The 51,145-nt window shown below is 38.9% G+C and overlaps 4 protein-coding genes across 7 annotated transcripts; 3 read left to right on the top strand and 1 right to left on the bottom strand.

The window, feature by feature from the left end:
• The first annotated feature begins 431 nt into the window (after positions 1–431).
• LOC139138682 (uncharacterized) lies at positions 432–39,964 on the top strand. 4 transcript variants are annotated; one of them, XM_070707170.1, is made up of 3 exons: positions 432–737; positions 29,937–30,585; positions 35,210–39,964. In XM_070707170.1, exons 2-3 carry the CDS (start codon positions 30,210–30,212, stop codon positions 35,788–35,790), a joined length of 957 nt encoding a protein of 318 aa, XP_070563271.1. In that variant the 5' UTR covers positions 432–737; positions 29,937–30,209; the 3' UTR covers positions 35,791–39,964. The 4 variants fall into 4 exon arrangements, with proteins under 4 accessions (XP_070563271.1, XP_070563270.1, XP_070563273.1 ...); XM_070707172.1 differs by lacking the exon at positions 432–737 and adding an exon at positions 28,390–29,108; XM_070707171.1 differs by lacking the exon at positions 432–737 and adding an exon at positions 29,272–29,673.
• LOC139138681 (potassium channel subfamily K member 18-like) lies at positions 2,035–10,086 on the top strand. Its single transcript, XM_070707168.1, has 2 exons — positions 2,035–2,568; positions 7,122–10,086. The coding sequence occupies exons 1-2, from the start codon at positions 2,175–2,177 to the stop codon at positions 8,021–8,023; spliced, it is 1,296 nt and encodes a 431-aa protein (XP_070563269.1). The 5' UTR covers positions 2,035–2,174; the 3' UTR covers positions 8,024–10,086.
• LOC139138680 (TWiK family of potassium channels protein 18-like) lies at positions 15,042–21,663 on the bottom strand. The gene is made up of 2 exons (XM_070707167.1): positions 21,197–21,663; positions 15,042–18,906 (listed from the first exon to the last, which is right to left on the bottom strand). The coding sequence occupies exons 1-2, from the start codon at positions 21,510–21,512 to the stop codon at positions 18,077–18,079; spliced, it is 1,146 nt and encodes a 381-aa protein (XP_070563268.1). The 5' UTR covers positions 21,513–21,663; the 3' UTR covers positions 15,042–18,076.
• Positions 38,626–39,165, top strand: LOC139139542 (potassium channel subfamily K member 13-like). The gene has a single exon (XM_070708455.1). The coding sequence runs from the start codon at positions 38,626–38,628 to the stop codon at positions 39,163–39,165; it is 540 nt and encodes a 179-aa protein (XP_070564556.1).
• Positions 39,965–51,145: the final 11,181 nt, after the last annotated feature.

The following is a 51,145-nucleotide window of genomic DNA, read 5'->3' as shown; positions in this document are numbered from 1 at the left end:
GCTATTATTGTAAAATTTAACACAGCTATTAACTATCATCTCATTAGCCTTGCTGGCTCCACTTACACTGCAGACCAGTTATTATCCAAAGCATAGTGTATGCATGATTCGAAACAGTATAGAAAAATACGAGCATATGTGAAAGTTATTTGCTTGTTTTTATGCGACATCTTGTCGAAATGGATTTTATTACGATGCGGGTCTTCAGACGACTGCCATATGTAGATGTCTTAAATAGCGCCAATGTCAGCGTCGAGATCGGCATGGCACTGTCCCTCCACCCACGATGGATGGAGGCGCTATGATTAGCATGTACGTAGTTACGTTATGATGTAACACGTACCATTAACTATACGCGCTAGAACCTTTTCATTATTTTACAGTCCCTCCACCATATGTAATTGGAGCGAGATAAACAGCAAACGCATGATATAGTCCGTGTATATGCGATAACCCGCCTCATTACCGTTAGTGTCTGGCTGGGTCTAACAAGGTGTGAATGGCTTACTGTGTGGAGATACGACTGCTGCAGCACTGCAAGTTCAGCAGCGAACACACCTGTCATCAGCCTCCACTTTTACTCAGCGATTATCGATCGCACTAAGATTTTAAACTGACATGAACATTTATGATCGCCAGGCTGTAAAGATTGGTTTGAGAGAGTGGCATTAGAGAGACTTATGCACATTTCGAATTTCGAAACTCACCTACGGGCGTCACGAAAATCCTTCCATCAGGTAAGAGTTATTACTTTACCAAGAGGTATGTGCAATTCAATTTTTCTCTAAAGATCAGGAAAATTTAAGAGCACCTTCAAAAAGCTTTCATCAACATCTTACTGGTGTTTTGACTTTTGGTCAAAATTTACAGATCCAGTGGAATATGCATGCAAAGGTATCTCATTGCGAGTCTACACTTGTGCTCTGTCTATTCCTAACGCGTATCTTTATAAATGGAGAAAACCACTTTGACCCATGTCTATTTCTAAAGCTCGTTTGATAACAAATTTGTTACTTGACGAGGAAATAACTAGTTCTGCCATTGTATCGAATGATACTACAGAAACATGATTGTATCGAAGCTCAATCAATTAAGTCTTTCAACTGTACCATCCTCCGAACCACACTCTGTAAATTTAGAAACAGTTATATTCCATGTCAGATATTTGCGCTACGTAATCTTAACGCATAGTTATTTTAATCAGGCGCACACAATTTAGGCCCAGCAAAATATAAAGTTTGTTTCTAATCCTAGACATATTGCAAAAATGATGCGGTGACGTGCGGTGTTTTTCTCTCATTTTTTGTATTCTTCAACCAAGAAGACCCGCAAAAAACATGAAAACAACATAGGAATATACACAGAGATAGATGCACAGTAGTGTTGCTTTATTTAGTATTTTTATATAGCAACAGTTCTGTGGTTTGACTTTTAGTGCAACAACGCAGAGTTTTGACAGCTTAATATAACAGTGACATATGTGTACAGTGTGAGTTATTTTGTTTAAAGTTCTGTTTTATGCGGTACTGTATTATGTACTATTGTCGCGTATTTTTGCGTTTATTATTTTTTTCATATTATCCTCATGAGCAGAGAAAAAGGTTGGCGCGGCGGGTCTGAATTGACGCGCGCGAGGATGAGAAACAACTTTTTAAGTTTTCTTAGCTTCACAGTACGATTTTTGGTTCACTTCTTTTATTGGACAACGTCAAAGGGATTTTCCTTGAGTTCCAAAAGGATCTAAACTATCTGTTGTAACGAGTCAACAATTCGTTTGCTAATTCATTGGTATGCCGGGTAAAGTAACGAATATGCAAGCGTGTTGTGTCATGACTTGACCACAGTCCCTTGGTTAATTTTAAGGCGCTGTAGGTAGACTTACCATTGAGCTAGCCACACTCTGTCGCGTCATTTCGCGAAGTTGATTTGAGCTGCGAACAGCTGCGACACATATAAGCGGCTCGGTTATGTAAAAAGACCAGTTTTCGCTTGAATGCACATTAATTAATACCAAAATACTTCGTGTTGACACGTCAATATTTTGAGACCGCATCGATATTTGTACAGTGCAGGAGAAAGCAAGGCAGCCTATACCAAACAAATATAAAGTCGAGGAAAAGCTGAGCTCCAACGCGTGTCTCAATACCAAAGACAATTCGGCTAATTTACAAGAAATGCCAGGAAGAGGTGACGGACACGATGGCGATGAAAGTTCTAATGAATCTTGCCCAGGATGCTCCACAAATACAGTGTACGGCAGCGTGTTGCTGGCAGTCATCGTAGTCCTCTATCTGCTCCTGGGAGCCGTCATCTTCAAGGGACTTGAAGAAGACCACGCGGCATCAGCCCATGAAAAACTCAAAAAGGAAAAAGGAGACATACTTGCCGGTCTGATGAGAGACTTAAATATAACTAGTCACAAGTCACACCTAGCTATAGTGCGCAGTTACCTGCGTCGGTACGAGAGAAGCTTGCTGAAGGCTAGTTGTCGAGGCTCGCAAGGCTTATCCGATGACTGGTCCTACGGAAGGGCATTTATGTTCAGTCTCACAACCATAAGCACAATCGGTAAGCATTCTTGAGAAACCTAAAAAAAAAACTTCTGAGACAAGGAAGGCGATCTTCTTTTGACAATTGAAAGCCCTCAATGATGTGAGATCTGTGTACGCTGGTATGCAACTGGTAGTTGTAGATAACAGAGGTGTTATCATTTGAAGATAAAAAAGTTAAAATATTTAACAGGTTACACAGAAAAGAGTGGCTCTGTTCCTTTAGAAAAATGATGTTCCATTGAAAATAATTTACCTTGATTGAGACCGCCCCCAACATTTCAAGTTTACGCTGTATTGATACTTGAGAGGTTTGGCGGTCAGAATAGAATAGAATTTAAATGGTTTTGTACCAGGCGCCAAATGTAAAATAATTATTTTACACATTAGAAGAACATATTCATAAGAAAAGGGTGTATTTGCATGCATTTATCAATAAAAAACTACTATAGCATAAGTATAAATAAATCAATACAGACATAAGTAAATACATATATGAGTGAAAAAACATACATATATGTGAACCAATTCACACAAGACCTATGAAGACAGACATCTACATACATACGTGCATACGTACGTGCATACATACATACATACATACATACATACATACGTGCATACATACATACATACATACATACATACATACATACATACATACATACATACATACATACATACATACATACATACATACATACATACATACATGCATACATACATACATTCATACATACATACATACATGCACTCACGCACGCACGCACATACATACATACATACATACATACATACATACATACATACATACATACATACATACACAAGCCCATATGCACTCATGCACGCACGCACGCACATACATACATACATACATACATAGCCCATATGCACTCATGCACGCACGCACGCACATACACACAAACCCACACACTCATATACATACATAACACTACATACATACATACATACATATACATACATACATACATACATATATACATACATACATATACACACATACAGGATCGAAAAGTTTACATGAGGGGAACGAAGTATGCTTGCGTATATCCACTCGCACACACACACACTGCTACTCGGAAAAGTTTACATGAGGGGGAACGAAATACGCATGCGTATATCTACTCGCACACACACACACACTGATCCACGCCGCCCTGGAAGATATCCTATAATGCATTGCTGTAAGCCCAACGCCTAAACCGGAAATAGGCTCATTTGGCGTCAAGACACCAAGGCGAGCGGACCGGCCTCGCTCATCCAATCTTGCCGCATATGGCAAGCAATTGCGATAATGACGAATGCTTTATTTCCAAAAATCAGTAAATGACATTTATCCATCCGTACTTCAGTGAGACACGTTCCCCAGTCAGTAAATGACAATGGGGCCGGGGTACCCAGGCCTCCCACAAGTATCAGAGTGTTCACAGCCCCGTGGATAGCTGTGATATCGCAGCGGTACTCGTGGCGAACGCGATCAAGTCATTGGGGTCATCGCCACAGGGACTGTGGCGATGACCCCAAACCAATGACCGAGCGCGTTCGACATGCCACAAGTACCGCTGCGATATCACAGCTACCCCGTGGATTGTTGTAGCGAAGCCAGCAGTTTTTCTCACAGAAACAAGTTGCATAATGTACTTAGTAAAACGTTGTCAGGTATATGTAACATGAAAACTGACTGAGGTCGAAGTGACTAAGGCACCGGGATTGATTTGACCACAATCAACGACAAGAGGGTGTGAATTACTTGGGTCGAAACGGACAGGGGTCGAGGTGACCTGCTGCCCCGGTCCTCAACTGCAGGCCTGACGGCCTGGCTATGTTTACATAAGGCGTCCACATTTTAGAAAATCACTAAAAGTAGGCAGAAAGAAAGCCCCCATTACGTGAAAACGCTAGGGGTCGATAGGGGTCGGATGACAGTTTGACACATTTCGTACCATTAAGAGTCGAATGATACTACATTGACCGGGTTGACCATATGACTTTCATCAAAAAACGTCCGGGGAAAAGTGAATACATTTGATGTTTGACCAAACTTTACAAAGCATCAATTTTTCGATCAAAAAATTCACGCGTAGAACTAATGAAAATTCGTAAAAAATACCACTGCCTTGTACATCAGGCACTAAAATGTCGTAGGCGTGAAAATGAGTTTATTAGAAAATACACAGTGGCTCTTAATATTAGTTTGAAAATTCCAGTTCTCCGTACTCCGTTGCTGTCTAGTTCCAGTGGGCATACTTGGCATTCCAGACATTCATTCCCTGCTGAGTGGAGCTACGTACGATCCTGAGTAAAGTAAGCAGAGAGTTTAGAGAGCAGAGAGTTTAGCAGTAAAGCTTGCTTTAGTTCCAGTAAGCTGTTGCTGTAGTTCCTGTTGAATGCTGTATTTAACCATTAAAGAATATAAGCCGAATGGCAGAGAGCTGTAATACACGACTCCCAGTGTTTTATTGGCCTGGGTTGGGCCGTTAACCCCAGCAAAACTTCGCCGGCATGGCAGGTACCATTAAGTCAGAAACCCTTATGGGCCTCTAAGCAGTGTAGTATTACTCAGGCCGGCTACCACTTTACCACTGTGTAAAGCCCTGTACGAACCCGACTCACGACACAAGGCAAGAAAGAGAAAAAGTGTCGCACATCTTTGTCATCGTCACTAGCCTTCGACGCCGCGAGGTACGTAGAGTCCGAGTTAGGAGTGAGCTCCCCGGTGTGGCACTTCCGGGCCTGCAGATCGTCGCGTCAGTGTGTGTATCTCAGAGAGAGTAGCAATGTGTGTGTTGTGTTTGTTGTGTGTGTGTGTGTGTGTGTGTGTGTGTAAGTGTGTGTGTGCGAGTGGATATACGCATGCGTATTTCGTTCCCCCTCATGTAAACTTTTCCGAGTAGCAGTGTGTGTGGTGTGTGTGTGAGTGTGTGTGTGTGCGACTGGATATACGCATGCGTACTTCGTTCCCCTCATGTAAACTTTTCGATCCTGTATGTGTGTATATGTATGTATGTATGTATGTATGTATGTATGTATGTATGTATGTATGTATGTATGTATGTATGTATGTGCGTGCGTGCGTGCGTGAGTGCATGCATGCATGTATGTATGTATGTATGTATGTATGTATGTATGTATGTATGTATGTATGTATGCACGTACGTATGTATGCACGTATGCACGTACGTATGCACGTATGTATGTGCGTGCGTGAGTGCATGTATGTATGTATGTATGTATGTATGTATGTATGAATGTATGTATGTATGTATGTATGAATGTATGTATGTATGTATGTATGTATGTATGTATGTATGTATGTATGTATGTATGCACGTACGTATGTATGTATGTATGCACGTACGTATGCACGTATGTATGTATGTGTCTGTCTTCATGTCTTGTGTGAATTGGTTCACATATATGTATGTTTTTTCACTCATATATGTATTTACTTATGTCTGTATTGATTTATTTATACTTATGCTATAGTAGTTTATTTTTATTGATAAATGCATGCAAATACACCCTTTTCGTATGAATATGTTCTTCTAATGTGTAAAATAATATTTTACATTTGGCGCCTGGTAGTATTGAAACAAAGAAAAATAAATTTTGTGTCCCGGAAATATACCACAAAAAATAAATTAAACAGTACAAATAAATAATCATTTTTTTCTTGCACCATCCATCAAATATTAAATGTGTTTTTCTCGTCTTCTGAAAATCAGAGATAATAGGTTTAATGTCATTTACATCTATAAACGTAATTTGATTGTGAATTTTTCGCCAATTTTGTTTTGGACGAGAATGATACCGAAACCGAAACCTTCACACAAATTACAAGTACCAATATCTAAGGAAGAACTGTAGAGAATTTTTATGCATAAATAGACGGACAGATAGATAGATAGATAGATGGATAGATAGATAGATAGATAGATAGATAGATAGATAGATAGATAGATAGATAGATAGATAGATAGATAGATAGATAGATAGATAGAGAGACACATTTTACTATATACAAAGTTTGAGACATCTGTTGAATACCCATGATTCATTGTTGACGTGATATAATCTATAGTCTGGTTCCCTGCCTCCTTTCTACTGTGCTAGCGAAAAGGTTCAGGTATACGCCACCATAGCGCGTGATGTCAGGCTGGAATGTTCGAAATGACTGCGCCAGGCCCTTGGCAGTCACTCAGGAACATGGCAAGGCAGTGACCATCAACACAAGTCTTCAAAATAACAATCTGTTTCAGTATGAAAACGTATGAGGTGAAGTGAGTCGGTAATTGACTTCTGAAAGTGCTTACTTTGTCAGAAATGAGAAAAATCGAGATTTTTTTCAAACAACATAATGACAATGCAGCAGACACGGGGGCAGACTACACTCATGAAACTTTATTAGCCAATCAACATGTTCAATAGTGTCGTCCAATCACAGCCGTGGATAGAATGGTGCATAGCTGACCCTTTTCGTTAGAAAATGGCAGGGAACCAGATCAATCTAATTATGGCAATTTCAGGTTGCATTTGTATTTCTTTCAGGATATGGTAACGTAACTCCTGTGACAACCAAAGGAAGACTTTTTTGCATCTTTTATTCCATATTTGGCATCCCACTATTCCTACTTTTCCTCTCTTACTATGGATCGCTGTTTGTGAAAGCAGTTAGTCAGTGTAAACAATGGGCGACAAAAGAGAGAAGGACAACACTGTCTGGACATGACATCGCGGAGACTGGTGACTTGGCTGAAGGAGCCAACGGAAGTTCTATAGACTGGACATTTCTTAGAAATGTCCGTAACAAAATTACTCTACAGACACAAAATGACCGAAATGAGGGTCAGCTTGATTCCAATGTGGACGAGAACGTGACCCCTTTGACAGCGTCAGCAGATGACACCGATCAGTTCGACGTTTCAGCTGTTACTCAAGGTTACCTGAAAATGGACGAAAACAAGAATGAGAACGAGGCTCTGGTCAAACCGGAAGGACTTTCTTATGAGCAAACTATGGCCGCCTTTGACGATGTCAACCATAAGCCGCCCCATGAAACGTCTGTTGAGCACACAGCACAGCATGAGAATCTACCATTAAGCTCATTGCCATATTGGGTACTGCCTTTTATACTCATCATCTACATTGCAGCGACCTCTATCGGTATTTATTATTCTGAACCTGGCTGGGGAGTGGTTGATTCCATCTACTTTTGTGTCATTACCTTTACGACAATCGGTTACGGAGACCTTGAATTGACAATTAACAACACGTTTTTTCAGAGGTGCCAGTACATGAGACCTTTATTGACCAGTGTTTTTATAACAATAGGCCTCTTATTGCTGTCTGCTTGTTTTAACCTAGCCCAAAAACAGATAGCAACGTGTGCAAGGTGTATCGTCTGCAGACTAGAAAACTGCAGCTTGTGTAAGGAGGGAAGAAAGAACTAATGACAAGCTAGATAAAAAATAAATTTGAATATCTTGGATTTACATGCCCTAAATCACCCACAAACACTCTAGAGCACTCTCGATGACACTTAAATGGTAGACTCTGTTGTTTAAATGCTGCAAAGAAAAGGGTGATAGAAATAAATATCTCTCTCGTAAAGCCGCCTCATTCCTTTGACTGCCAAAGTCATTTCGTCACCTATATCAAACATAGAACAGACAATTTTGATCAAAAATTTTGATCAAAGACATTAGCCGATAAAAAGTCAACAAGTATAAAAAAAAACTGCCGAAAAATTCATAAAATTGAAAGAAAAATTTTGGCGGAAAAAGTATAGCACTCAAAGCGTTAAAACTTTTAATTTCATATGTTCTGAGCATCATCGTGGTTACTCTTGAGAGCATAATACCGCTGTTTTCCATCTTGATATACTTATTCGCTGATCCACATCCCGCATATCACAAACACACAATATGCAATGGCACTTCATGTCGAAGTTAGGAGTTTCCCACACAAAGGGAAATCAGCGAGGGACTTACGGTAGAATGTGCCTCGGGGACAGATATTCTGACTCGCAAATTTCTACAATTCTTGTCTGATCTACTCCTTGGGGGGGGGGGCTGGGGGCTCATTTTAAAGCTCTTTGTGAAAGTAAAAAGTCCCCAGTATTGTGCAACTAGTGCGCCGCCCCTCGAAGGATGAAGGTGATGGAGTTCGTGGTTGTCGCTCTCTCGTCACCTGAAACAAGCTTTGGAAACTGACTGACAGGTAAGAGAACTGTCCATTCTTGTTCAAGTTCACACGGCTGGTCTCATATGAGTAAACAAAATGCATGACATAACGCATACAGTGTGAATTTGACGACGTCATACATGCAGTATACATAGGACTTTGTGCAAATAGATCTTTATGATGTAAATACGGCAGCAATACTAAAAAAAATATTGTGTGGAATCAATTCATAATATGTATACGAACTAGAAGCCCCCATAGGCTAGGTATATACGCTATGCAGAGGCGGAATGGGAGGAATTTAGGAACCCTTGAAAAATTGTGGTTGGTGTGTAAAAGCAATATATTCCACGGATTAGCATAATTAGTCCTGTTGACTATTAATTACAAGATGTGTGTATATGAGAGATAAACGTTCATGTAATGGGGTGTAAAATAAACAAAGAATCAGGAGGCTAGGTTAGGCTATAAAGTCATTTATTTTTATTTACTATGATCAGTCAGAGCATGAAGAAAAGGAGAAGAACTGATAGAGAAAACTGAGAAAAACTCAATAATAAGCTTATTAATAGTGATTGGGCGGCCTGTGGTATTGTGTGCGATGAATTCGCACACATGTAAGCCCTTACGTATACGAACTAGAAGCCCCCGTAGGCTGGGTATATACACTATACGGAGAAAGGGATGGGAGGAATTTAGGAACCCTTAAAAATGTTGGTCAGTGTGAGGGAGCTACAATAGATCCATGGAGAGGAACAAAATATTTATTCTGTTATCTCAAAACTACATCAATTATATTCATGGCATTCTCCATACGTAATTTCTGAATTACAGGTAGTTATATCGCATTAATCCGAGACAATTCATGCATGAAATTTGTTCCCTGTGTTCAAATTTGAATGTATACCATTTGTCCTGCCTGATTCAGTACAATTACGATTGGAATAAAACGGCTCTACATTGCACTATCTGTGGCCGGGTGCATGTATAAACTTGTTACAGTATCAAACTGGCTAGCACCACTGTTGTGTACGTCCCACGATGAATGAATGACAATCAATTGATTTGCCACTTTCGCAGCTTTAAATGTCACGGCTGTAATGTATATCTAATAACAAAAGTTGTGTTTCATTCGCAAAGTAGGTGCTATCATTTGTATACTTGATTTTATTGTAGTCTGGCCATCAAAGCTTTTGAAATAAATGCACTTAGGCCAGTATTTTTCTGTTGAAATCGACGATGAAGAAAATGAATATCAAAGTCACAGGTGATGTGTTACTACACAAACTGCCTCTTCCCTGAGCATGCATACAACTCTAATTAAATACAACACCAAAAAATAACAGTGAACTATATATTTTGAAAGCAGAGTGATCGACCAGAACTCTCCATTGAAAATTTACAAAAATACATGTCGTTGCCCATTTATGGAAGTAAATTGTGACCAAGCATTTTACTTAATGTTTTCAGGTCCCGAGTTTCCATATCATAGAAAATTCAGCTCAATCTTTTGATTAAGGTAGAATTGTGCCTCGAGGATAGATTTTCGGACTCTCAATTTTTTTCAAATTTTTCTTATTTTAGACTTGTGCAGGCTCATTTTAAAGCTCTTGGAGTGAGACAAAATTTTCACCGCCTTAGTTTTTCCATCATAGAAAATGTTATTTGTTCCTATAGAGTTAACGAAGGGATGGCGGCCATTTTGAATTTCATATATCTGTAAATCTCGGGTAATTTGTTTCTATAGTATAAAACTTTGCACGGTGACCCCTGATTTTTATCCTTGATTTGGTGAGGGAATTGTTGAAAGTTCCATTCAGGAAAATTTGAGCAAATATTTAATTTTTCACTTTCGAGGCGCATATTACCTTAAAATATATAGTTATTGAAGGACAGATCTCCTATTACTTTCACTGTACATTATGGAATACCGCCATTTCTTCAAGTTGAACATTTGCGACATTATGTTGTGTGGTTATCTTTCCATCTCAACTGTGATAAAATAATTTTAAAACATGGTGGAAGAGAGCAACAAATAGTTATCTGTTCACGTAATAGAATTGAAAATCAACTCTGGAAATCATGAAAAACTAGGGCAAGTGATCAACGGGTGTTTGTCATCAAACTAACATTGGTGTCATTTGTAAGTAGAGCATTCCCGGGAGAATCGGTGTTATTCTTCATTATATCATACCAGTATATTGATGGCGCAAATACAGCGATCTGATTGGTCGAGACGCGAAAAGAACCGTGGTATATTGGTGATATACCACGGCTGGCATACGCGCGAGCTCTCAGCTTGAGCAAAAATCCGTTTTTGACATTCCTCGCCAGAATTTCAATATACTGTTATGATATAATAGCAATAAATCACACCCAGAGACGGTATACCACTCGATTTTGACCAGTTCACTTCATATATGCACTCGCTATCGCTCGTGCATATATGTCGTGAACTTGTCAAAATCTCGTGGTATACCATCGCTGGGTATGATTTATTGCATAAATAACGCTCTTTTATTCCGGTCAGCTACACAGCCATTTCGTATTGCCGTTTCATTCAGACTACATCGCACGTTGCCGTGTGGCGTGGGGAAACTCGAAGTTCAACGCAACAGAGACATTTTGAAAGTGAGCATGCTTCTATAAGTGCTTAAAATATTCCATCTATACACTTCATTGCTTTATTTCATAGCATATGAGTTAGGCAAATATTTTTTGATTCGTGACAATTTTTAACTTTTAGAAAGATAGATACTTCTGCGGCAGTGCATCAAATCGTCTTTCCTAGTTGTACGTGCCCCAGAGCAGTGTTCATTGTTGCAAAAGCTGCTCTCTTTTTCAGCAATTCTGTTATGATTTGATCGACGAACTTGTCAAAGGGATGCTATAAAAATCTGGAAGTCACTGCAAACTGAATTAAAAATATCAACATTTAAATCAAAATTGGTTTGAAGAATTTATTGGAGCTGTTCCTTCGTGATTAATTTGTATCTCTTCGTTGTGTTTTGATTCTGTGGCGTTTCCATTCATTCGCATAGAAGCAATGTTTTTACAGGCCGGGCTATAATAAAATTAGCCACTCATTAACATAATACCCCGTTATTCCAAGATCAGCGAATCAGGGCCGTCGGAAGTGCGCCATAAAGGAAAGATATCATAAGGTCAAAGGTCACATCCCTCATCCGGCCTTACAGTGTGGCACTCGTGTTCGGGTGTTCAGCTTATCCAAAAGACTGGTACCCTGCCGATCGTTTCGAGCGCCTCAACTCATTTCTAATTTCAATTTATTTCGAAGAATCAACGATGTCGTAAACCTGACAAAAATAGAAGTTGCATTAATTTCATCTCACGCAACTATACTGATCCGGTCCACGTTATCGTATCACCAGCAAGGATAGATCGGAAGTGTAAAGTTGCCTTTCGTTCATTTCTGCTACCGATGTATAACATTGTAAAAATATTAACTTACTATTCATGAAATCCGTTTTGAAGGGAAAGGATATAAAGACTGTACGTTGATCGTTTACGTTGTTTTTGCGAGCGACTACACATAACACCACTGGGGGCAATGACACAGCGTACTGTAGCCTAGTGTCCATGGTTCATTACTCGGAGTTTTGTCGATATCGCGTCGGACCCGCGTGATGTGCCCGCATTTTGACTAGTTTCAAAGAAAGTCGTCAAAATACAGACACATCACTCGAATACGACGCGATATAGACCAAACTTCTTGTAATGACCCCATTATTATACATGCACGCTTTTGATTATGATTTTGTTTCCGTTTCTGGTTTCATGATTTTATTCCGAAGATCCACACTATCGTACTACCACATAGAAGTTGCCTTAATTTCATCTCGCCATGTATTCCAATATCACGCAACCATACTGATCCACAATACCTTTCTACTACCGATGTACAACATTGTTAACTTACCATTTATGATATCTATTTTGAAGGGAAATGATATAAAGACTGCGTCATGAAAAGCAGGGCAATGACCCTAGGGCCCTGCGTTCTGTAGCCCGGTGTCTATAGGGTTTATTACACGATGTCGGTCGATATCGCGTCGTATTCTCGTGATGTGCCTGCATTTTGACGAGTTTCACAGTAACGATATAGACAGATCAAACTTCATGTAATAACCCCTTTTTCGTACTTGCACGCGTTGATTATGACTTCTTCCCTGGCAACCTTCCGAAATTCGAGACGAAATCGATAGTAGTTCACCTTGCTTGCTCCTCGTTGTACTTCCAGACAGTTTGTTGTTCAACAGTAATGTTAACCGTATCACTTGTCAACTATGGGACGGGGGTATACGTTATACACTTTAGGATGTCGATACTTGTTTTCACCATTTGACGCGGACGTTTACGTTTAATTCCAGTACGATGGTGGAAGTAAAACATAGGCTGGAGTGTGTAAAATGAGTGCTTTTTCGGTTTCGTTAAAAAAACCCCAGCCCTTAACGAAAGTTACGAGGCTCGCCAAAAATCGGGTCAAAGTGGAACTCGCACCTTCACTGAAGACGGTGCTGGATCGAGTGGGGATACGCATCGCACAGAGCGAGCAGCTCTACGGCATCTATGAATGCAATGAGGATATAGTAGCCGCATCAGTCAGTTCATCTACAAGATTATTATGTCCTTAGAGATGACCTATATGCTGAATTAACCATCTAAGAAAGGGTTTGTGAGCGGATAGGGGAAAAACTTGGAGCTTGTAACTCGTTCTTTGCGATGTACATTTCGTTGCATGAAGAATGTAAAATTTCGAAGGTATGCACATCGTCTGCTCGTATATCTTCGTTACTGGCTTGTCGAATTAGAACTAAATTTGTTAAAACGATCTACACGAAAGTATGACTTTCTTTAGAATATCACATACTCTGTACCGGACACCTGGCACCACCACTATCAGTGGTTCAGGACGGTCCTACTTAAATTTGTAAATCACAAATGTCCCATGGACCTGGTAATGTATTAGCTTGAATGAAAATGATTATTGGACCAGTTTAACGTCATGTTATATCCGAAACTTACACGATACACGATTATGACATGTCTGAGTCGCTTTACGAATCGGAAACATTTGACTATGACATATGCACTTTCTCTGTCGTATATTTTAAGTGGTGAAGTCGGATTTTTGTGGCTCGTTTATGGCTGTACTCGATGTAATTCACTGCCTTGATTTTTAAAATTCGTTAACAGGAAACGTGCCTTGTAGCGGTTCTTTCATGTTGTACCATCAACCAGGACCGTACTCTTCAGCAGTGACATAGTAAAAACACCGTACGGGACCATGAACGACGAACGGTGTCGGTCGCAACCAATACAGACTTTCTCTACTTTTACGTGTCTTTGGTAAAACCGTGCTTGTAGCTAAGTGCAATGCCCCAAAACTGAAAGCAAACAACAGTTCCGACCTTAATTATAAATGACGTTTCCGAGTGTCATAAATTCTGTTCGCTCAGCTGTGAACATACCAGCGCGATGCGTACGCCTCGCTGTAAGTTGTTCCGGTTACAGTGAAAATACGATTCATATTTTAACATATTTTAACATGTTTTAACATCAATACTCTCTAAACAATTTGGGAGTGGCAAAACAGGCATATCATTTATGATAAAGGCGTGTATTCCAGGTCGCTCGATACAACACATTTTGTAATTTAAAAATCGTCGGGAAAATCGCTCCTGAACACACGTCAAAACAATACGTCGGCCGTCTTTGTTCGATATACTTACCTAGGTTACCGTGGAAGCTCAATACCAGTTACAAATAATAATGACTGTCATTTATGAGGCCAACAACGTTCGCTTGACTGATCAAAGGGCCAGCGCATATACCAGCAATTTAAAGCGCCCATGCCTGCCTCCATGAAATGGACAACACGGGTACGCTGTGGCTAATCTATGCAGACTTAATGTCCATGTAATTCTGGTAGTCATGATATTTTTTAAACGAATGTGACATACACCGGTCAAACAGTTAATTGCTTGCTTTTTGGATAAAACGTATTTTCAAAACCGCTCGCCATTGTGGTCTGCATGAGACCACGGCTACATGTGCACCATTGTTAGAGTGTTAACCTAGACGCGTATGACTTCAAAATGCGCATCTCAAAGGGAAATGATCAATATTAAAGCCCTCTTGGCGACTGTAAGAAAATAGAAAGGAATAAATCGTAAATATATGAACTATTTTACCAGTACAAGTGAATATATAAAAACAAGCAGGTAAACATACAAACTAACAACAAATAAATAGAGAGATAAATAAATGAATATATAAAGTTTTATTTACAGACAAACAAATAAAGTAAATGCAAGAGGTCATAGTGACAGTTCCCGATAAAGGCAAGTTCCTAATATATCACTTATTTTCATCATGAATGTTTCGAAAGTAGAAGGTAGATTATATTATATCATGCTACTATGCGCCATTCTGATTGGACGAGAGCTCATTCCACCGATGCTAAAATATTTTTAGCAGTGATAAAAACTGGCCTTTCAACAAGCATAGAGAGGAAACCAATAAAGGGGGCATTTAGCTTGCAGCGAAATTTTTGGGGTAATAAATAAATAAATAAATAAATAAATAAATAAATAAATAAATAATGAATGAATGAATGAATGAATAAAATAATAAATGGTTCATTTAATAATTATTCTTTTGCAAACATAGATGCAGACTTTGTCATCCTCGTTTTAGAAATGCCTCACTTTACTTTTGGCACTTTGCCGTACTTCCACTGTCACTTTTTGTCGTCTGCTTCGCTGAATATAAATGCCCGGTCTCCAAAATTCCCCGGGATTTCCGACGTTCGATCTCGCTGACGTCTGTTTTCTGTAGTTGACTCTTAAGGTGACGAGAATACACAAGTTGTTATGGCAAAAACCCCGACCGCAGTCGGGTATACACTCGATTTTGGTACATTCGCTCCATACAGCACTCACCTATCCGCTCGTGCTAGATGCCGCGAATCGTACCAAACTCTCGTGTATAACCGCCTACGGCGGGGGCTATTGTTTAAATTCTTATAAACCACTGTTTATATCGTTGGTTCTTATAAATCTCAAGTATTCTTTAATAATAAAGATCTCGATTTCTAATAATTAGTGACAAAATTGGATAAAAATATCATGGCTGCAAGTTCCCTGAAGTATTTTGACACGAAATTAAATATCCATACAAATTTTACATGTCCCCTTTCGATGTATTTGCAAAGAGGTTTATTGTCTTCATATATGCACTAAAGTAAGAAGAGCTAAAATTCACTTTTTCGAAATTTTTATGATCTGCTGATATACCGGTGAGAATGAAGTAGTGTAAGTTTACCATTGAATTACGGTATCTCTGAAAGAGATCTAATTGCTATGTTATGTAAACACGTTTGTGTACGTGGCGATGGCGGATAATTCGTCTCACGTATTTAAGTTTTACAGTTTTACGAAACGAATAGTAATTACTGCTCATTTGAAAATCGGTGAGTTGTGTCTCAATAACTTTCGCCATCGCAAGTAACATCTGTCAGATGATGTAGACACAGGGTGCACAATTACATTACGGATTCAAAAATCTAGTTTACATTATTTAACACGAGCATCGACCTATCCTTAGTCAAATGATATCGAGACAGGTTAGTTTTACCATATCGGTGGTTATTGTAATTTTGAGCTTAAAAAAGTAAATTCTTGACTCAGAAAACCTGCATATCCCTCTTCCCAGTGCTTACGTCAGTCATGTCCAGTCACGTGGGCACCATTTGACCTTGCTGATCCGCAGTAAATATTTCTTGATATTGACTTTAAAACGCAGGACCCACAATTTACAAACTGTAAACTAAGTCACTATCATTATATATTTGACTATTAACTATTCTCAAGGTATCTTATTAAAATGTAAGTATAATCCTAAAAGAATCATACAAAACAGTATTTGATGATAATGAATTTGCAACACTTAATTATAAACATGTTGAAATATTTTTAGTAGGAATAATAATTGATTTTGCTTTTCAATGCCATTGATGTAGATTAAACGTTTTCAATCAGGCCGTTAACACGAAGTTCATATTCCGAGTACTATATCCAATACTGTACGTTCAATCGTTGATGAGTATTTCAGATATTAAACTGCAGTATGTGAGAACAGTTTGTAACTGACCCTGAAATGGCATTTAGTTGAAGGAACAAATCTTCATTTATCCAACTAGAATACAAAGATATTATACATGATGTTGATGTCAGTGATATGAAAATGTTGCTTTTGAAAAAATTCAAGTGCCATGTTCCAGCGGGACGTACTTAATCATTGAATCAACCAATCAGGCAATCAATAAACAAGGCTTACATTAGCTGAACTTGTTATAACCCTGGTTGGGCTGTGCCGTGCGGCTTGGGCTTCTGTCGCTCGGCTCGCGCTATGCTCTGGTTGTCGCACGACAGAAGCCTAAGCGGCACGGCCCAGCCCCACCAGTGCTATAATTATTGCAGCTAGGTTTACATATGGCGCCAAAATCCACAACTACAGTACGCTTAATGGTTAGGCCACACCGTATGTCATGATGACGGGTGGCTTTTCAAGTTTCTTTCAAAAGTTTGCAAAACTGTAGCTTCTCCGACGTCCAATGGTAATGAGCTTCATATTTAGGTGAAGCTTATGAAAATGCAGGTCGCCATCCAAGAGTCGTGCTTATTGGTTGTTCATAGACGTTTCTCACTGGAAGAACAAGCTGGAACATACAACTGCGTTTGATCACTGACACATACAGGAGTCTGGTTGTGAATAGCTTTGAAAGTCAACAGACAAATGTTGTACTCAATCTTCAAATGAACTGGTAACCAATTCAGATGAGTAAGAACAGCAGAGATTGGCATATTTTTCTTGTGCGTTAGGTTATCCTGACTGCTGCATTTTTGCTCGTTGTACTTAAGTTACAATGCGCCTCGGGGACAGATATTTGGACTCTCAAATTTTTACATTTCTTTTCTGATCTACCACTTGTGGGGGTTCATTTTAAAGCTCTTGGTATAAGAAAACTTTTCACCGTCTTAGTTTTTTCAAAAATCGAAAATCCAATTTTTCTCGATAGAGTTAACACAGAGTTGGCGGCCATTTTAAACTTCAAATATCGGTAAATCTTGGGTAATTTGCTTTTTATAGCACCGAATTTGCACACTGACCCCGATTTTTATTCCCGACTTTGAAAGAGACTGGCTGAAATATTCCTTGAGGAAAGTTGGAGCTAAAAGTCAAGTCTTTCACTTTCGAGGCGCATACTACCTCAAAAACTATTTTGAGCAAAATTCTCAAAAATAGCTGCTCACTCGACGTTTCTTTTTCAAAGATCTCCGGAGATTTCTGCTTCTTGTTATTTGCAGAATAAGTTTGGATGCCGCCTGTTTGCTGTTTTCCTGGGCCAGATTAAAACAAGCCGACAATATGATCAATCCAATCAAAATAAATATGATGCAAATGATTGGCTTCAAGGTGTTCATAACGCCAGTACCGCTGGTTATGGTCATGTCACCGAAACCAACTGTTGTCCAGGTTACCACACAGAAGTAAACAGAATTCAGATACGTCCAGGACTCCGTAACTGTTAGCAAAGCTGCGCATGCGTTGGTGTACAATACCAAAGCAATGAACAAAATAACCAGCGCACGATTTCGGTTTTGTGGTTTTTCAGTATTCAAAAGCCTGTCGGCGAACGAGTTGCCACACTGATTTCCGTGCCGTCTTTCTGCTCTTGATACGATGCTTGGTCGATTTCTGATATATCGACGTGGCAAGCGATTCGATTGTTCGCCGTGGGTGGCTTCCAGTTTCTTCACATCGAGGGCAATTTCAGATCTGAAGGTGATCTGGAAGTTTTCAACATCACTTTTTGAACCGCTGACCTGTTCCGATGTCTCTTGGAGTCCATTTTCCATCGATAGCGCAGTTATGTTAAGCGTCCTCCGTCTCTTCCTCCATCTTTTGATCTGCATCATGATTTTCTTCAGCGATATTTCGGCCTTCTGCGCCACTGCTTGACCGATCTTCGTGATGAAGAATAGGAAAATGGGTATTCCGAACACAGCGTAGAAGATGAAAAAACATCGCCCGCCAAAAGTTGCGGGAAACACTCGACCGTAACCTGTAGATGCCGAAAGACAAGACAATATTTAGACAAGGCGATATGAATGTTGTTGTTGCTGCTGCTGTTTTTTCTGTTGTTGTTGTTGTTGTTGTTGTTGTTGTTGTTGTTGTTGTTGTTGTTTATTGTCGCTGTTGTCGTTGTAGTAGCCTAAACATTCACGGGTGATCAATTCTTTTACCATAAGTGTTCAATTGAATAATGTCACCGTATATGCTCGCATGCATTCCACATCGAAAAACTTATGTCAGCATGAACGAACAGCGAAAGATATTGTTTTGTTGATGGTTTAAGCGTTTCTATTCAGTGGTTGAACAATACAAAATGGCCAATTAAAGACAAATTACTTGCACCCTGGACGACGACGATAAATTTTGCAACCCGAATTGGCGGTGAAGTCTGCAACTTATCACCCCGGTATAACTAGTCTTGTTGTGTACCCCGGATGTAATGTACCCGTAAGAGCTATTTACTGTTGAACTTGTGGCTATATTTATTGGTCGAAATTAATACTAATATGTAAACATGATCAAAGTCCTTTATGGAACATTTAAATTCCCCTAGTACTCAGTGCATTGAAATACGCCTTATCTACTTTTGAAGGTAGCTGTGGGTCCATAGCTGTGGTGTTTTCGGACGGGATTCCTGCCTTTTACGGGCTGGTTTTGACTTTTTACGATTTTAACCCCGCCACCACAGCTATGGGAAATGCGTAGAAAAGCGTCCATGTTACGCCCGACAGCACCCTTGTCGCAACTTTGTTCGGCGATATTTCGAAAAGTTTCCATCCAAATTACAAACTGCCAACACTCATCGACAACTTGGTTATTAGGGACTCACCACGACCAGAAATCCGCTCAAAATTCACTGAAATATCGCCGTTTTTCTAGCTTAAACCGACATGACTACCCGGAGACCGCCATTTTGCTGGCGTAAAACTGTTGTTCGAGGCTCTCTGCAGAACGTCACTACAGTGACGTAGCGGTGACCTCTCAACTTATAAAAACAAACTGAGAGATTACAGCCGGCATCCGCGCCGCATAAACAATCACAGATCCCAGGACTGAACTATTTTTTTTCCAAGTTAAAGTTTGATTTCAGTTATGTGAGACTGGCAATGTCCATAGGACAAACGATGGTCATCGATATCACACGATGAAATACTCAGTTTGTTTTCTATAAGTTGAGAGGTCACCGCTACGTCACTGTAGTGACGTTCTGCAGAGAGCCTCGAACAACAGTTTTACGCCAGCAAAATGGCGGTCTCCGGGTAGTCATGTCGGTTTAAGCTAGAAAAACGGCGATATTTCAGTGAATTTTGAGCGGATTTCTGGTCGTGGTGAGTCCCTAATAACCAAGTTGTCGATGAGTGTTGGCAGTTTGTAATTTGGATGGAAACTTTTCGAAATATCGCCGAACAAAGTTGCGACAAGGGTGCTGTCGGGCGTAACATGGACGCTTTTCTACGCATTTTCCCATAGCTGTGGTGGCGGGGTTAAAATCGTAAAAAGTCAAAACCAGCCCGTAAAAGGCAGGAATCCCGTCCGAAAACACCACAGCTATGGACCCACAGCTACTTTTGAAGGTTGTTTATCTTATGTTATGTTCAAGTCGTGTTTTGAAGCCGCCAAAATGCATCATTTGTCGTAGACAAAGCCACTGTCACTGAACCGAATCCCTGTAATTACCGCGAAAACATCATTTATATTTCACGTTTAAAAGGTAAATATATGGTATGGTGATGATTTCTGAACTCAAGTAGAGGGTACATTTTTATCACCAAACGATACATGATAAAATATTCGAAATTTTGGTCGATACCTGTGTTGTTACCACTGGGGACCAGTATACGTAAATAGTATACATACATTTGAATTGGTGCATTGATAAATCAAATATGTAAATGGCGTTCACTTGTAACACCTGTTTTCAATTTTGAACTTTCAGCGTCATTAATTATCGTCAATATCACAAATTATCATGCTGATTATGAGAAATAATGGGGACCAGGAGTTGTGACGCCGCCAAGCAAGCGAGGGCATACGGGAGGAGAGCTTCTGTAAAGGATGTTGTTATGGTTTGAAATGATTGTTGTACGCACGAATCGATCAGAGGCATAGAAATCGCCGTTGTTCTCGTAGTTGCAGGGTTAAAGGTTAATTAATCCGCTTTTATGTCGCTCGTATTACGATCCATTCGATACATGCAATGGCGACGAAATAACGCTGGTAGTTTTGTTATTATGAAAACAAAACAGACAAAAACAGACAAACAAATCAAAATGGCTTACCGATGGTGGTGACTATGTTGAAACACATCATAAACGCTACAATAAAATTGATATCTTTCACCCCAGCATAATACTGGTGAAAGTGTAAATCTCTTAGGTCGTCAGCGAAAACATCTATCCTTTCCGCAGCACGTGCGTGGAAATCCGCTTCACTGGCGTCTTTCATACCGAGGAGATCGTCAACTGCTGCACGATTTAACTCATCCTGCTCGGCTTTGAACTTTTCGCTGTCCACTCCTTCGAAGTACATCATGACGAAAGCTCCGACCACCAGGTAGCCCAGCAGTAATATACTCAGCGTCAGAGAAGCCTTCATTGTTTACAGCGGAAGGTATCACGCACCGGAGTGACATGGATTTGTTGGGGGAGTTCACTTTTCCAATGGCGATTCATGCCGCGTCTACATGATTGTTGCTGGTTATCTCTCGTGCGTTTCAACGTGCCAACATGAGAACGGCTTTAAAGGGTACGCAGGACAGTTCATTGTGTTAGCGGGGGAGGCATTCGTCGATAAAAATAAGTCACAAGTTCTCGAAATGTGTGAAGACAAATTAACAATGAAAAGTTCACGTGGTAATGTCCTGCAGAAGGTGGAACCTTCAAATTTGCAGAATAAACTATGATACATGGACTTCAAACAAAGCCACATTACCTACATGTAATGACAACGGGCGGAAAAGAGTACTGTACCATTGTCAAGAAGGTTTTTAACAGTAAAGGATTTCGCTTGTCATGATAAGCAATATGGAGAATGATTCTCCTCGACGGAAAATCATTGAATTTAGGCGACCAATTCTCATAACTCATCCGGATTGAGACGCTTTTCCGGATCTGCTATCCGAATCGTATATTTAAAGAATATACAAGAATGCCAGGCGTACCGGCGACATTCTACCTAAATGGAGGTACATTAAACAGTTTCACGGCTTTGTGATTCGAATTTAAACTGAAATAAAGCTTGGAGGCTGGTCAAGGCTCAGTTTGTCTGTGGCTTTGTGTTTTCCCAATTTTTCAGCATTTTTCTTCCGTTTTGTAAGTACGTTTCTCTTGTTCAACAAGTCTCCGAACCATGTCGTAATGCAAAGACTCATCAACACAGCCTGTATGTTGGACTTGGTTCAAGTCTGTGATTTGTGAATTTTTGAGTGGGGGTGAACGCAATGATTTGCGTCATTTTTTCATGTGAAACGCGTGAGTGGGATGAACACTATGCAGGGGGGGGGGGGTTCTCTCGGAATCACAGGCAGAAACTCACTACTGCGCAGACTCAAAGGTAACGCGTTCAGTCGCAAGGAAAACCTGGCCTGGGCTGCCAAGTTCCAAATAGGTTTCTATGAAATAGGAGAGATACAAGAGAAACCATTACAAGTGATTTTTTTTTTTTTTTAATTCACCGACTTGAACCAAGTCTACGTGTATATGTGCAATTCAAAATGTTATTCTTGACAATTTGATTCTGGTTCAGATTAGATCGATTTGGCAACTGATAGTCTGTATGCGTGATGTCTGTATCAAGGCTATTATTAGGTAGTTTGAGCAGGAATAATAAGAAGGTAGTGTACCTGTTTTAATAGGAGATAAATGAAAATATTATTACAAGCCACAGCTATTGTCACAGTCCAGTTTCCAATAATAAAAGTTCCCGTTAGAATAACGCATTGAAATGAGTGAGCTATTACAAGACTGCAGTTCAGTCTATAAGCAAATACTGTGGAGCCGGGGGAGGTTCGCTACGCTGTCTAAAATCCACGGTAATTAAAATTCAAACACGATTGTCGAAGATTTCACATAACGATTCGGATGAATCAAGAAGACTGTCGTCGAAACTCAAACATTAAAAGATTCACGCCCTCTCGAACGTTTCCTAATTTTAGTCTGCTCTGAATATAAAGTTCATTCGCGGGCGTTGAGGAGTTTACTGCATTTTTACACTGCAAAGAAAGATTGAGTTCGATAACCTGCGTTTCTGCCAATAATATCCCATGGTCATATGTACCCACAAATAATGTTCTACTGTCAAATGCTGAGCGCCAAAACGAGTTACCTGGTATCAATAAACGTCCACATTCGGGTTCTTTGATGATTTTATTCACAACAAAAACATCATGAAGACTTGATACAGATATATCTAATATCAAAAGTTGGACGTCGAAATGATTCGAGCTACGGTGGCGGTCGCTTGTACTCCTACATCTTAAATGTGCAGATGAACGGATTGTCGTATTTTGTGCTCTGTGCCGAGTCGGTGACAATATGTCTACTGGCACCTGGCAATGACCTGTTGACGTAGATTACAATATGCAAATACAATTAAAGCATCTTTTGTCAGAAGAATGCCTGCATAACTGCTGTCATCAGAAATAGCTTCCGAAAACAAAGTGTAGTGTAGTATTGGTGAGTGAATGCCAAAAGGTCAGTTTATGCTGTTAATGTTATATTATTTTCACCGGATACGATTACAATATCGATTGTTTTCAACATGAAGATTTACCCCGATTTAAATCAACATTTTGAGACGAATCCATGTCTCTTATTTTTACATTTTTATGTATTCCTACCCTTCTTGTACAAGCGAAGTAACAAGCTTAATAAACTTTTGTTTTGTGAATATCTGAAAATTACAAGCCTTTTTGTTTAACACTGATGTCGGTGAATCTTCAAGTTGCGATGGGTGACCTTTGACCTGGTGAATTCATATACTCCGTTTATCCAGGTGAAGAAATAAATACGAAGAAAGTTTGCTGTTGGGCAAGTATGGTGTTCCCTTTGTCAGGTTCAACCATGACACAGCGTCAACGCCCCCTGCGGAAGGAATTTTAAGTCTCCTTTAGGTGCCTACCCTGGAAGTATACCCGCAACATTTCATTTGCCTGCTTAAATTACGCATTATCATTTCATCAAAACACGGTTGGATGCTAATCATTTTGATTGTTAAATCACATTAGATAATGATTCTGCTTAGTGGAGCACATATTTGTAATAAGCTATAATCCAATAATATCTTACGTTTGTTACTGACGATCTCGTATCGCCTTCTAATACCAACATCAAACCTTGTCATTTGGCCACACACTGCAATCGGCCATACTCTATTCTGGACACAGAACACGTACTCTTATTTTACTGTGTGTGGGACGGCTGTGGTGTTGACTCAATCAATTAATCCGCTGATACGGACAGCGGATTAGCAAGTTGGCAACATTTGCGGAACAATTAAAGTGGTATGTACACAGGTTGGAGAGGTGATAAGGACTTGTAGGTAATAAAGAAAGCAGTCAGACGGTTTGGAGTCGAAATCTTTACTGGAAGTATCACAGTCAAAATTAATAAAATAAAATAAGCCCGTGCACAAAGAACCCCACCCCTCCCCACCCCAAGGGACAGCCTCCTTTACCCTGTGAGTGAATTGATGGGAATAAACTTCAGCAGACAGTCGCTTATATCGTGGGGTGAACACTAAAACCCACTGCGAAGAACTACCACGTACGCCTGAGAAAAACCAATCGACTAGCTGGCCAGTCTAATTAGGAAGAGCTTGTGTCTTTCAAAACTTGATACATGGAAATACTGACCCTTCCCTGATTTCTAACACAAAAAACAATGCCGAACCTCTTCTCATCCTTGATCAAAAACTTGAACGAGTGACCCTGCCTATGCCATGTATTTTGCATTGTAATGGGGGATCTGGAAAACTTTCCACACTCCCAATACAAATGTCCATTTGCCTTTTGTGCTATTTGCAACTTGGAACCGTTGTGCTGCAATCAACATGCAATCATAAATCCACCGCACAGGCTGTTACATTTGCTCCTTTCCCGATGCAGTTACTCGGCTTTTTATCCTTCAGTGGTTTAAATTTCAGGCGGGAGTAAAGTGAGTTGATTAAATGCAAAGTAACAAAACGTCCTGCAAGATCCGATACTTGAGCTGTTAATGAATAATTCAATTATGCATGATAATGAGCAAAAGCAAACCTCAACTTTAAAAAAAAGATTTTTGATATCCACATTTTTTTTTCAACAATATGCGTTTGCCGTCAGTTACACTGGACACACTTCAAGTTTCCAAACCTATTTACCATATCACCGGGAGTGTGAAGAAAGTTGAATTCCAAGTTCCTTCGTCGAAAATGTAATTCCCTGAAGTTCCTTCGTCCGCGACGGGAACTAAAGTATAAATGCCTTATGATTTATCAACAGTTTGTAGTTAGCTTTCTTTTATAATATGACATTCAACCTTGAACGAACCAGCAATAAACAAAAGACCGAAACCAAAATAGATGAATGGCCACTGTTTCTGTTAACAACGGTGGGATTATCATTTTTGTCGTCAAAGTCACGGTCGGATGGGGGTCACGGTCACAGCGTTCGCATCATACAGACTCTTAGCAAGAGCCGTTTCTCGTCTACGGTTGGCGTACATCTCTATTGGGAAAGCATCCGTCCCTTTGGAACATATTTGGAACATATATTCAATTAGTAAGCTAGACACCCCGTTGTTTGTCTTTTCCCGGCAGTAGTACTGGCCGTGGGCCATCGCGTTCACCAACGATCTGCACAACTGCCAAACAACCACAAAAACAAAAAATCCCTCCACCAAGGGAGGGAATGTGCAACAACTAACTGTTAAGTCGTGCTAAATTTTATTCCTTCAATTTACTCTGTTTTTATATTTATATACCGACAGACGTGGAGTAAGTCTGGGAATAAACATGATCTAGATGGATGAAGAAAATACATTACTCTTGACAATATACAGTATTTTTGTCACAATCGAATTATTTTAACGAATTTACCTTTTCTAGGCTCAATGCAAGCATGAATGGAGGTATTTGGATAATTTTTGAGGGTGAAAATATCTTTTTTAATTCCTATGGTTGTGTGTGTGTGTGTCTGTTGGGAGAGGGGTAAAACCAAATACTACAGATAATACTTTTCGTGCAAACATAGCATAGTTAGTAACGTTATCCATTTTATTGTAATCGTAAGACTCGTCGGAGGTATCACCGCGTTAGGAGTATTTAATTGAATTGAGCTACTGAAAAATTCCCTTTTCGCGCATTCAACTTCCCCCCCTCACAGAACATGAAACTTGCCTGGTTTGGATCGTGATATATCCACTGTCTACTGCTCTCTTTGTTCTTTCCACAAATGATAGACCAGCCTAATGTTTTTGACATCTTTCCCGAAATTAACTTGTACGTTGTTGGTCAAAGTGGCTGTTCTAACCATTTGTATGGCCTGTTAGGCGAGCGGCTGACTCACCTATTTTTCACACTTACAGTACCCATACCTCACATACAGCAACATCATGCATCATTTGAAAGCTTAATATCTCTACTTCAAGAAACCTGACGATGTCGAAATGCCAAATAGGGCTCCTTTTTGCGTAATTCACACGGGTACCCAATTTGCATAAATGCGACATAAAATTAGAAAATCCATTGTTAAGCACTCTAAACATACTTTTAAACCATCGAGTGATATATCAAATGAAAGGTATTTGCATTTAAAACACAAAATTAATATCCAAAGAGATATTAAAAGTAATTTTACTGAAATATTTTAATATTTAGATTGATAAATAAATTTTCCCCATACATAACGGTATTTTAAAAATTTTAAAAGGAGGATAAAAGCAACCGCAAGCTTATGATATGCGAAAAGTACTATGAACATGGAGAACAAATGAGTTCTGAAAATCAACATTTCTTTTGTTGAATGTTTGTTTTAAAACATGTTGAACACCTCTTCTTGGTTGCAATATTATTCAATACCAATGTCTATTTTTCATAGGTCAGATGCTAATTCTCCAAACATGCCTTATTGTATAGGAGTAAACTATACCCATTCACAGCATATAGAAATGTTTTAATGACACTCGACACTGACTGTTGTGCCCTGTGGTCATGGTCGTCTCGATAAACAATGGCCTTCTCATATTAAAACGAGTTTCACAGGCGTCAGACTCCTCGGAGACGAGTCTGGTTCCCTGAACCATTTCTACGGCTGGCTGGGCAGCTAACGAAAATAGGGTCAGGCGTGGGCTATTGTGAGCATTGCTACCATTGGTCAATAGGAGTGCAGTGATTGTATTGAATTTATTTCCAGCGTGGAGTTACCATGGAGGTCGGAAGAGTCTCTTCCTACCTCCATGGAGATATCTTCGAATTTCGATTTCCCTTTTTGAAGGCCCTTTTTGAAATCTGGTGCCCTCCGCCTTTATGTGCGACATAACTGAACTGAAACGTTCGATGTTACACGATGCGGCAAAACATATTAGACAATCACAATATACACAATATCACACACAAAACGCAAACAACTAGGATATGAACAACACGGGTTGCTTTCACTTTATTACTTACCAATAAATACGATGAAATGAAATATGGTGCCTTCCGTCTACATATTCCACATAACTGGACTGAAACGATCGATGTAACACAAGTAAAGTAACAAGTGATTAACCATCTAAACAAGATTTCTAGAGAAATTCAAACAAAAACGAAATCAATAATGCATAAGGGTTTTCCAGAACACAGCTATTTATATGTTCTTATTTGTTCAGCTATGTGGGAATTAGACGGCGAAAGGTCCCAGTATGCGTATCCTAAACAAACAAAAATCAATTGCAAAACAAAGTTCAGATTTTATTCTCCATGTTGTGGGCATTTTGCGTATTTATTGCACAATGTTTAAGAATATTAAAAATAAGTCAAGATATTCACAATTTTAATGAAAATATTCAATATAAACGTTTTCAATTCACGTTTGGAGATCAAAGCTGTATTTCACATGCAAATACCTTTCATTTGATATATCACTCGATAGTTTAGTATGTTTAGAATACTCAACAATGGATTTTGTAATTTTATATCGGATTTATGCAAATTTGGTACTCGTGTGAATTATGCAAATTAGAGGGTTACGGCACTACTTGGCAGCCCCACATCGTCAATTTCCTTAGAGTAGAGATAAGAAGCTTTCAAATGACGTATGATGTGGCTGTATTTGAGGTGGTACATTACACTCCTAAAATGAGGCCCTTTTTGTTGATTTGCCATTCGCCTATGTTAGATATCCTGTTGCAAATAAATAAAGTCCGCCCCGACAAAAACATTATTGAGTATATTTATTGTTTATTCATCTACGCGAGGTTAGACCGAACACGGCATGAAATGATCGATAACATTTTGTCGTTTGAGGTTGTTCACAGGGCGAAACCGTTGTTGCGTGCAGCCTGCATAGTACCCGCATCATGCGTTCAGACGCCCCCAAATATTGATATCCTGCTTATTTAAATTTAGCATGAACAATTTGCTTTGCACTCCATGTGACGCAAGTTTAGTAGATCGGGTCACAGAAAGAACACACACATCGTCGCAATAGTTCGATGGACAAAGAACGTGGACGACTTAAACGAAGCAAAGAAACTTTGTTGTACGAATGATTTATAGCGATTTCCGTTTTTAAAACCGTACCCAGATTTCATAGATGTCTTGATATAGGTATCTAATTTATTGAAAGAATGATCTCTCTCCGTTCTCTCCGTCCTCCACATAATTCTGATTTTATATCAGGTATTTCATGCCTTTATAAAATCTTCAGCTTTACTTGGGGAAAACTGCTTTGGCGCCGTCTCTCAGTCCCTGGATTACGGTTCTGGAGATGTGACTGGCGGAGACACTGCGTGGGTCGCAAGATGATACGTACGGTCACGTGACATGTAATATTATTAAAATGCTGTGTGTAATTTTACTGGTATAGCCACGTTTTCCATATTATGTAAGCGAGGTCTACTTGAGGTGTATCCTACAGGAGAACTACCGATGAAATGCGGCGCCTACAAAGATATGGTTCCTTCATTCCCTGACCTTGACTCCATCCTGGTCTGTGCGAAAAAAGTATGGGTAAGGTATCACAGAGCCACAGCACTTCATATAATCATATATAGCTCGTAAAAACTTTTGAATGGCCAATACTCAAGAGTGTTAAATTAATTACCCAGATTGTCCTTTACATATTAGCAACTTCGTCTCCGTCATGTCTCTGTGCTTTATTTTATCATAATTAGCGATTCGTCAATGTACACACATGACATCGACCAGTTTGTCAACGTCTTCGCCTTCGGAGATAACGGTCACGACCAATGTATGATCTTGAAATACTCAGACAACCTCATGACTTAGGTATTTGGCCACATTGACAGAGAAGGACAGCAAATATTGTGGACAGAAATGTTTGATCTGCACTGGTTTTTGTTTACCTCGAAGAATTTTGAAGGTCAAAAGCAGCATTTTAATCACCCTTTTCTTCGAGACCGTGTTCCTGTTTTACACCAAAATCACTCATATTTTGTCAAGGGCGAAGGATCATTCATTGCCGGAGTTCCAAATACATTACCACTGCCTCGAACCACTTGTCTGAGCGACTGCAAAACCAATATGAGGGAAGCCATTCATTCAAAAAAGCAACGTATGAATATTCATAAGTGTGGAATCTTTGAGTGACAAGTTGGGTTTTTTTTTGCAGATTCTGATTATTGTCTTTGCGCACGCTTCAAATAATCGGTTTCTGTGTCAAGACGTGTAAAGGTCTTGAGTGATCATACAACAGCTAGCGCTCGTAGCTGTCCATCAGGTAGCGCAAGGCGTTTGCCTAAACATCGGTCAGACCGTGCCTACATTTCGTAATTATCGTATGATTATCACCTTCTGTTTTGTCTTCTTCTCTCGTAGATGGGCGCAGTTATTTTCTCAGCGATCATCCAGAGTGTTACGTAACGTACAGGTGTTGTTGAGTTCAAGACTTTCTAGTAAGAAGTGGACTACGTGTGCCGTTTGTTCACTCGTAATCGTCAGTGTGTTTTGAGCTGCCGTCGAAAGGAGGTACTGCTGTGACAAAGGACACGAAACCTGGTTACTTTTTTCTTGTATGCGCACAGATATAATATTGGAAAGATTCTTCAAGTTTGGAGCTTCTGTCTTGTGCAACGACGTAGATGTGTCGGCATGACTATTTCAAAGGGCAGGTGGCCGCACAGATGTTGTGCTCTCTCCACAACGTGTCGGGTTCACTTCGGGTTGATAGTCCTTCTTGTCGGCTATGTGTGCCTCGGAGCCTATATGTTCATGGTGGTTGAAGGCCCATACCGGGAGACTAGGGAACAGCGGTTCGACCGGCTGACTCAACAACCGCGGCGCGAACTTCTGAACACGTTGTGGAGCTTGAAGGACGCCGACCGGAGAAACTTTACCGGTGAGGCGAACGCCGCCATCGTCGATTACGAAGACGTGATTATTAACACTTACTCCGGTTCTGCTTCTTGGCATCAATGGAACTTTGCTACTTGTATCTATCTTGCCGTGACAGCATTGACAACTATAGGTAAGTCAAATCATCACACTTGTGCCTCCGTGGTCCACGGTCCCCCCCCCCCCCCGTGCGTGGTCATATCAGGTGGATGACCATTCTGTTTGCTTTTTCAGTATCAAGCAACATCATGCACAGTGTCAAGGTTCGTCGCCTTTTGAGTTGCGAGGACTTCTTTACCTCCATGATGTTTGTAAGTAAACGACCCAGATTGTGTGTAAGTCACAAATCACCCCTGCAGATTTCAATGATACGCAAAAGTGCGTTTTCATGCAACCAAATGATTAATCAAAAATGTAACTCGAGGGAGAGTTTACTTTAAGAGTGCCATTTTGGACAGATCGTCCATGTAGCCGACACGAACACGAAGTGTCTGTTACTGTAGGACGCTGTTATCGCTTACTTCAGGCATGGCGCACAAAGTGTGTTGCTCCTGCTCGAGGTACTCGTATATTACTCGGACTGATTGACTTAGGTTTGTCAACACACTATAAGGGAGTCCGTCAATTATTTTACGATCTGGGGGTGGAGTAATTTCATTGGAAACTCTGATATTTCGAGTAACCCCCCTGCCAACTCTGATGGTTTTGAGTTACCCCTATCTAACAGAAATTTTGACTGACCTCCCCCCTCTTAGAAAAGTTACAAAAAGAATTACATAAAAATACAGCAATAGTAAAGACCTTCCAAATCCTGCTGTACCCTTGTAGATTATCATCGTTATTTCATGACATTTAAAAAAAGGTGAAAGCACCAAAATGATATTAAAAGTCGCAACAAAATGTAGATATAAAAGCTCACTCAATAACCAGTATCAAACCAATGAGTATTGTTTAAAGGGACAAAGTCGGCCATTTTTCATGAATTTTGTTTAATGCGAGGTACTGTTTATTTTGTTTGACATGTTGTAAGATACTGAATGAATGGGTGACCCATGCGTATTCGACCCCGGTTTTAGACACGATACATGAAACCATCGCTAAAATGAATTAAATGGTCACGACCATTATCATTTTCGCGATGGTTTCATTTAATTTGTCTAAAACCTGGGTAGAATATATGCATGGTCACCCATTCATTCAGTATCTTTCAACATGTCAAACAATATAAATTTTATCTCGCATTACATGTAAACAAAGTTCATGAAAAATGGCCGACTTTGTCCCTTTAATTTGGATGGGTATGATGACAAGGTTTTCACAAAGATATCTGACAAGGCAGAATTTCATAAGTACAGGGGAGAAAGTGGTGAGTTTGAGAGGGAAATATCAGAGGGGGTTGTCCCCTCTCCTGCGTGCAAATTTTTAGAAATTGATGAGTGCAATGGTACAGTCTACTGGAATTTGAGAGGTGTTTTCAATTTGTATTTTTACTAAGGAAAACCAGTAAAACGCCCCAAGGGGGATCGCGAGAGGGGGAATGTCATCCCTCAAGCATCGAAAATTTTGAAAAATTGATGTGTGAAATGATGCAATCTGCTGAGAGGTGTATCAATTTATTTTGCACCAAAAATTGAGAAACTCCCTTCTTTCTTTCCACATTTTGAACACCCCCCTTCTAGTTTTCAATATTTTGAGTGACGCCCCTCCAAAGGCCACCGTAAATAATGCAGATCTAATGAAAAGTTCAGTTCTGTCGCTATATATGGTATGACGGATCATCGAGTGATTCAACACAAACCGTTGAAGTGGCTACCTCCATTGGCCAACCTTTGTCGAGGTATAGTGTCTAGTCATCGACACAACAACCCTGGATACTTTACTGGCAGGAGAGCCATTGTTGAATTGACGCACTTGTGTCGACAACTTTCGATCAGCAAATAGTGCAAATACCTTTGCTCGGGGAATGAACTGTTGTGGTGTTTATTCGATGGTTTACTGAGATTTGAAGCATTGTTTAACGGCCCTTCCACCGTGAAGAAACCACTACTGCATATCGTAAGATACGAACATGTGTCCGCGTTGACCTCTTTACTCAAAAACGTAATTAACCCGCTGTAAAGTGCAAAAATAACATAGATTTTGTTGTTTTGGCGAAAATAGATTTATGTTCCTCGTTAATACGAGCGCAAACACTTGTGTAACTACTTTTTGTCACGAACGTCCATGACACGTAATGGAATTGTAATTTCGCATTTGCATTTACCCTGACCTCTGTAATTAAAAGTACACCTAGTATGTGGCGTAAACAATACTTAGACAAACAGTAGCACATGGAGAGGTCAGAGGACTACGAAAAGAATTTACCTTGTCATTCATTGTGTAAATATTACAGTGCTTGATTCGCTGACAGTCCATCCATCATGGAGAGACGGTGATAGGGTTCTCTTTCTAGCGCATGTGGTTCCACCAGGGGGGACATAAACTGGCTATTGCTGTGCAATATTCCATGACGCACAAAATGGGGCCACACAGTCCATGTAGCCGACAATGAGATGCAAAATGATATGCGGTAAAGGTCTCCTCGACTAACTTTCAGCTGGTTGCTCACTTTCTACTATTTTATAGTATTTTATACAAAGGCACAGACTTATTCTACCTTCAACTTAAAACTGATAGTAATTTTGTAGCTCATTCTTTACTGTTTTTCATAGTTTTTGGTAGCCAGTAACAGACACTTCGTGTTCGTGTCGGCTACATGGACGATCTGTCACACAATCTCAGTTGTTACACGACTAAGAGAACCACCACACCCAACATGAATTTAAAAAAAATCATATATTTGATGAAAGAAAAGTCAGCGAGATATCAACAATCAAATAACGCCTGTGGTTAATGTGGCAAAATGTAAGATACCTCCATGCTAACAAGAGGGCTTCCTGGGTCTGACCATGGAGGTACCAGAAGAGTCTGGTACCTCCGTGGTCTGACATAGACTTGGTTCAAGTCGGTGATTTTGTAAAATAAAGTTATTTCAGGAAATCATTACGTGACTGTTATGCCGTGATCTCTGTCATGCGCCGCTTTCACCAAGTTATGTTTTCGCTTACAAAACTTGTTTTATCGACGATTAGGACTGGCAATCGGATGTGGCTAAGGGAATTTACGGTACCGGCGATTTGGATAGGATGAAAGGACAAGCCGACACGAAATATTTCTTTGACTGCTAACTACGAATCGTATTTTATTCATAATTATAAGGGTGTATATACATAAATGGTGTACAAAAGTACAATATATCAAAATCTTTTATCTCAAAGTCAAGTGTCATGATGTCCGGTGTGATGTCACTGTGGTCAGGTGTGATTATTCAACACACAAATTCCAGGTGTGAAACTTTACGTAAATCTCTTAAAATCTGTAAAGCGTTGGTAAGTAAACTATGTGTCTTATTTGTTATAATCACTTGAAGCAATACTTCATTTCCCAACAACAGTTGAGGTTTAGACACAAAAGTAATGCTGTCTTTCAGTTTGCGACATCAAGTTTTTTTTCCACATTTGAAAAATAGTGCGACCCTGGTGCGAACAGCATGTCTGCATTTTGAAGACGACAAGAGATCGCAATAATCTGGGGAAACAGAGCAACAGTGGTTCTCTAAGGTAAAAAGCGCCTCGGGGGACATATATTTGGACTCTCCTCTGACTTTTACAATTCTTTTCTGATCTACCACTTGTGTGGGGTTTATTTAAAAGCTGTTGGTGTAAGAAAATTTTTCATCATAGTTTTTCGAAAATCGACAATTTTATTTTTCTCCATAGAGTTAACACGATAGACGGCGGCCATTTTGAATTTCAAATATCGATATATTTTGGGTAATTTGTTTCGCTAGTATTTTAATTTGCATGGTGACCCCCGATTTTAATGCTTGATTTTGAAGGAGAGTGGTTGAAATATTCCTTTAGGAAAGTTTGAGCAGCAGTTTAAGTCTTTTACTTTCGAGGCGCATCACACCATAATATCACTGTAAAAATTTGAGCATTAGGTAAAAAATTAATGTTTTCCAACGATATCTCACCGCAAGGAGCCTACTGTGACATTGATCACCGCGTGCATATTCTCAACAAACCGTTCTGTAGCCTTACAAGGAGTCCTATCGAAATGCCGAGGGTCGAAGAAAACGTGCGAATAGCGATAAATCCTTTTATTTCATTATTTACTCGACCAGCTGACTTATTAGAAATTAGAGATTGCCACGAACCTTGGCCCATCACTCTGCGATAGCCACCGGGACTGCAACTTGTCGTTTGATTTATTACTGTAAACGGTCCTGCTGAGACGGCGAGTACTTTATGGTGGGGTGAGACGTCACTTATCATATGGGCCTTGCAAGCCGTCGAGACATCATTGAACACAGTATTCAGTTTTATAAATTCCTCACCTCAACATGGTGAAGCAGATCCGAATGTCTCCGATGGCAACAACGCCACCACGCGGCGCGAGATCAGGGAGTTAGCGCGAATATAACATCGATCCCATCTCTCAATTTATATATATATATATATATATATATATATATATATATATATATATATATATATATATATATATATATATATATATATATATATATATACACATATTTGTTTAGTCTTTACTCTTTATTTATTTATTTATTTATTTTTTTATTTATTTATTTATTTATTTATTTATTTATTTATTTATTATTTATTTGTTTATTTATTATCTGTTTCTCCTAGGATATGGAGACGTTGCTCCCATAACACAGACTGGTCGTGTACTGATGATTTTCTATTCACTTGTTGGTGTGCCTCTAAATTTGCTCTTTCTGTCGAATTTTGGTATTCTCCTGGCGACGTACACCTCGGGCAAGTTCGATAAAATTGGCAAAGCAGTGAAGAAAAGCGGGAAGAGAATTAGCAAGCGACTTAAATGGGATAAATCTGTTGATCTGACGGATCCAGAATGTGATCAGGAAACTTGGAGGGAAAATTGGCATTATAGACGTAGCGACGCGGTCTCTGTGACGTCACTGGGTCAGTACAATTCTGCGTTTACAACGATGAACGAAGCACCCGTTTGTGACATATCGCGCATCGGCGCTGCACCGCCGAATGGGTCGGCCGCACGGCGTGTGTCTTATGCATCCGCAATGAACGGGACATGTCAGGCTAAAAACGAGTTTCAGAAAGTGAACAGTCAGTCTGAGACGCACACGATATCGGAACTCAGGGATATCGAGTTAAAAGTTGCAAATGCCACCGTTAGCGATCATGATCTTCGTGGACAATCTTCCGAGAATTGCGCCGATAAGGCCTAAAAAAAAAAATGTGTGTTTCCGGTAACCCGACCTACCCTAGTTCAAACCCCCCGACCCTAAACTTTTTTTTGGACCTTGAAAAAAAATCCCGCGAGATTGGCTGGGAAAAGTTTAAAATCACGCGTGATTCATGACGTCATTAAACAACAATAGCGACTGCTTGTGCAAGCGTGTTTTCCGTAACATGTGAGAAATGCGATCACGTTCAAGAAAAAATATAAAAAGTGTGAGAGGCTCCCCACCTAACTATCCAAAATGTTTTTCTGTCGAGTTTGTGTTTAATTCGTTTCAAAAATGTGTTCCTATTTCTTATCCGATTTTTTGTGTTAATGAAAATGTTTGTTTCACCTCGGATATTTGTAGGGAAGTTTGGATTAGTGTGTACGGTAATGTTTTGTTTGTGTGGGGAAAGCTTATGGCGATTGTAAAAAGTGTGAAAGAGGCTCCCCACCTAACTATCCAAAATGTTTTTGTGTCGAGTTGTGTTTTGATTCGTTTCAAAAATGTGTTCCTACATTTTTATCCGATTTTTTGTGTTAATGAAAATGTTTGTTTCGCCTCGGATATTTGTAGGGAAGTTTGGGTTGGTGTGTACGGTAATACTTTGTTTGTGTGGGGAAAGCTTATGGCGATTGTAAAAAGTGTGAAAGAGGCTCCCCACCTAACTATCCAAAATGTTTTTGTGTCGAGTTTGTGTTTGATTCGTTTCAAAAATGTGTTCCTACATTTTTATCCGATTTTTTGTGTTAATGAAAATGTTTGTTTCGCCTCGGATATTTGTAGGGAAGTTTGGGTTAGTGTGTACGGTAATACTTTGTTTGAGTGGGGAAAGCTTATGGCGAGACAGTGCCGGACCTATGGTGTTACAAAGTTGATGAGTGGCCCTTTGACGCTTGCGTTTCGAAACCCGAGTGTAGTTTCTCATCAGTCGCAATGTAGATTCTTTCGTTAGTTTGTGTTTGTGAAAATTTATTTTAATGTATTTTAGTGGTCTTGCTCTTCGAATAGCAAGGCAAAATATCAATGTTTGGGTCTCGTTGTGAGTCCGTTTGGTGGTCTGGTTTTGTTTGTTTTTTGTTTCTTTACTTCTGTAAATTTTGTTTTGACTAGTGTGTCTTTAGGTTTTTGTTTCTCTTGTAAGCAATGATTGGTGATTCTGGGAATAGATTCCTTAGTGTTGAGTCCTTCTCCAGTTCAGCCAAATGTTTCAAAAGACTTCCCTTAAGATCTTTTGTTTTTATGTAAGGGCTGTATGTTGTACTGAAGATGAGTTTGTTTGTTGCTTCTTTACGTGTACTTGTACAGTTTGTTAGTGTATTACGAATACTGTGGTTTATTTTTTCTGTAATATTCGTGATTTCATTGTTTTTGTATTCTCTGTCGAGTAGTTTGTTTCTAAAGAAAGCGACTTTTTTAGTAAAGTCGTCATTGTTGTTTCAAGTGCGAGCGTATCTAAGGATTTCACCTTTGATAAAGCCATTAAATGTTGCTGTCGGGTGACACGATTCTCTATGTAGAAATTGGAATGTGTCTGTTGGTTTAGTATGTGTTTTGATGTCGAGGATATTTTCTTTGTGGTATCTTGCACCTTTAAAAACTACTACATCTAGGAATGTAATTTCTCGTGTTGAGTTTTCGTATGAAAACTTAAAACGTTGGGCGCATTGTGTGGATTTTTGAATGAAGTTAGTGAGTTCGGTTTGTGTTCCCAGAAAGATTGCAAAGACATCATCTCTGAATCTTTTCCAGAAGTGAATGTTGTTGTGGTTGTTTACGATTATTTTCTTTTCAAGTTCATGAAAAGCAATGTCTGCTATCTCTGACGAGGCATTCGATCCCATGCTGCAGCCGCGGGTTTGGCGGAAATATTGCTTGTTAAATTCAAAACTGTTAAGTCTTCCGTGGGTGGTTTTTTGATGCCGTAATTTGTTTGAAGCGAGGTTTGTGAGTTTAATGTTTCACTGACTAGCCGAATCGCTTCGTCATGAATTGTGTTTGTGTCCATCGACACCACGTCGAGTGTTACAAGAAATGCATGTTGGGGGAAATTTGTTTTTTCTATTTCTTGTATGAAGTTTGTTGTGTCTTTTATATTTGACGGTTGTTGCTGGACCAGTGGTTTTATGAAGTAATCCAGGAATTCTGAAATTCTGTTAGTGGGACTGGAGCAGCCACTAAATATTGGTCTCCCTGCAAACGTTGAGTTTTCAGGCGGCGGTTTGTGAATTTTAGGCAATAAGTACCAATGCGGGGTACGGATTTTTATGTTTTTTGGATCGAGATACTTATAAGTATCATGGTCGATGTGTTTGTTCTCGTACATTTTGTTTAATAGTTCGTGTACTTTGTTTACTGTTTGTTCTGTGTCGTCACTGTCTAGTTGTGTATAATACTGAGTGTTGCGTAATTGTCTTTTGCATTCGTGTATGTAATCTTTTGTGTTGACAATGACGATGCCTTGACCCTTGTCGAAGGGTATTAAAATTTTCTTTTTTGCAGAGAAAAAAAAATTACCAAAAAAAAATTTTTTCCTACCTACCTACCCTATTTCTGAAGAGCATGTTACAGGAAACACACAATTTTTTTTTTTTTGGCCTAAGGCAGCGCCGCTGTAGAAATGACGCAGACGGAGGAACATTATCACGAGCTAATCAAAGAAAAGAATAACGTTCTTACTTCGGCCAGAACAAATGGTGATTGCGAGGACTCCACTTATCGCAGCGGCCAGTGTCTTTCACACCTTTCTGAACGTGAAATAACGCACGTGTAGATGACAAATCAAGGTTTACAGGAGGTGAGTCGACGGACACGACAAATGAAGGAGAAACCGCGGGAATGGAGCACATTCGAAGCCGTGCTAAAGAGTTGGAAGAATCCGAGAATAAACGCGGTGCCGAAATTTTGCAACCAATCGCCTCGGGCAACTGCACAAACAGGACAGCTGATGACGTTGCAGGTCTGACGAATATCAGACAAATCATCGACTCTGGTTCCGTCGCCAAGGGCAAGGCCCTGGGTACACTGTCAGTGATTTATGTCATCTATACGCTTCTCGGTGGTTCGTTCATCTACTACACCGAGTATGACTGGACGTACATAGATGCCGTGTACTGCACTTTTATAACATTGTCAACCATAGGTTTCGGCGACCTAATCCCTGGGAAAGGCAAATTCAAAGCTTACTGGGCGGTGAAAACGCTGACGTATTTCGTTTTCACCTACGTGGGTCTGATTATATTCTCCGCATGTTTTGCTCTGTCCCTTGATAAGATCAGATACGTCGCCGGAAAAGTTCGTCGCAAATTCTGCAGAACTTCGGGCTGTTCATTTTGCAGTAAAGGTAAAAGTGTTTCCACCGGAGACTGCGAAAACTAGAATCAAAGTTTGATAAATAGTCATAATTTCAACTCTTATCAAATTCTTGTCTTGCCATTTTTGGAAACAGTCGGGAAGAGTGACGTCAGCACAAACCACCGAGAGAAGGAACAGGATTGGAATCTGCATAGATATGGTAAATATTCTTTATCTGATGAAAAGTGGCATAGTCGCCAGTTTTTGTTAAATTTCCTTATCTCTAGGGAAAAATACTTTCTCAAAATCATTCACAGAAAGAATAAGTTTTAGAATGCATGTTGCGATGATGAGCGTGAAATAGGTTATTTAATTTGTGACCTCGCTGTATTTTGGCGGGGTTTTGCAGCCATAATTTCATTCGTACATTAGTTTGTTCATATTTCTTTCTGAGACAGAGCGTACATTACATCATATATCAATTGTCTGTCGACGAAAGGAATTTATCTGACTTTCTAAATTGACGACATTTTTGTGTTCTTTGTGTCAAACTCCTTCTTGGTTGTCTAGAACGAGCAATCCCTGCTGCAGACAGTGGCAACCGTTTAATTTCTTTAGTCCCAAATGAACTGTTATGGTTTACGAATTAAAATTAATCAAGTCTGGCCCTAAATTCCCCCTGACGATTGAATGCATGCGCCCGAATTTCATGCTACATCGAAACGCCAAACAATCTGGATCCGTTCTCTCACACTTTTCGGGCACAAACTACCGCCCACATCCCCATCGAGATTTGTCGCTGAGGGCGCTTGCTTTCCACCGCGCCCACGGTCATGCCACGGTACGTCGGTGGAGCGTATGCACTACCCACAAAGGTGTGCTTGTTACCGTAGAGCCGAAATCGTTAGCCAGAATTTGTGAACCTTTCAGTTTTCCTTTCCATTCCTGTCATTTAGGTAATGGCATTTCCCGCACGTTTAACATCCGGGATACAAATGATACTTGCCCTTGATATTATTTCAAACTTCCTCACAGTCACCCGTTTTACAGAAGGGCGGAGCTCTGACAGAAAATGTTGGCAATGGACACATCTGCCAAAAATAGCTTCGCTATATATACTGTAATAACGGCCATATGGATTGCCAGATCTTCACTTCTGATGTTCATAACGGGCATTATCAATGGTACAACTTATTTATTATAATAACAGGACAGTAGGAAGATCTTTTGCATAAAGATATAGGAATGATTTTTCATGATGATTACTTAACAAAATTAACTATATGTAGTGTTATCGAAACACCGGTGCCTCTTTCGAAAAGACAAATTGTAAGACATATTGTATATTGGCGGAGGTGAACGATGCAAGCTTCGGGGTACCGAAATAATTATGCAAAAAAAAAAAACCCATGTATTTCTGCAGATGACGGGTATATTTTCTCCAGCATTTGGTGATATGTAGCATCGCAGATCTTGGTGGGTTTGATTTGGTGCGTGCATTAGAGGGGGTGCACCGTCTTGACTGAATAGCCACAGCGGTCATGTTCAATGTGTGGCGTCAGGGCAGTTCACTCAGTAATTAATTAATGGATTTATTTTGCCAAGGGCTGTACGACACATGTTTAGCATTATTTTTTAAATCTCAATTGATTTGTATCGTAAAGTGACGAAATCAGCAATTATCAGGTGAACTTATTTGTGAGTGACAAAAAAAGTCTCTTCACGACTTTATGATACCACAGTCCCTCTATAGAGGGACTGTGATGATACCAAACCGGATAGGACAGAGATCATACGGTTGAATCTTATGGCGATGTAGAAAAAATGTATCTTTCTTGCCTTGTAAAATGCCATCTTCATGTACTTGATTATTACTTGTTATATATAGATATGGCCAATCATGTTTTTGACAACTTTGAATGGCCAGGATATGTAAAACTTGTCATTAAAATGTTTTTGGACTGAACATTATGAACTTATTTGCTTACCGCGTCGGCTGTTTGAATCTGAGAGACAAACAAATCGTATAAGCTTATTGATTTGAAGTGTGACGTGATTGTGGGACACACCTTTGACGGAACACCCTGCGTGTTCTAAAGCACTGACCAACTCACTGAGGCGGCTGTGAAGAATTGAGAGCAGAAGAGTCTGTATTGGACATAGAGGGCGCTTCATAGATTGCAAAATGAAGTGGTGTTAAAACCTCCATCTTAAGGATATCAGTTTTATTCGCAGCCAATCCCTCCTCTTATGTTCTGTATGATTGTAATTATAGAAACCCTATGTATTTCATGTTGTCACGAAAAAATCAAAGTCTATATATAGGCACGCAAAATCAAGCAATCGGCTGTTGTAATGTTTAAGCTTTGGACGGTACAAAGGGCACTCAGATACCGAATTCAAATTTAAGACTTATGTGGCTTCTGTCTGCCAAATGGAGAAATATGTGTGTGTTTCCGATAACGCGACCTGTGTTTAAAAATTATCCTTAACTTTTTTTTTCTCATTTTCAAAAATCGTGCTTGGTTTTGACTAATTTTGCAGTGTTTTGATTGGTCACGCTCAAATAAAAATAAAAAAATTAAAAAAGGGTTTGGACCGATCTACTCTATTTTCTGAGGACTTACTGAAACACGCATTTTTAATTTTTACGCCTTATTGGTAAACGTTTACCTCAAACTAGCGCCACCTTGCGTTCTATTGCTAAAGAGAAATTTCTGGATCTGTTAACTTGTCCAAAAGGTTTGTTTCAGTGGGTGCGGTGATTTGTAAGAGTTCTGGGTCTTGTCTTGCGCACCATGCTGGGCTTCCGGCCTCTCGATTGCATAAATCAATCTTGATGTCATTAATCTTTTTTTCTACAAAAATCTGGCAGACGTGCCACAGATGGATGGTCCAAAAATAACTGTGATGCCAGAACTTGACGCAGTGGCAACAGATTGTGAGATTCGAATTCAAAGTGCGCCCGTAATCTATCTGCTGCGTTTGAGTTGCCGCAGAGAGAAATGTCACGTCATATTATTATACCTTGTCACGGGCATCAGTGGCGAAATTTACTCACCATCGACCTCATACAAACCACTGCAGATAAGCGAAAAAATTTGCGTCATGAACATGTTCATCCTCTGATATTAGCAGGGTTTTTTTCAGCAAAACTGAAAGCATTGAACGGCGATGATCATCATTAGCTATTCATGGCCAACTTTTAGACCGAACTCACCGGGTGGAGATAGCCCTACATGTTGAAGGGGAGATAATATTGAGATCCCTGTTGATTTTTATACGGTTCTCCTATACACATGCTCTCAAGTCAAATCATTGATTATCTCAAACGTACGCCTCTCTTTTTCATTGATTACAGTCAAATTTGCTTTTTTTTCTGCAACTTTATAATGAAATCTCATTCTCAGCTATACTGTCGAACTCCCAGATTCTGCCCATTTTATTTCAGTATGTGCAGTCTATATCTGATCGACTAAGTTCACCCCTTCATTGTGTCTATCAATACAGGAACATACACATCAAAAATGGCGATCTGTGTGTTGGCCTGGTGAGCCTTTGGCTTGAAATAGCCATGGAAATGGGGTCAAGGTCCCATGTGATATCAAAACGTGCATCCCTGGCAGGTTTAAGTCATGCAAGGATTGAACCTTGTACCGACATTGAAAGAAGGGTCATGTGTTTTTAATAAACGCGAAACGAATGCCTTACTCACAAAATGTCTTTCGCTTATAAGCTTTGATGTAAAAATCGAGACTCTGTAAAATACTCTGCCGAATAACAAACACAAATTATATTTATTTATTTTATTTTAGACAAGGTGAAAACTGTCCATAGGACATTGAGTAAATAAACATCAAACCCAAAACCCAAAGACAAATAAAACCAAACTACACAGCAATACAGAAACAGTTATAAGAAATCATCTTCCTGTTGTGCAGTGTTAAGACGGATTTTTCGAAACTTGCCGACTGGCCTTTATATATATATATATATATATATATATATATATATATATATATATATATATATATATATATATATATATATATATATATATATATATATATATATATATATATATATATATATATATTATAACATTTATATATTTATATAATTCTGTAAATCAAATTAGCTCTGATACATACATACATGTATATATATATATATATATATATATATATATATATATATAATATATATATATATATATATATATATATATATATATATATATATATATGTATATGTATGTATGTATGTATGTATAGGATAAAGCCCGAGTACGAGGGCTCTTCTGGTATATAAAGTCCAACCCAACGATAAAATGTCGAGGCCGTAGGCCGAGACATTTTATCGTAGGGTTGGACTTTATATACCAGAAGAGCCCTCGTACGAGGGTTTTTTATCCAACTTAAAAACTATCGCCCCTAACTGATATACTTTCGTTTTCAATGTGTTTACGTCAACTGTCCACTTTGTCAATGTAACATTTTTAGGATATGAATTAAAACTTTTATTCGTGAAATAGCCTTCCAATGTAATGGAACATCCTATAAATGCCCTAGGGCACATTAGTTTATGTTTGTACCACCGCAAATTTTGTGTTGCAGCTGGTTTCCGCTGTGTTACCAAATTTGAATATTAGGGAAAAACATACCAGATGTCTACAGAATATGACATGTTCACTTTTGATCGGACAGTACTTAAATACGGCGCTGTCATTCGTTTCTTGAATTTGGTGACCAAGGCTTTACGAGTAAATAAAACATTGAGCACTCTGATTGGTCAATCAACAGTAGATAGTTTTTAAATATATATAAATATATATATATATATATATATATATATATATATATATATATATATATATGGATCTTAATAACTTAATTTGATTTACAGAGCCTTTGCGATCTGCCCAGTCTATCACATTAAGAACAATCATTGGTTGTTCATTTTTAGTGATATCCCTAAGTGTTTGTCGTTGTACTCAAGCTATTGATCCCCAAACTTTTCCATAATAGCGTAGGCATTACGAGAGTTTGTTGAAACAAACCTGACAGCCCATACTTACGAAACTCACGCTTTTCCCATTGTTATTGGAGGATCATACGCAGCTACTGTTTTTGCCACTGAGGTCAGTCGATGAAGATCGATCAAATCGTTGTTTTCGGTCGCCGTACTCAAACAGATTCCTTAAACAGGCGTTAACAACTTGTCTATTATTAAAATCATCTAACGGCTTTTGTTGCGGAGTTCTATAGTCCCTTTCCGCTCGCAATAATATCCCATTGCTTACTTTGCAAGCAATAAAGCGTTTGAGGGTAATATTTAATGCGAAGTAGTGATTGATGTCTTAAAATGTTAGTGTTGTTTGATATTTGCTACAGAAAAGGGATGCCGATTTATCATAACGTATTCAATAAAGGTAACTGTGTCTCATAGATTGTACCGAAATCCCATTTTCGTACCTTGTTCTCTCACGGAAACCTCTTTCCGTATCCACCCCATGATCTACTGAAAGCTTGCTCAACCTTTCTGCGGCTCACAGGCACAGAAATGGTTCATGATCTACCAGCTGTTTGCATGTTTTTTATTTATGACAGTACCAATTCAAGACGCGTCAATGGTACTTAATGGGTGAGAAAAAAAAGTTTTATCCTTTCTCTTCATTAATATTTGAAATGTCTAAATCGATATGAAAATGACGATTCCCATAAACACAATTGGAAGTAATTTGGGATAATTGGATGATAAAGTAATGTCGATTTAATCTGCAATTGTAACCTCATCTGCTTTTCTTTTTAAGTTACATACTCGTTTTTATGAATAATTTGTAATATAGCAACATTCAGCTATAGGGCACCTATCACTTTAGTGAAATTTGAAAAATATGAAGATCCAGTTATCCAAAATTAGTTCTAATCGTGTTCATAGTAAAATGGTAAATCTAACATTTACCTATCAGATTCCATAAGAAAGTGCTTCTTTTATTGTAATGCCCCTTTATTATAAAGATGGGGTGTAATAACATAGTTGAACATATGTTTGCTATCCACAGTAACTGCCAATTCCAATCTTGTTTTCTGTGTTCTGCTCTTTAAAAATCCTCCATTATTTAGCATAGCCAAGTCCCTTTCTTGCATTACAATCACGCCAAAGTGGCAGCGATGAGTGGACATGGATTCGCGATCCAGACATGACCTTAGAATGGAATCGCTATGGATACGTTATTTGTGTTTATATCAACTTGACGAGTGTACTTGGTCAATGGAAGGGGGCATGACACAAGAATCGTGCAGTCAGTTTACTGACGGAACCAAACACCATCAAATATGGAAGTTCGGGTCTGGCCATAAATGGGTTATGGTCAAGCACCACAAATGTTTCATGTGTTTCCGAGGCTCAGGGAGGTTACGCCCAACATCTGGTGTATGTGGTATTTGCCAACTAACTGTGATGATGTTTCCCGTTTCTTATGAAGTTATTGTGCTGTATGCGCGATGTAAATAGACCATAGCTAGATTCCGTCTACCTGTCAACGTCACGGTCGCCACTCAGTGACCTTTTTGTTCATTTAATATCATCGGAAAGCCTGCCAAGTTCTTGTGTCACAACGTTAATATAGTCCACTTTATATATAAAACGCAACATACATTATAGAAAAAAGAAAAGCATGAAATATAATGGAATTCTTATTGACAAATATTTAATGTACATACGATTTAAACTATAAACATTATGCATAATCATATAGGGATGCACAATTTAGCCATACTTGGAAGAGGGGGCAAGCTGACATGTATTCCTACAGATTACCTAGCCTTATTTGATTATTGGCCTCTAAGGCAATGCATAATTGGGATGGATAAGTATGAACACCATTCAAAGTTGTTTATTCGAACAAGCAATTCACGTATAGATTCTGTGTGATGAAAAACAAGCTGATTGGTCGCTCATCACTGTTAATCGAATTTACTTTCGCCTTGCTTCGTGGCTCCACACTACATAAAAGTCGGTGCTCATGCAAGTTGTAGAATCAGGCCGTACACTGCATGTGGTGAATGTTTTAGTGTGGTCGGTATAGCAGACCTGGAGATTGAAATTATTCTTTTTATAGAAATTTATCTTTATGTATACAGTAATAGAATATGCGAATTAATAACTAGATATGCTATAGCGCTGTCAAAGTACGAACTTGTCCCGAGGGCATGAAACTTCCCATGAAACGTTCGACCATTCTCTTACCAAGAAAATGATGCAATCAGGGTTCACCTTACAAAGGTCGGAGCTGGTTACTGACATTTACCGTTATATAATATTCAAAATGGACGCCATCCCTGTGTTAATTCTACGGGGAAATTAATTTTTCTATTTAAAGAAAAAACTAAGACGGGGAAAAGTTTTCTTACTTCAAGAGCTTTAAAATTAACCCCGAAAAGTGGTAGACCACAAAAGTATTGGAAAATTTTGAGAGTCTTAATATCTGTCCCCAAGGCGCGTTCTACCTTATTGGCTGGTTGCAGTAGTGTATTAAGCACGCGAAGTAAAGACTGATACTCGTACCACTGCTATAACCCTCTTTAAACACTGTTATGTCGTTGTTCGTATTTAATAAGTTCCACTTATATTTATGTCCAGTTTGTTCAGAGAATAATTCATCGAGCGTATGAATGTTAATTATTCATGCCCCAAACCTACCATGTCGCTACTATGCAATACACTGTTTAAAGGGGCAGTCCTCAATCCTTTGTTCTCGCATTGGCCCTTGTTGACATTGCGTATTTACATGGTGAAAGCCCTTTGTTTTCCATTGAAATTTTTGTCGAGGTCAATTTGCATGTAGATAAAGGTGTTAAGTCAGCTGCCCCTCTAATCACTAAGCTTACATAAACTCTCCATCAAACCTGATATAAATTTCTTAAGATGTTCGATACATCGTAAAATTACGCAAATAAGGTTCAATACAATGCTTGTCAGTAACAAGAAGACATGGTCAAGTTTGCTCTCCAAGTTTTTCAATTTTCACTTCATGAGTGTTTGTCTTGGCGACCGTAATGAATGTATGGAATTAAGCTTACACTTACTAACACACACCCCATACATTAAAACTTTGTTAGTACTGTTTGTTGGCAATCATAACCTACAAACAAATTTGAATTTAACATATTCATCAGCTCTTCCCATATTTCACACTCAAAGAGAAAATAGACATTCCTTATTTCTTTTCTTGGAACTTATTTAGGATAATTAAATTTGCCCATTTTTTCAAAAAATGAACAAACTTGTTTAATATCATACCATAAATAAATATCATATCATACTAAACAAAAAATGGTTACCCTGGTAAAAATTATGTTTAAAAAATTGCTATGTCGTGTTAAATGTTGCGATAGAGTGAAAATAAAATGATAGTATCTGATTCAATATCTCTCAAAATATATGTCCAATATCAATATTTTCATGAAAAGATATGCATATGCGTATATTTTCATGATCACTAAAATACTATTACAGATCTCAATTTATTGTTTCACCTCGATCAAAATGAAGTTTTTCGATCGATTCACAGTGTTGGCAGTCAGAGTCGTTTCAATTTTGCTCTGGATTATTTTGGCATCATTACTTAGCAAAAAGTACATTTCCAAAATGTCCTGACTCAAAAGTCACAAATCTCAAAGTTTGTATAATGCAGTTTGTATTGTTTCATATCGACATTTACACATAAATAAAGTGTTTTTATAGAAATGCACCGATATTTATCGATGTAATCCATCATTTTGTAAAGTTTACGCAGTAAAAGTTTCGATTTCATGACATTTTTCTTATTGTTACTTCATTCAAATTATCGTAAAATGGGTGGACAGATGGGCATAATTACCATATGAGCTCCAATTTGTGAACTCAAACTAAATGTGTTCAACTTTCAAGCTTTCCCTAATAATTAAACACTGTTGATTTTAAGATTAGTCTTTTTTAACATTATTTTTCCTTCAATCCATAATTATATTTAAAGCGCTGTCTCCGTTTTGCTTTGCTGTTTCAATTTTTTTGCGACCAGATTACTGCGAACACAAACCGCCCAAAATAAATGATTACTAAAAATCTATATATTTGCTTTTCACTCAACTCAAACACTCCAAGGTCATAAATTAGGAATATATAGTCTAGTCGAACACCCTGAGCCGGAATTATGATGTACACTATTCTAATAAACGTATGCACTACTCTTGATCCAATTTCTGAGAATATGAAGATTTCTACTTTCTGAAGTGGACCCTAAACCTATTATTTACCTTGTCATGTACCAAATTATAGGGCGTCGTCCATCACCATTTCCCACGAGTCGCATCATTTACGGTACGGGTCATAATAAATGCTATTATTCTAGTTTTATCTTTATCTTAGTTAACATCATTCAAGAGCCATAGTCCGTAAATGCGTTATTTGAATTTTGCCTCATTGTTTTCTTTCATTTAGGCGCCACATTCACGAAAGAATTTATGCAAAGCTAGACGGACATCTTGCACAACTGAACATCCACCCTTTGCGGCCATTTATCTAATTTGAAAAGAAATATAGAATGAATTTGCATCGGTTGACTACAACAATTGTTATGAATAATAACATCATGGTTATCAACGCATGCGCGATTCACTAAATTATCATGCGTAATTTTTCAAAATGCAAAAACAAAATTTAGGGTGGGTTTTCAAGCAGGTAGGTCGAGATCAATATCGGAAACAAATATTTTATTTACTTGGCCAAACCTATTTTTAAGTTTTGTATCGCCTGGACATCAATATCGGCATATTAACAAAAGGCGTCTTAATGTATTTTATATGGCCAGTAATCATAACCTCTATAGCACTTAATCAAGTATGACATCATACACGATGGACGGTTGATATGCATATAGTAGAGCGTCTAACATTAATTAGTTTTAGTTATCAGAAAAGGTCATGAGAGTTCACGTTAGGACAACTCTCACGAGAGACATCAAACACAAAATGTTGCAATACAAAACTAGTCTGATCAATTAATTCTACACTTATGCTGCTGGTGCGGGTTTTCATCAATTTTTAAAGCGCACTGACAATATAAAAAACAACAACATGAACCAATAAATGTGATTACCCCCGTCATGTAATTCTAAAAGTCGTGGCAGGACTTGTAAATGCTATTTCAAAACTGATGAATTATTTACACTCTAATATGCAGTAATAATTCAATAAATTGCCAAGGTCGCTTTCATATGGGCGTCGGTCACGTGAACCTTGGGTATCTTTCCATTGTTCAGAACTTAATTAGGTTGTCACACGGAATGCGCCTCGGGTGAGACCTCTTAAACTTTTACAATACGTTATGATATACCACTTGTTGATGTGACTCATCATCTTCAGAAGATCATGGCGTAACTAAACTTTTTATCGGGCTGTCTTGTTTGTGAAAATTGAAAATTTAAGTTTTCCCCGTAGCGTTAACACAGGGACGGCGACAATTTTAATCCTTTCAACGCTGTAATTTTTCCCTCCAAAAATGTTGGTGCAACATTTTACCAATTTTATGAACTTTTATGTATTTTTTTTTCATAATTTTAGACCAAATGGACATCACATTACATTGGCTACAGATTTTTAGCAAAATTTTAGCAAAAATTAGGAAAATACCAGGTGTACATATATGATAAAGACGACAAAATTTGACTTTGGCGCTCAGAGGGTTAAATTGTATATGTCGGCTAATATTGGGTAGTTTGTTTCTTTGCTACCAAATATTGCACAGTGACCCCGATTCTCAATGTTGGAAGAAAATGGTTTAAGGTTTTCTAAAGGAAAGGTTTAGCAACAGTTCAAGTCTTTTGATTCCGAGGCGCTTACAACCTTGAACTACATTAATTTCGCTTGTTTTGTTCCCGAGGTCAAAGTTGATCATACCATGACCAACGTAAGCTGAAGATATGTTGAATTCCTTTTTGATATTAGATAGAACAAGCATACGTTTAAGACAGAAGACCAGATAGTGTCCGTCAAGGTTATTATCAACGGTATTTAAAAGCTACAGAAAATATATTACGTGCAGAAAATCAGACGAAAATTGAAGCAACCAATACTGATGTTTGACCTAAGGTTATGCAGTCGGGGATGGCAGCATTTCCCTCTTCTTCTTTGACAAAGGGTGCCGAGATAGAAGACATTTGAATTTCTTCTCTTCAATAGAACGAATCATACATCTTATAATATTAAAACCTGTCGATCTGGCCGTGAGTTAAAGGCACAAGTCGTTTATCAGCTTCATGTCAAGACAAATACTTTTAATTGATGAAACCTTTAAAATAAGACAACCGATTAACACCATGTAAAGAGTAAATATAACTGAAGTGCAGCATTATGAAGATATCGCTGAAGATGCTCTATGATACCAGGTCACTGTTACTCCACAGGGATAACATTTTTTCAAAAAGACAGTCTTCATGCACAGACATTGTTGAGCCTTTACCGTTTTGTTTCATTTGACCACATAAACAGTGAACGTTTATGTCTGAAATAGATACTTCGCTGTCACTTAATAATTTATCGTCGAGCCGGGTATAATATTTCAAAGTGATGCAAATTCGCCCGTGCTGTGTAGGTCTACCAGCACTTATAATATGGATATCTCAAAGTTTATTTGAACCCCGGCTGACACGAAACGCATCATCAAGTTTGAAGGAAAAGCATAAACGCTTCTGAATAAATTTCTTTACTCTGAAAGTATTTGATCAACGTCCAAGAAAGTGCACCAGAAACAACTACATAGCAATGCTAGGCGTGGGCTATCTACGTGCAAATGTGTTTGTAACATTTATTTCCGCCAATTCGTCCAGCACATATGCTTTATTAAAACGTACAGTGCCCTATTTCCCCATTGACTGAATCTACCGTAGGTAGCAAACGACAATTACCGAGTATTTGTTCGAGCTGTATTTGTAAATTGTTCATCATCAATTATTGAAAAAAGAACGCTGGGAATTCTTTCATTGAGACCAGGAGAACTTTTGACAACAATTGACACATGCGTC

The sequence above is a fragment of the Ptychodera flava genome, chromosome 8, assembly GCF_041260155.1.
Source record: "Ptychodera flava strain L36383 chromosome 8, AS_Pfla_20210202, whole genome shotgun sequence".
NCBI lineage: Eukaryota > Metazoa > Hemichordata > Enteropneusta > Ptychoderidae > Ptychodera > Ptychodera flava.
This window is presented reverse-complemented; position numbering and strand designations above follow the sequence as displayed.

Coding starts and splice junctions, on each gene's coding strand:
- LOC139139542 (XM_070708455.1), top strand. CDS start 38,626: ATGGAGCACATTCGAAGCCGTGCTAAAGAGTTGGAAGAATCCGAGAAT.
- LOC139138682 (XM_070707170.1), top strand. CDS start 30,210: ATGACTATTTCAAAGGGCAGGTGGCCGCACAGATGTTGTGCTCTCTCC. Junction 30,586..35,209: donor GACAGCATTGACAACTATAG/GTAAGTCAAATC, acceptor TGTTTCTCCTAG/GATATGGAGACGTTGCTCCC.
- LOC139138681 (XM_070707168.1), top strand. CDS start 2,175: ATGCCAGGAAGAGGTGACGGACACGATGGCGATGAAAGTTCTAATGAA. Junction 2,569..7,121: donor CACAACCATAAGCACAATCG/GTAAGCATTCTT, acceptor TATTTCTTTCAG/GATATGGTAACGTAACTCCT.
- LOC139138680 (XM_070707167.1), bottom strand. CDS start 21,512: ATGAAGGCTTCTCTGACGCTGAGTATATTACTGCTGGGCTACCTGGTG. Junction 18,907..21,196: donor CAACATAGTCACCACCATCG/GTAAGCCATTTT, acceptor CGGCATCTACAG/GTTACGGTCGAGTGTTTCCC.